Raw genomic sequence first — 72,089 nt, 5'->3', positions numbered from 1 at the left:
GAAGGAAGATGACGATGTTATAACGAGGAACAATGACGATGTTATAACGAGGGAAAATGACGATGTTATAACGAGGAACAATGACGATGTTATAACGAGGGACAATGACGATGTTATAACGAGGAACAATGACGATGTTATAACGAGGGACAATGACGATGTTATAACGAAGGACAATGACGATGTTATCACTTATAACGAGGGACAATGACGATGTTATAACGAGGGACAATGACGATGTTATAACGAGGGACAATGACGATGTTATAATAAGTAACAATGACGATGTTTTTAACGAGGGACAATGACGATGTTATAACGAGGGAAGATGACGATGTTTTTAACGAGGAACAATGACGATGTTATAACGAGGAACTGTGACGATTTTATAAGTTATAACGAGGGACAATGACGATGTTATAATAAGTAACAATGACGATGTTATAACGAGGGACAATGACGATGTTATAACGAGGGAAGATGACGATGTTATAACGAGGTACAATGACGATGTTATAACGAGGAACAATGACGATGTTATAACGAGGTACAATGACGATGTTATAACGAGGGACAATGACGATGTTATAAATGGGAACAATGACGATGTTATCACTTATAACGAGGGACAATGACGATGTTATAACGAGGGACAATGACGATGTTATAACGAGGGACAATGACGATGTTATAACGAGGGACAATGACGATGTTATCACTTATAACGAGGGACAATGACGATGTTATAACGAAGGACAATGACGATGTTATAACGAGGGACAATGACGATGTTATAACGAAGGACAATGACGATGTTATCACTTATAACGAGGGACAATGACGATGTTATAACGAAGGACAATGACGATGTTATCACTTATAACGAGGGACAATGACGATGTTATAACGAGGGACAATGACGATGTTATAACGAGGGACAATGACGATGTTATAACGAGGAACAATGACGATGTTATAACGAGGAACAATGACGATGTTATAACGAGGAACAATGACGATGTTAGAACGAGGAACAATGACGATGTTAGAACGAGGAACAATGACGATGTTATAACGAGGGACACTGACGATGTTATAACGAGGGACAATGACGATGTTATAATGAGGAACAATGACGATGTTATAACGAGGAACAATGACGATGTTAGAACGAGGAACAATGACGATGTTATAACGAGGGACAATGACGATGTTATCACTTATAACGAGGGACAATGACGATGTTATAACGAGGGACAATGACGATGTTATAACGAGGGACAATGACGATGTTATAACGAGGAACAATGACGATGTTATAACGAGGAACAATGACGATGTTATAACGAGGAACAATGACGATGTTAGAACGAGGAACAATGACGATGTTAGAACGAGGAACAATGACGATGTTATAACGAGGGACACTGACGATGTTATAACGAGGAACAATGACGATGTTATAACGAGGAACAATGACGATGTTAGAACGAGGAACAATGACGATGTTATAACGAGGGACAATGACGATGTTATCACTTATAACGAGGGACAATGACGATGTTATAACGAGGGACAATGACGATGTTATAACGAGGGACAATGACGATGTTATAACGAGGAACAATGACGATGTTATAACGAGGAACAATGACGATGTTATAACGAGGAACAATGACGATGTTATAACGAGGAACAATGACGATGTTAGAACGAGGAACAATGACGATGTTATAACGAGGAACAATGACGATGTTATAACGAGGAACAATGACGATGTTATAATGAGGAACAATGACGATGTTATAACGAGGAACAATGACGATGTTATAACGAGGGACAATGACGATGTTATAACGAGGGAAAATGACGATGTTATAACGAGGGACAATGACGATGTTATAATGAGGAACAATGACGATGTTATAACGAGGAACAATGACGATGTTATAACGAGGAACAATGACGATGTTATAACGAGGAACAATGACGATGTTATAACGAGGAACAATGACGATGTTATAACGAGGGACAATGACGATGTTATAACGAGGAACAATGACGATGTTATAATGAGGAACAATGACGATGTTATAACGAGGAACAATGATGATGTTAGAACGAGGAACAATGACGATGTTAGAACGAGGAACAATGACGATGTTATAACGAGGAACAATGACGATGTTATAACGAGGGACAATGACGATGTTAGAACGAGGAACAATGACGATGTTATAACGAGGGATAATTACGATGTTATAATGAGGAACAATGACGATGTTATAACGAGGTACAATGACGATGTTATAACGAGGAACAATGACGATGTTATAACGAGGTACAATGACGATGTTATAACGAGGGACAATGACGATGTTATAAATGGGAACAATGACGATGTTATCACTTATAACGAGGGACAATGACGATGTTATAACGAGGGACAATGACGATGTTATAACGAGGGACGATGACGATGTTATAACGAGGGACAATGACGATGTTATCACTTATAACGAGGGACAATGACGATGTTATAACGAAGGACAATGACGATGTTATAACGAGGGACAATGACGATGTTATAACGAAGGACAATGACGATGTTATCACTTATAACGAGGGACAATGACGATGTTATAACGAAGGACAATGACGATGTTATCACTTATAACGAGGGACAATGACGATGTTATAACGAGGGACAATGACGATGTTATAACGAGGGACAATGACGATGTTATAACGAGGAACAATGACGATGTTATAACGAGGAACAATGACGATGTTATAACGAGGAACAATGACGATGTTAGAACGAGGAACAATGACGATGTTAGAACGAGGAACAATGACGATGTTATAACGAGGGACACTGACGATGTTATAACGAGGGACAATGACGATGTTATAATGAGGAACAATGACGATGTTATAACGAGGAACAATGACGATGTTAGAACGAGGAACAATGACGATGTTATAACGAGGGACAATGACGATGTTATCACTTATAACGAGGGACAATGACGATGTTATAACGAGGGACAATGACGATGTTATAACGAGGGACAATGACGATGTTATAACGAGGAACAATGACGATGTTATAACGAGGAACAATGACGATGTTATAACGAGGAACAATGACGATGTTAGAACGAGGAACAATGACGATGTTAGAACGAGGAACAATGACGATGTTATAACGAGGGACACTGACGATGTTATAACGAGGAACAATGACGATGTTATAACGAGGAACAATGACGATGTTAGAACGAGGAACAATGACGATGTTATAACGAGGGACAATGACGATGTTATCACTTATAACGAGGGACAATGACGATGTTATAACGAGGGACAATGACGATGTTATAACGAGGGACAATGACGATGTTATAACGAGGAACAATGACGATGTTATAACGAGGAACAATGACGATGTTATAACGAGGAACAATGACGATGTTATAACGAGGAACAATGACGATGTTAGAACGAGGAACAATGACGATGTTATAACGAGGAACAATGACGATGTTATAACGAGGAACAATGACGATGTTATAACGAGGAACAATGACGATGTTATAACGAGGAACAATGACGATGTTATAACGAGGGACAATGACGATGTTATAACGAGGGAAAATGACGATGTTATAACGAGGGACAATGACGATGTTATAATGAGGAACAATGACGATGTTATAACGAGGAACAATGACGATGTTATAACGAGGAACAATGACGATGTTATAACGAGGAACAATGACGATGTTATAACGAGGAACAATGACGATGTTATAACGAGGGACAATGACGATGTTATAACGAGGAACAATGACGATGTTATAATGAGGAACAATGACGATGTTATAACGAGGAACAATGATGATGTTAGAACGAGGAACAATGACGATGTTAGAACGAGGAACAATGACGATGTTATAACGAGGAACAATGACGATGTTATAACGAGGGACAATGACGATGTTAGAACGAGGAACAATGACGATGTTATAACGAGGGATAATTACGATGTTATAATGAGGAACAATGACGATGTTATAACGAGGTACAATGACGATGTTATAACGAGGAACAATGACGATGTTATAACGAGGTACAATGACGATGTTATAACGAGGGACAATGACGATGTTATAAATGGGAACAATGACGATGTTATCACTTATAACGAGGGACAATGACGATGTTATAACGAGGGACAATGACGATGTTATAACGAGGGACGATGACGATGTTATAACGAGGGACAATGACGATGTTATCACTTATAACGAGGGACAATGACGATGTTATAACGAAGGACAATGACGATGTTATAACGAGGGACAATGACGATGTTATAACGAAGGACAATGACGATGTTATCACTTATAACGAGGGACAATGACGATGTTATAACGAAGGACAATGACGATGTTATCACTTATAACGAGGGACAATGACGATGTTATAACGAGGGACAATGACGATGTTATAACGAGGGACAATGACGATGTTATAACGAGGAACAATGACGATGTTATAACGAGGAACAATGACGATGTTATAACGAGGAACAATGACGATGTTAGAACGAGGAACAATGACGATGTTAGAACGAGGAACAATGACGATGTTATAACGAGGGACACTGACGATGTTATAACGAGGGACAATGACGATGTTATAATGAGGAACAATGACGATGTTATAACGAGGAACAATGACGATGTTAGAACGAGGAACAATGACGATGTTATAACGAGGGACAATGACGATGTTATCACTTATAACGAGGGACAATGACGATGTTATAACGAGGGACAATGACGATGTTATAACGAGGGACAATGACGATGTTATAACGAGGAACAATGACGATGTTATAACGAGGAACAATGACGATGTTATAACGAGGAACAATGACGATGTTAGAACGAGGAACAATGACGATGTTAGAACGAGGAACAATGACGATGTTATAACGAGGGACACTGACGATGTTATAACGAGGAACAATGACGATGTTATAACGAGGAACAATGACGATGTTAGAACGAGGAACAATGACGATGTTATAACGAGGGACAATGACGATGTTATCACTTATAACGAGGGACAATGACGATGTTATAACGAGGGACAATGACGATGTTATAACGAGGGACAATGACGATGTTATAACGAGGAACAATGACGATGTTATAACGAGGAACAATGACGATGTTATAACGAGGAACAATGACGATGTTATAACGAGGAACAATGACGATGTTAGAACGAGGAACAATGACGATGTTATAACGAGGAACAATGACGATGTTATAACGAGGAACAATGACGATGTTATAATGAGGAACAATGACGATGTTATAACGAGGAACAATGACGATGTTATAACGAGGAACAATGACGATGTTATAACGAGGGACAATGACGATGTTATAACGAGGGACAATGACGATGTTATAACAAGGAACAATGACGATGTTATAACGAGGGACAATGACGATGTTATAACGAGGGACAATGACGATGTTATAACAAGGAACAATGACGATGTTATAACGAGGAACAATGACGATGTTATAACGAGGAACAATGACGATGTTATAACGAGGAACAATGACGATGTTATAACAAGGAACAATGACGATGTTATAACGAGGAACAATGACGATGTTATAACGAGGAACAATGACGATGTTATAACGAGGGAAAATGACGATGTTATAACGAGGGAAAATGACGATGTTATAACGAGGGACAAAGACGATGTTATAATGAGGAACAATGACGATGTTATAACGAGGAACAATGACGATGTTATAACGAGGAACAATGACGATGTTATAACGAGGAACAATGACGATGTTATAACGAGGAACAATGACGATGTTATAACGAGGGACAATGACGATGTTATAACGAGGAACAATGACGATGTTATAATGAGGAACAATGACGATGTTATAACGAGGAACAATGATGATGTTAGAACGAGGAACAATGACGATGTTAGAACGAGGAACAATGACGATGTTATAACGAGGAACAATGACGATGTTATAACGAGGGACAATGACGATGTTAGAACGAGGAACAATGACGATGTTATAACGAGGGATAATTACGATGTTATAATGAGGAACAATGACGATGTTATAACGAGGGACAATGACGATGTTAGAACGAGGAACAATGACGATGTTATAACGAGGAACAATGACGATGTTATAATGAGGAACAATGACGATGTTATAACGAGGAACAATGACGATGTTATAACGAGGGACAATGACGATGTTAGAACGAGGAACAATGACGATGTTAGAACGAGGAACAATGACGATGTTATAACGAGGAACAATGACGATGTTATAACGAGGGACAATGACGATGTTAGAACGAGGAACAATGACGATGTTATAACGAGGGATAATTACGATGTTATAATGAGGAACAATGACGATGTTATAACGAGGGACAATGACGATGTTAGAACGAGGAACAATGACGATGTTATAACGAGGGATAATTACGATGTTATAATGAGGAAAAATGACGATGTTATAACGAGGGACAATGACGATGTTATAACGATGGGCCAATGACGATGTTATAACGAGGGACAATGACGATGTTATAACGAAGGAAGATGACGATGTTATAACGAGGGACAATGACGATGTTATAACTACAAATGCATTATATCAACTATAATGTATCATTTTAACTACAATGTTTTGTACAATTTGCATGTTTGTTTGTATTAATCATCAATTTGTCAGATTATGTCAAATTATCGGGTCATTCATCACTGTGTCATTGACAAACGTGAATTGTTGGTGTAGGTGTGAGCTGTGGGTGTTTCTGCCTGGGCGATTAGATACCGTAGATCGTAAGTTCGAAGCCCGGTCAGGGCACGAGTTATAAAATTGCCTTCCTTGTATTTTGTGTTTCTATGTGAAAATTTGTGAAAAATTTATATAATACAGTTTGATAATATAATCATAAAAAGCAGAAAAAAAACCAATCATCAGTACCGGTTAATATAAAACAACCTAGTAACATGGAATAACTTAAAGAAATGCTGTCAATTGTTCTTCCTTTTATATTTTTGTAAGAAATAGTTTAGCTTACCTTTAGCAGCGGACTGTGTATCACGTCCTACAAACCTATATGTAGGTAAATTGTATACTATCAGCACGCGATACACAAGCGGCTAACACCTCACACAGGTGTACGGTCGATTACCGCACTACTTCCAATTCCCATCCGCGGGCTAATCACAAGTATCAATCGGCTGTAATAAGGTCAGTCGTGACGTCACAGACGTAATTGTTGGCGGAATAATATACGTTTATGACTTCAGATGATTGAGTTAATATGCTTGAGTAAACTGTGGTTGGTCTACCGTCAGTTAACATAACCCCCGGGAAAACGAATAATTGTAAAAAGTGGCTAGCATCTGACATCTGATGACAAAACGTGATAAGTTGGTTGTTTCCATTACTCCCGATACAATCCTGCCCCCAGTACATGTCTGCTCCCTCAGAACCTCGAGGTCTTACTCACGCCCCAGTTGGTAGGAGATGTCGAGAGATCGAGTTTCAGTGTCGGTAGTTTATAAGGCGTTGTTATGCTGATTTGAAATAGACAGTTTCAATACAGTAATAATCTGTGACACATCACAGCTTTTGTGAGCAAATCATTTCGCCAATTATGCCTGGTGCCCTTCCGGTCAGGTGATGTGTAGGCCTAGGAGACACTGACCCGCGGCTGATGTTTTATACTGGTGACGACATACCGTACAGAGAAATGGTATAATATTCAATAATCTCTACCAACTTTAAATGACAACATGCGCCGATACCTAATTACGTATACATTAATAAAACGGGTTTTTATTACGATAACATTCGGTATGAATCCAGGTACGAAGGTAATTAAACAACATCCTGTAATATACACATTACAGTGCAACACATCCTTAATTAATAATAAACTGTCGTGTAAGTCACCGATACCGTAACAAAAAACTCAAACCAACCAACATTTTAATAGAAAAGGAATTTAAATTGGCACTAGAGTATGGCTGCTTGGAGTTAAGTATAATTCTCGATAGTACGGAATCTTCTCGGACTATAAATCACAGCTAGTGCTATTTTCACAAAATATAAATCGCTCCCCAATGATCAATTTCTAGTTTATTAAAAAAACGACAGTTTCTATAGATACTTACAGGTGCACAATTATGAAATTAATAATGCCGACATTTGGAACACGTCGAGTTGTCGACATCTAAATGTGTAAGCTCTGTCACATATCGACCACAGCTTCTAGTAGTACGAGACTCGTGATATCTCGTAACAGATGTAAGTACGAGACTCGTGATATCTCGTAACAGATGTAAGTACGAGACTCGTGATATCTCGTAACGGATGTAAGTACGAGACTCGTGTTATCTCGTAACGGATGTAAGTACGAGACTCGTGATATCTCGTAACAGATGTAAGTACGAGACTCGTGATATCTCGTAATAGATGTAAGTACGAGACTCGTGATATCTCGTAACAGATGTAAGTACGAGACTCGTGATATCTCGTAACAGATGTAAGTACGAGACTCGTGATATCTCGTAACAGATGTAAGTACGAGACTCGTGATATCTCGTAACAGATGTAAGTACGAGACTCGTGATATCTCGTAACGGATGTAAGTACGAGACTCGTGATATCTCGTAACAGGATGTAAGTACGAGACTCGTGATATCTCGTAACGGATGCAAGTACGAGACTCGTGATATCTCGTAACGGGGGTAAGTACGAGACTCGTGTTATCTCTTAACGGATGCAAGTACGAGACTCGTGATATCTCGTAACAGATGTAAGTACGAGACTCGTGATATCTCGTAACGGGGGTAAGTACGAGACTCGTGATATCTCGTAACGAATGTAAGTACGAGACTCGTGATATCTCGTAACGGGGGTAAGTACGAGACTCGTGATATCTCGTAACGGATGTAAGTACGAAACTCGTGATATCTCGTAACGGATGTAAGTACGAGACTCGTGTTATCTCTTAACGGATGCAAGTACGAGACTCGTGATATCTCGTAACGGGGGTAAGTACGAGACTCGTGATATCTCGGAACAGATGTAAGTACGAGACTCGTGTTATCTCGTAACGGATGTAAGTACGAGACTCGTGATATCTCGTAACAGATGTAAGTACGAGACTCGTGATATCTCGTAACGGGGGTAAGTACGAGACTCGTGATATCTCGTAACGGATGTAAGTACGAGACTCGTGATATCTCGTAACGGGGGTAAGTACGAGACTCGTGATATCTCGTAACGGATGTAAGTACGAAACTCGTGATATCTCGTAACGGATGTAAGTACGAGACTCGTGTTATCTCTTAACGGATGCAAGTACGAGACTCGTGATATCTCGTAACAGATGTAAGTACGAGACTCGTGATATCTCGTAACGGGGGTAAGTACGAGACTCGTGATATCTCGTAACGGATGTAAGTACGAGACTCGTGTTTTCTCGTAACGGATGTAAGTACGAGACTCGTGATATCTCGTAACAGATGTAAGTACGAGACTCGTGATATCTCGTAACGGGGGTAAGTACGAGACTCGTGATACCTCGTAACAGATGTAAGTACGAAACTCGTGATATCTCGTAACGGATGTAAGTACGAGACTCGTGTTATCTCGTAACAGATGTAAGTACGAGACTCGTGTTATCTCTTAACGGATTTAAGTACGAGACTCTAGATATCTCGTAACGGATGTAAGTACGAGACTCGTGATATCTCGTAACAGATGTAAGTACGAGACTCGTGTTTTCTCGTAACAGAGGTAAGTACGAGACTCGTGATATCTCGTAACGGATGTAAGTACGAGACTCGTGATATCTCGTAACGGATGTAAGTATGAGACTCGTGATATCTCGTAACAGATGTAAGTACGAGACTCGTGATATCTCGTAACGGATGTAAGTACGAGACTCGTGATATCTCGTAACGGATGTAAGTACGAGACTCGTGATATCTCGTAACGGATGTAAGTACGAGACTCGTGTTATTTCGTACCGATGTTAGTACCCAAGTCTCGTCTTATGTCGAAACTAATGTACAGAGAATCTTAGTCTCGTGTTATCTCGAAACCAACGATCAGAGTATTTTGGTATCTTTTTATCTTGTACGATGTAAGTCTCGAGGTATCTCGCAACCAACGTAAATATCATAGTCTCGTTATATCTCGTTATCCATGTTGAAACCTACATGTATGTTTCACGTTTTCTGGCTTTAAATGTTGGTAAGGAGCCTCGTGCTATCTCGTTCTCAGTGTTGATTTCATGGCGGTACAAACTGATGAATTGATTGCTTTTATGAACTGATGAATTGATTGCTTTATGAACAGATAAATTATTCACTATTAGGACTGAATTATTATAGAAGGAATTTATTTAATATCCTTTAATCTATGCACAGAAGGTAAACGTTTCCTCACAATTAATCAAGGACGTCCCCTGTAGTCGTCCGTCTGTCCAGTGTGACTGGCTAATGATAACAACCAATGCTAAAGAATGTGGATCTATTGAGTACAATATGTATAGTTCATTTACTTAACAAAAAATATATAGACAGACAATTTCAATGTATTATATCATAAAAGGTTGAAAAAGCTAGTGACTATTATCAGTAGCGAGAGGACATAACTCACCTACTAATTAGATTTCCCTGGCTGTGACTGACATACGTCTAGGTGTAGTGCCGATCAGCTGTGGCCGAGGTACACGGAACCCGACTGTGACGCGGCTACAGACAAACGCCAGATACATATCAAGTATAGATCATGGAGGTGTCACGTTTAATGGGTATACCTGGTACTGACGTAATACACAAAATAAATACCTGTACAACTTACCTGGCTACAACAAAGGCGCCGACAGCAGACAATTAGTCCAATGAGTGTCTATTGACGGGTGACAAAGCCTAATCGCCAAGGCAGTAATGACGAATGAGCACATTAATAAAAAAAAAAAAACATATTGAGGACTTGGTATACACAGAAGTTCCTTAGGGTTATCGGGTGTATTGATAAATGGAGTAGAACTATTATAGAACTGTTGAGTCAGGGAGTATACGTCCCCTAGCCTGGTTAGTGCGAGGAAGTGTTACTGACTCCCATGGAGTCACGGTATAAGGTACGTCCCCTAGCCTGGTTAGTGCGAGGGAGTGTAACTGACTCCCATGCCCATGGAGTCACGGTATACAGGGTACCAAACTATTACCCACGTTACTCCGAGAAGTTCGGCTTCCTCCAACAGTTATAATTGAACGATTCGGTCTTGGCCTACAAGACATTACAAATGAGGTAGCTTTTTTATAACTCTTTAAATCTTTGTTTGAATATTAAATGGACAACGATCTGAACATAGCGGCAATTATAGAGACGCTTAGGGGCTGGATTAAAATATGGTGAAAACGACACCCCTCATAATACATTGACCAGGTTTATTTGGTAGAACATTGACCAGGTTTATTTGGTAGAACATTAACCAGGTTTATTTGTTTGAACATTGACCAGGTTTATATGGTAGACCACAGACCAGGTTTATATGGTAGAACATTGACCATGTTTATATGGTAGAACATTGACCAGGTTTATATGGTAGAACATTAACCAGGTTTATATGGTAGAACATTGACCAGGTTTATATGGTAGAACATTAACCAGGTTTATTTGGTAGAACTTTGACCAGGTTTATATGTTAGACCATTGACCAGTTTTTGTATAGTGTTGACCAGGTTTATTTGGTAGAACATTAAACAGGTTTATTTACTATAACATTGACCATGTCTGTTTGGTAGAACATTGACCTGGTTTATTTAGTATAACATTGACCAGGTTTATTTGGCAGAACATTAAACAGGTTTTTTTAGTAGAACTTTGACCAGGTTTATTTGGTAGAACATTAAACAGGTATATTTTGTAGAACTTTGACCAGGTTTATTTGGTAGAACATTAAACATGTTTATATGGTAGAACATTGACCAGGTTTATATGTTAGAACATTGACCAGGTTTATATGGTAGAACATTAACCAGGTTTATTTGTTTGAACACTGACCAGTTTTATTTGGTAGAACATTGACCAGGTTTATTTGGTAGAACATTGCCCTTGTTTATTTGGTAGAACATTGACCAGGTTTATTTTAACATTGACCAGGTTTATATGGTAGAACATTGACCAGGTTTATATGGTAGAACATTGACCAGGTTTATATGGTAGAACACGGACCAGGTTTATTTGGTAGAACTTTGACCAGGTTTATTTGGTAGAACATTGACCAGGTTTATTTGGTAGAACATTGACCAGGTTTATATGGTAGAACACGGACCAGGTTTATTTTAACATTGACCAGGTTTATTTGGTAGAACATTGACCAGGTTTATTTGGTAGAACATTGGCCAGGTTAATTTGGTAGAACATTGACCAGGTTTATATGGTAGAACATGGACCAGGTTTATTTGGTAGAACATTGACCAGGTTTATATGGTAGAACATTGACCAGGTTTATATGGTAGAACATTGACCAGGTTTATATGGTAGAATATGGACCAGGTTTATTTGGTAGAACATTGATCAGGTTTATATGGTAGAACATTGACCAGGTTTATATGGTAGAACATTGACCAGGTTTATATGGTAGAACATTGACCAGGTTTATATGTTAGAACATTGATCAGGTTTATTTGGTAGAACATTGACCAGGTTTATTTGGTAGAACATTGATCAGGTTTATATGGTAGAACATGGACCAGGTTTATATGGTAAAACACGGACCAGGTTTATTTTAACATTGACCAGGTTTATTTGGTAGAACATTGACCAGGTTTTTTTGGTAGAACATTGACCAGGTTTATATGGTAGAACATTGACCAGGTTTATATGTTAGAACATTGACCAGGTTTATTTGTTTGAACATGGACCAGGTTTATTTGTTTGAACATTGACCAGGTTTATTTGGTAGAACATTGACCAGGTTTATTTGTTTGAACATTGACCAGGTTTATTTGTTTGAACATGGACCAGGTTTATATGTTAGAACATTGACCAGGTTTATTTGGTAGAACATTGACCAGGTTTATTTGGTAGAACATTAAACAGGTTTATTTGGTAGAACTTTGACCAGGTTTATTTGGTAGAACATTAAACAGGTTTATTTTGTAGAACTTTGACCAGGTTAATCATCCAATCAGAAGAATATCAGCATTATGATGGACGCACTTAGACCTGCACTGCGCTCTATTATATGGTGGCAGATATGTGCAATTTCGTTATTTCGTTATTTCGCCCCGCTAATCATCGTCTTTTCGCAGCGACAGAACGAAATAACGAAAAAAGTACATTGTTACGAAATGGCACATATCAGCCAACATACTATCCCGATCAATATACATGTGTATGTGTAATAAATGACCGTAATAAATAATTAAAATTTGTAAAACATCCGGAACAAATAATGAAAATATGTAAAATATCCGGAACAAATAATGAAAATATGTAAAACATCCGAAACAAATAAAGAAAATATGTAAATCATCCGGAACAAATAATGAAAATATGTAAAACATCCGAAACAAATAATGAAAATATGTAAAACATCCGAAACTAATAATGAAAATATGTAAAACATCCGAAACAAATAATAAGAATATGTAAAACATCCGGAATAGATAATGAAAATATGTAAAACATCCGGAACAAATAATGAAAATATGTAAAACATCCGAAATAGATAATGAAAATATGTAAAACATCCGGAACAAATAATGAAAATATGTAAAACATCCGAAACAAATAATGAAAATATGTAAAACATCCGGAACAAATAATGAAAATATGTAAAACATCCGGAACAAATAATGAAAATATGTCAACGAGAGATATGATGATTCTATGGCTTATGTTTGGCACCCTGCCAAACGTTTAAAATGGTGCCATTTGGCGCCATTTTTTAAACGTTTGGCAGGGTGTCAAACATAAGCCATAGGAATCATCACTTCTCTCTCACTGTATTTCATTCTATTTTTAGCCCTTACATTCTATTTTTACCCCTTACATTCTATTTTTAGACATTTCATTCTATGTTAAACCTAATACTGACCATTTCTAATACTTACCTAGACTGACCCTTTCTAAATACTTACCTTTTTACTTTGAGAATGTTTTTGCAGGAAGTCCAGGTGAGAAGTTTAGCTGAGAAGTCTTTGGTTGAGATGTCTGGATGATTACCAAAAAACATTGGAACCCAATTCAACTGAGTTCTGATTTTTAACAGAAACCCAAGCCAAATGACCCTGATGTTTTTTTTTTTTTTTTTTAAATATGTGTAAACCGCCAAACTTTCCAGAATGAGGCTGTGAAGAATTCAACATGGCAGCTTCCATGTGTTTACATTACCTCAGGATGTTTATGGGTTTTAACATTATAAAATATAGCAGGTAAGTTGTGTTTTTAATCTTTTTGATCTGATCAAAGAATATTTATTTTAAATGTATGAGTATATTATAGAATGAAGCTGTTTTTATCATGATTTACGGAGATTGATTTGTTGGTGCTCAAGTTATTGACTCAGTGTTACGGAGGTCATTTTTTGCAGATTACAGTAGATTTAGATGGTTTGTATTGTAAAATGGAATCATCTCAGTTCAAAATAATCATTATGAATTGATGTCTTCATAACAGTAGTAAAATAAAGGTTTTGTTTTGTTGCTAGAACTAAAAATACTACCATGGTAAAATGCTTTCACTTTCTATTCCCGGAACTGTGACGTCACAGCCATAACTGTCTTGAGTTGTACGGAGGTCATTTTCCGTAAATTACAATAGATTTAGATAGTTTGTATTGTAAAATGGAATCATGTCAGTTCAAAATAATCATTCTGAGTTGATGTCTTCATAACAGTAGTAAAATAAAGGTTTTGTTTTGTTGCTAGAACTAAAAATACTACCATGGTAAAATGCTTTCACTTTCTATTCCCGGAACTGTGACGTCACAGCCATAACTGTCTTGAGTTGTACGGAGGTCATTTTCCGTAAATTACAATAGATTTAGATAGTTTGTATTGTAAAATGGAATCATGTCAGTTCAAAATAATCATTCTGAGTTGATGTCTTCATAACAGTAGTAAAATAAAGGTTTTGTTTTGTTGCTAGAAAACTACCATGATTAACTGCTTTCACTTTCTATTCTCGGAACTTTCTAGACAGTGTGACGTCACATCCATAACTGTCTGAAGTTGTACGGAGGTCATTTTCCGTAAATTACAATATATTTAGATGGTTTTTATTGTAAAATGGAATCATGTCAGTTCAAAATAATCATTCTAAAACTGTGTCTTTTTAACATGGTGTTTTAACATGCTAACATGTTGTTTTAACATGCTGATTTGCTGTTTTGACATGTTTATATGGTGTTTTTAGCATATTAACATGCTGTTTTAAATTCATGATTTTGTCATGTTTTGTCATGTTTTGTCATTTTTGTCATGATTTTGTCATGATGTTGTCATTATTTGTCATTATTTGTCATGTTTTGTCATGTTTTGTCATGATTTGTCATGATTTTGTCATTTTTGTCATGATTTTGTCATTATTTTGTCATGATGTTGTCATTATTTGTCATGTTTTGTCATGATTTTGTCATGTTTTGTCATGATTTTGTCATTTTTGTCATGTTTTGTCATGTTTTGTCATGATTTTGTCATTTTTGTCATGATGTTGTCATTATTTGTCATGTTTTGTCATGATTTTGTCATGTTTTGTCATTATTTGTCATGATTTTGTCATGATTTTGTCATGTTTTGTCATGATTTTGGTCATGTTTTGTCATGATTTTGTCATTTTTGTCATGTTTTGTCATGTTTGTCATGTTTTGTCATGATTTTGTCATTATTTTGTCATGATTTGGTCATGTTTTGTCATGTTTTGTCATGATTTTGTCATGTTTTGTCATGATTTTGTCATGATTTGTCATTATTTGTCATGATGTTGTCATTATTTGTCATTATTTGTCATGTTTTGTCATGATTTTGTCATGTTTTGTCATGTTTGTCATGATTTTGTCATTTTTGTCATGTTTTGTCATTATTTGTCATGATGTTGTCATTATTTGTCATTATTTGTCATGTTTTGTCATGATTTTGTCATTATTTGTCATGTTTTGTCATGATTTTGTCATTTTTGTCATGATGTTTTCATTATTTGTCATGTTTTGTCATGTTTTGTTATGATTTTGTCATGATTTTGTCATGTTTTGTCATTATTTGTCATTTTTGTCATGATTTGGTCATTATTTGTCATTTTGTCATGTTTTGTCATGATTTTGTCATTTTTGTCATGATTTTGTCATTATCCTTCAGAGAGGCCTGACATTCTTCCATTACAGTTGTCTTGGAGATTGGAATCAATTCAATATAATTCTGATTGAAATGCAAGAATTCACATGACCCTGACGTTTTGAAAGGTGAAGTGAAGTCAAATCTATTTTTGGAATAAAGAAAACAGTTGCCAACGAGTGTATAAAAGGAATCATCGTACGGGAAACATGTATCATTTCTATGATGTTGTCAACTTCAGCATACACCATGTTAAAAATCATTCGGTCGCCAATCAAATTTTACCTGAGGTGGAAACTGAGAAAAAGCAAAAGCTGGATAACATTGATAATGTGCATCAAAACAAAAAATGATTATTGGGAAGTGATAAATGATGTAGACCGTACATGTTTACGTGGAAAATTAGTTTGTGAAATATTTACCAAAGATTTATGTGAAGTGCAAAGAACCGATTCATTTCTTAAACAATTTGAACTGTTAGCAGCACATGAAAAGGTATAAAAGGAGTTGCAATGAATATATGAATAAGGAAAAATGTTGTCAAAAAAACAGAAAGATGTTCTGAAGAAGATATGGTATGATCCAAAACATGTGTTGGGATTCACTGGCCCCAAGAGGTTGTATGAGGGTATAAAAAAGAAAGGCAAACTGAAGATAAGTCTATCACAGGTCACTGCTTGGTTGCAGAATCAAGATCCTTATAGTGTAAGAAGACAAGTTAGACACAAAACACCAAAAGTCAAAACTCCTTTGGTCAGTGTGGATTACATGTGGGATGCTGATTTAGCAGATGTCTCCAATATCAAAGACTATAATGACGGCATCACGTTCTTACTGGTTGTTGTGGATCATTTTTCACGGTATGCTTGGGTACTCCCCCTTAAAAACAAGAAGGCTACCACAGTGTTGGAGGCTTTCAAAAAAATATTTGCAGAACGTCAGCCCATCATCGTCAGATCAGATCATGGAAAAGAATTCTTAAACAACGCATTTCAAAAGCATTGCAAAGCCATTGGGGTCACACACATTGCAAGTCACAGTGCTCATAAAGCTGCATTTGCTGAATCATTTATAGGGAAGTTGAAAAATATTTTGTACAGATACTTGCATTCCAATCAAACGTTTACCTTTGTCGATGTGTTACCTGACATCATTAGAAATTACAACAGTAGAACACACTCTGGTCTGTATGGATTTGCACCCAAGGATGTAGACAATGACACACAAAACATCATCTTTTCGAAAAGAGACCATGAACCTCCCAAGAAAAAGATGCCACACAAATTCAAAAAAGGAGATCAAGTGAGGCTGAGTTACAAAGTCCGTGAATTCCGTCGGGGGTGGCATCAGAAATGGACAGATGAACTATTCATAGTCTCTCACAGATATTACAGAGGAAGTGTTCCGGTTTATAAAGTCAAAGATATGATGGGTGAACAGATAGAAGGGGTTTTCTACGCTCAAGAATTACAAAAGGTCTACAAATCAAAAGAAACGAAGTGGAAAATAGAAGAAGTCTTAAAAGTTAAGAGAGTCAAAGGAAAGAAATTAGCGTTGATTAGATGGTTAGGATGGCCAAAAAAATTTGATTCCTGGATAGATTATGATGACATTGAAGTGCCCACAAAAACTATAAATAAGCTGAAAAAAACACCAAAATAAAGAAAACCATGGCTTACGTGTGTCAATTTTGTTCAAAAATGTACACGTTGAAAAACTCTCTGGATCAACATATCAGAAGAAAACATTTCAAAGATCTACGTGAAATACCGTGCTCATCATCTGGCAAAATTACCTCTCGGGAGGAATTTGATATAGTTAATGTACCTGAACACATGTTACCCCCAGTACCTAGAGGACATTTCTTGCCCTGGAAACATCCCTTTACCTGTATGATAGCAGGTCCCACAGGAAGTGGAAAAACAACGTTTGTGAAGAGGTTTATAGACAACATTCAACAGATGATGACTCCCATACCGGATAAAATCCTGTGGTGTTATGGAGAATATCAAACGATCTATGGTTTCATTGACAAAGTAGAGTTTCATGAAGGTTTACCTGATCTAATGGAACTAGACACGTCTGTGAATAATTTGATAGTGATAGATGATTTGATGTCTGAAGTTAACTCTGACGTGACGTCATTATTCACCAAGAAGAGTCATCATTGCAACATCAGCGTCATGTATACACAAATGTATAGTTCAGAATTTATTTTGTCAGAGTAAAAAACATAGAGACATCAGTTTGAATACTCATTACATTGTTTTGATGAAAAATCCTAGAGATTCGTCACAGGTCAGGTGTTTGTCTCAGCAGATGTTTCCCGGTAAAACTTTACTGATGGAAGCCTACAAGGATGCTACTCTTCATCCTCATGGATATCTGTTGGTAGATTTGAAACAAAACACTCCTTCAGATCTCAGATTACGTACATGTGTATTTCCTGGAGAGTATCAGTTTGTGTATGTCCCCTAAAAACGTATATATATATGCTTCATGGACGGTAGATGTTGTTTGACGAAGATGTCTTCATATCTGGAGAAACATTGTAAAGACTTGGAGTATTTTTGCCAAGCCGAACCTTCTATACGCAAAGCCATCCTGGAAAAGGCCAGTAAAAGTTTCATATACTGTTTATGTGAGTGCATACAAAACATTCTACAGGGTCGTTTGCCTTTGACACCAAAGCAAAAGAAACGATTGTCCCGTCACAAACAAAAGTGTAGACAATTATTGAAATCTCCGTTCAAAACTAAAAAACGTATCATTCAACAAGGAGGATTTTTACCTGCCATCACATCCATCTTACTACCCTTGGCAACACAAGTCCTGTCCGGTCTATTTAAAAGATGAAAAAAAAGATACTGGACGTACAAGGTCCCGTCACCAACTTCAGACCTAAGCCTCCTGTAGACTCTTTCGTGAAATCCCTTCACCAAATTGAGGGGGAAATGGCAAGTACTTTGCAACGTGAAGATCTTCCACTTGACGAAAAAATGACTTTGTATGATCAGGATTTAAGAAAATACCTTTCTAGACATCAACAATACAAACAGGATGGTTTAACACCCAAGGTAGTCACTACCATCGAAAATTTTCCCAAAGAAGACCTCACACGTAAACTTGTTTTGCAGAGTGTACCAAAAACTGCTCAATCTAAGACAGAAATGTTGATGGATAGATTAAAACAGGTAGTTCAGTGGAACGACAAAGGAGAATTTGGATATAAAGGTGCCCCGGTGATTTCAGGTTCTAATCTAGTGGATTTAGTGGGCAACGCTACACGTCAAAGGTCTCTGAAACACGTCAATCCTCAGGGGATGAATACCTTTCTAACAGCTTTAAGGGATCTGAATGTCCCTCAGAGCTGGATAAGTAATAAAGAATATTTGGATAAAATGCAAACTGTTGCCTCTACTCCTTTACCAACGATAAGAGAGACTATACCATCTGGAGAAATGTCTTTGGCTAGACCTCCAGCCACTCTTACATCTATGATGCCATCTCCAGTGACCCCATTGGCTACATCTCAATCTACTCATACACCATCTCATGTTATCCCTTTGGCTACATATCAAGATTTTCATACACCGATACCATCTGGAGCTACCCCTTTGACTACATCTGAGAACACCCTCCTATCTCCAACACAAATGGATTGGAAGGAATACAGTGATGAGAGTGGCTACAACACTTTTTCTACACCCACTTCACGATCAACGTTACCTAGAAAACCGGTTTCAGACATGCTAAAGAAATGGAAAAAATTTAAGCCTACAGATTAGAGCCCGGAAAAAGTATAAAAGTCATCGAAACACTCCAGTCAAATCATAATAAAATGACTGACAATACCAGTGTAACCTCTAAGTGGTTGTTGTTTGGTACCAAACTGCCAAGAGAAGAAATTGTTTTCTTTTGTCAAGTGTGCATCATCTATATCATCATCTGCTGTAGCATCTATCATCTGAGCATAGGTCATCCACTAGAGTCTCTGTGGGTTTCTTTGTTGAGCAGTGGTATTGGCTATCTAATACCTAGTCCTACTCTGAAAAAGAAAGATGTTTTACATAACCCTTCCTAGTAATAGTTCAATGGAGTACTTTCAAGACAATACATTAACAACTTACAAGACACGTTTGCCCCAACCTCTAGATCTCAAAGGTTCTTGGGAGATGGGTCTAGCTGAAATTCAATATCCTCACTCTTGGTTCAACGTACGTGAAGGTGAATTGTGGTTGGAGATGATCGTTGGTGGCAGTGACAATGTTGCTAATGTTGAATTTGATCCCGGAGCTGCATTAAAACTTTACGTTAAACCAGGTTATTATCCCAATGTGCTCAATGTTTTAGAATACCTATGGGGGGCCAAAACAATGGTATCACATGGAGATATGTTCAAGATTTCTACCGATGAAATTGATCAGAGGGTAACTTTGACTATATCTACTGGCTTACGTTTAAATCTCAGTCCTATGCTGACAAAATTATTAGGATTTGAGTATTCACGGTTTTCTGAAGGAAAACACACTGGCAGGAACATGGCTGACGTTCGTCAAGGTTTCTATTCCATTTATGTCTACTGTCCTTTGGTTGAACCACAGATGGTGGGTGATTCCAGGGTTCCACTTGTCAGAATAGTTCCAATTGAGGATATGCCAGGACATGTCATCAGTAAAGAATTCCAACCAATTCATTATGTACCGTTACAACAACGTCAATTTCAAGAAATAGAAATAATGTTGAGAGACGATACAGGCAAACCCATTCCATTTGAGAGAGGAAAAGTTGTCGTCACCTTACATTTTAAGAGGCATTCTTTAGGTTCAATTTATCAGAACTAATAGGTCTATATAAGAAAGTATTATTAGGCTCAAACTGAAGAAAAGCAATCGATATGAAAGCTGCTCACCAATGTAATAGAAACCTATTTGATAGGTATTACTTGAATCAAGCTGGGGGAGGTGGTAGTGGAAATGTCTTCAGAGGAACGAGAATGCAGAGAGGTCATGGTATAGGAGGTCTGTTTAGAGGTTTATTCAAAACCATTAAGCCTTTACTTCATTCTGGAATGAAGAGCATCGCTCCAATTGTGAAGAAAGGAGTGAGACTTGTAGGAAAACAAGCAATTGATTCTGGCATGAAATTGACTAGTGATTTGCTAAAGGGGGAAAACATCAAAAATGCTGCAAGAAAACGTGCCATCGAAGCTAGAGATCAGCTTAAGCGTAAAGCTTTGCAAGACCTAAGGCCACCTGGAAGGAGAAAAAGGAAAAGAAAACAATCATCCAATCAGCATAGAGCATAAGATATCTTTGATGCATGATTCCCCCCCCCCCCCCCAAAAAAAGGCATATATATACGTGTGTGTGTAGTTTATACAGAGTGGTGTTGAAAGATGTCTTTAGTTCATCAGAACTCCTGTGAATGTGTCCAGTCAGAATTAGATTTATTCGATACACCACCCACTCAAACCAGTGTAGAAGATGGATACTGGCATCAAATTGGAACGGTCACATCTGTCAATGATGGTGGCCCTTATGTCTTTGACGTATCAGGAGCTGGAGATGATTACTTGGATCTAGCAAATACTTCCCTCTACGTGAAAGCACAGATCCTCAATAATGATAGCACCAACCTTACCGATGAGAACGTTGCACCTGTTAATCTTTGGTTACATTCACTCTTCGGGGATGTCAGCGTCTGTCTCAATGAAAAACTAGTCTCGTCACCCAACAATATGTATCCATTCAGAGCTTACCTGGAAACGCTACTCAGCTATGGTCCTGCAGCCAAAGAATCTCAGTTGACCAGTGGAATGTGGTATAAGGATACAGCTGCGCAAATGGACACTGCAGGAAACGATAATCATGGCTACATCAAGAGGAAATTGTCGACAGCAACCAGTAGATCTGTGGAAATGATGGGAAGACTCCATTCTGACCTATTTGCCCAGGAAAGATATCTTGTCAATAATGTGAACATGAAAATAACGTTAACCAGAAGTAAAGATGTTTTCTGTTTGATGGGAGAAGACAAAGAATTCAAAGTTGTCATCAAGGACATCTATCTAAACGTGAGAAAAGTTAGACTGAGTCCATCGGTGAGACTGGCCCATGCAAAAGCCCTGGAAATATCACCTGCCAAATACCCAATCAGAAGAATTGCAATGAAAGTATTTTCTGTTCCAAGAGGAAATCACAATTTTGTAAAGGATAATCTGTTTCTAGGACAAATGCCTAAGAGATTGGTCATCGGATGTGTGGACAGTGATGCCTATAGTGGACTCATCACCAAGAATCCTTTTCATTTTAAAGATTTTGATATTAATTTTGTTGTCCTGAACGTGGATGGCAAACAAGTCCCCACCAAGCCTTTGCAGCCAAATTTCACTCAGAAACATTACGTAAGAAGCTACATGGGTCTGTTTAACACTACCGGCAAAACGTTTCGTGACCAGGGTAATAACATCTCAAAGGATGAATATGGCACTGGTTTTACCTTGTTTGGATTTGCTCTGACACCTGACCTTTCAGAAGTGGGCACATTTCATCTTATAAAAAAGGGAAACTTGTCTTTGGAAGTGCATTTCGGAACAGCCCTACCCAATACCATCAACGTTGTGGTGTATGCTGAATTTGACAATATCATAGAAATAGATCGTAACAGACAAATTCTTTTTGATTATAGTGCATGATGAATACTTTAGAAATAGAACTGATCCTACAAGCCGTTTCTCCTCATTTTGCAGGGGTGTATGCTAGAAATACATTACCTTCATGTCCTTTAAGTGTTCCTAGTTTCATGGTTTGTAATACTGACCCAGATAATAAACAAGGGCAACATTGGATTGCTATGTATATAGATGAAAAAAGACGTGGAGAATATTATGATCCTTATGGATTGTCTCCCTTTCATTTAGATTTTATCAATTTCTTAAACCGGCAATGTAAAACATGGATTTATAATCCCGTTGCAGTACAGCATTTGAACTCTCTAGTGTGTGGTCAACATTGTATATATTACTTGGTTCACCGAGAGATGGGAATGACCATGAATGACATCACCGAATATCTTCAATCAGAATGGCATGCCAATACTTACATTGTAGATGATTTCGTTCATCATCTTGAACGTTACTTGTCAGGGTTTGACACTAACTGAAATGGTAGAGGAGCCCGCAGGGCTCCTAAAAAAAATATTCAAGGGGCCCTATGTAATTTTGTGGAGCCCGAACAGCGAGCGCCGAAGGCGCGAGCCGTAAGTTTCTAGGGGGGTCCGGGGGCATGCCCCCCCGGAAATTTTTTTTTTCAAGATGCTCTGTGGTGCATTCTAGGCCATTTTTGGTGTATTTTGGAGCTTTTGTATTTGAGACATTTTTAAAGATACTTTTTGCAGTTAACATGGTTTGCATAGTAAATTATGTTTGGTGGTCCATCATACTTGATCATTGCTTGAGGAAATATGCTGAAAGGAAAAGAATTTAAAAAAAAAACAACTAAAACAATGCTCATTTCAGTTTTTGTATTTGTTATTCCATATTCAACTAGTTTCTTAAGTTTTCAATGAAAAGTCTGTATGACTTTTGCTGGAGAGCAAGAAGGTCTCTCCTGGAGAGATCCTCATCCTCATCATCAGACTGGGAATCTGGCGTAAATGTTGCCCCTTCCTGAAGATCTTCCTCATCTGCCTCCTCCTCCCCCTCATGCTCAGCTTGGTCCTCATGCAAATCAAGGGAAACTGGGATGACCTCATGCCCATCTGTCCGCTGAAAAACTGAACATTCCCTTGGGGTCTCCGATTTCTGAATAAAGAACATTAATCGATAATATATCTCCTGTTTAAACCATGATACCGTCATTCATAAGGCAAATATACATGATATGAAGGCAAAACAATTTCTATGAATTCTTGACATATATATTTTCAATAAACAAATAAAACAATAATATAGTTACCCTCATTTCATCCTTATAAAATGGCCTCCTTGCCCTCTGCCCTCCACTGTACCAGTGGGCTATTGCCGGCATAGGATCAAATGATCCAATGGGTTCTGTCTCCAGGTTGAGTAGAATCTGGTCAGAAAGGTTGGACTCCCCTAACCGGGATCGCCAATCACTCTTGATGAGTTTCATCCTGCAATGCAAATAACTTTATCAATAAACATGGTGTCGTTACTCTGAATTGAAATTAATCGTGATATAAGGATATCATAAATTCATTCCCTAACTCAATCTATTTTGAGATCATTTTATCGCCAACAGTACTCACCGTGAAAATCCTCGCTCTGCATCAACAGAGGAGCCTGGAAGTGTCAATAAATAATTGACCAACATGAAAAACATTGGACAAACATTTCCAAAACTGGCTTCCAAGGATGGCCAAGTGACGTCTTGTATCTTCATCCTCCTGTTACAAAAGAGAAATTATGCATCTCATTAGACAAGGTATCACCAGTGACATTGAATTGCTTAGCCTTACCACATGATATTATTTAAAAATGATTAATTAAGACCTATGTCTATATGTTACCTTGCTGCGAGTGTAGTTTTCAGCCTTGTCCACTCCTCCTCAATCATGTCTGTGTTCATTAAGGCTGGTTTTGCAATCTCCACTAGCTCCTGAACATGCAGATCTCCAAAATCTAATTAAACATCAATTCATCAGTTACCATTCAGGCATTGTGTCACATTAAAGTAGCCATGTGTCAACAGAAAACTTCAAAGTTTTTTTTCATTCAAAAGGAAGCAGATAAATAGATTTCTTAACAGAATAAATATAAGCTAAGTTTTGTGTTAGATTAACTTTGACAGTTAACTTAACTTCAGGTTCTGTTAGATTTTATTGTCAAATCACAAAGTTTATAATTATCATGCAGAGGAAATGTATAAAAATATTTTCACAAAATGTAAGCATATACAAAAGGTAACACCATTACTTAAATCCTTTTAAAGTTTATCTTCATTTTCTTGGAAATTACCTAATTCTTCTTTAAAATCTGGCCACATTTTAATGGAAAGGAGGGTTGCAGCAGGCAGGAAAAGATTAGCATCCCCAGAAAACCTATCTGTTAGTGCAGTTAGCAAGGAAACCAACAACTTTGTTTTCCTTTCTGTCATTTGCTTCTCCAGCAATGAATCAGGAGACATTGATCTCAGACATGGACCAACACTAATGAATGGATAGAGCACAAATCATGCAAAAGCATTTCTTGACATCAAAAGCATCACTTGTCCAGGGATTATCTTAGACTTCAAAGGCCACTTCCCAAAAGCCGAGATTTATTAGTACATGTAAATTGTAAAGATCTGATATAATATTGGTTAAATGATTATTAATGATTATTTGCTTTTTTGTGCAGATAACATATGTTGCTAAACATCAGCTATCTACTTTAGAATGTATTCATTCCATTTTATAATAGTCATGCTAAAATGATCCCTGTTTTCGACAAAGTATGTAGGATAGCAGCTAGAAACGTTGACTATATTATTAACTAGCTAATAAGCAGAAAGCATTAAAAGCAAATCAAGAAAGTCAGATACACACTTAGAAACTACCTTCACCAAGAATTAGTTTTAGTACTTGATAAGTAGTGCTATGCTATATATTGTCAGTTTGCATGATATATACCTTGATTTGTACTTTTCAATTATGTTTTTTGCACATTCTAATTCACTGGCAATATCGGCAACAGTACTGTGTTTCTCCTGAATTGTCTCTGACACTTTTGACAGGCACCTTATGACATCTGTCATAAGATGCAGCCAATAGATGGTTTCAGGAGATTTTAGGACCTTCAGAAAATTCTTTGCCTTACAGCTTGATTCTTTCTGGGGTTGCTGCTGCATCTGTAAAATTGAATATTGTATATAATCAATCTAAACAATTGAAAAACTACTTAACTGCAGATTTCACGAGATTGTACATACAATTGTAAATAACTTCATTTCAATTTATAGCATTTAATGCTTTGCTTATTGGTTTTTATAATAGAAAAGTACCTGTTCCAGATGAAGGACGATGCCATCCATGCCTTCCAACATTTGCTTCAATGCACGTTTTGTGTGAGGAAGCCACCGTGTACCACCCATTCTAGTTGGAACCCTTGATGCTTTACCAAGAGACTCAAATGATGCTCTGAGGTTTGCTCGGTTGAGTGGGCTGTATCTATAAATAACATGAATACTATACAATGCCATTAGATTTTGCATTGAAAAAGATATAAAATAAAAGTGTCAGGCAAATTATTTAAGGAACAATCTCAGTCAGGACAGCTTAGTCAAGTCTGAATTTTCTCTGGCCATGACACCAGACTGACAGATAGATACATCAGACCGAGTCTCACTCTGGTGTCAGGGCCAGAAAAACTCTACTTAGTCAGGTATCACTGAAACAAGACTACAACAAAGAGATTATTGATGGTTTGCAGCCAGATTGAACTAAAGGAGTATTGGGTAAATAATACATGTAATAAGAAAAAACAGACAAAAAATGTGTTGCAGCTACTCACTTGTAAAATAAATAAAGGTTGAGTAACAGCAGCTCACATCTTTGATGGATGGGAATTTTTTTTGTTGCATCCTTGTACGCAAGTTCCAACCTGTTAGTAGAAAAATGCAAAATTTTAGCGATTATTTCTCAATTATATTCTAACTAAAGCTACCATAGCATTTCGACATACAATTTATTAAGCTTTTCAGTATTTTTGGAGAAAAATGGTTAAAAATTAGTCATCCTGCTATGTCTCTGTCTTAATAAATTAGTTAAAAAAATTCCTTTCTTAACATTTGTTATCTGAATACACAAATTCAAAACTAATTCATAATTGTACCTATGTGCAGAACAATGAATTCCCTTCAAGAAAGGGCGATCCACAGCCTCAGAAACAATCTTAACAACCCCTCCTTTCTTCCCCACCATCACAGATGCACCGTCTGTCCCCATGGCAATGATTTTCTCTCTCCAATCGGGAAATCTGGTGTCTAGAAGGGAGGTAATTGCCTGGGATATGGTCACAGCATCAGCTCGTCTCACATGCTTGATCCCAACAAAGAAAGTGGACACCTATATGAAATTGAAATTATTTATGAGTTATTCAATTGACTAACATGTACAGGAATACCGGTATTCATGTTTTGAATTCATATTATTAAATAAAGATTGTACAAAAGACACGCAGGTTTATAATATAAATTATTGACTGTAAAATTTGTCAGCCAATTTGATGGCAAGATGCACAAATTAGGGGAAAAGGGACATGTGTACCATGTCGCTGGAGCAACACACTCCTTATAGTTAACTTACTTAGATGAACATGGAAAATATATAATGACGTACCTCACATCCAACAGACGTTCTGCAATACACTATCTCGGTTTCCATAGAGGCACAGTCTGTGGCCCCGTCGGAAATTACAGAAATAAAGTTGGCCTTTTGCACAACATCCCTCTGCACCACACGCCTGGTATCGGCAATATTTGAGATAATTTGTTGGCAATATTTGTCAGTCAGATATGTACTCCCTATATCAATTTTCTTTGCGGCATCAAGCCTACACAGAGATACATAGTCGGTGTAGGGCTTCCCTAATTTTGCTACATAGTGTGCATTTCTGAAGAGATGGCATAGTTTCAAAGTTGCACATTTGTTCAGAGCAACGACAGTTTTCTCTCCAATTGACTCTCCTGGAGATACAGAGGCAGCCCTGGATCGCTCCAAGCTCCTAGTATGTGTCTCAGACTTTTCATGCTTCTTCACAATGTCGATTTTGTAATTGTTTGTGCCTAATTTAAAGGTGGAGGGATTTTCGCTCCTGTCAAACTTTTCACATAACGTACAGTACATTTTGTTCTCTTCAGATGAATGCCTTAGCCAAGTGAAAGATTTATACCAACCTTCCTGAAACGATCTGTGTCGTGTTTTTTCATATTCACGTCGTTCGACATTTGACAGCTTCTGTTTCTTTGAGGGTGACTTTCCCAACCATTGAAGCATAGTCGCCATCTTACCCTATGTTACTCAAACGCTTGAAACGTACTGATTTGCACGGGCCCTTATTACAAACGTACAAATGATACAGACTGTTATTCAAACGCTTGAAGCGTACTGACTTACACGGGCCCTTATTACAAACGTACAAATGATTCAGACTTTAAACAGTTATCAGCAATGATAATACGCACCTGACTTCAACCGGAAATACTTCCTACAGGATTGTTTAGGTCATCGTTCTACCGACGACGGTCGTGGTCAAGAAATAAACTCAGCATGAACATTTCGCACACGATTTCAGGTTTTTTTGGTGGATTTTGTGATCCGCGGGATAACAAATGGTTATGAGTTTAAGAGGACCATCGGTCCTCCAAAAAATAGAATCGAGAAGACCGACATTGTTTTTTAGGGGCCTCGGTCCTCCGGTCTACCGTTAGTGTCGATCCCTGCTTGTTATAATAGTAATGAGTATACATTGTTATTAATTGCAGGTTTTGTGTAATGACTGTATGTATTGCAATCCATATCTTATAAAAATATTGATTGTTTAATTAAGAAATCATTGTTTGCATATACGTTTGTGAATATAATAAAAGAAAAAAAAACAAAGTATGAATTACGTTATTTTTTTCAATTATAATTCTATTGAATTGATTCCAATCTCCAAGAAAGCTGTAACTGAAGAATGTCTGTCCTCTCAGAAAATTAATGATAGAATCATGACAAAACATGACAAAAATGACAAAATAATGACAAAATCATGACAACATCATGACAAAACATGACAAAATCATGACAAAACATGACAAATAATGACAAATAATGACAACATCATGACAAATAATGACAAAACATGACAAAAATGACAAAATCATGACAAACATGACAAAACATGACAAAATCATGACGAAACATGACAAATAATGACAAATAATGACAACATCATGACAAATAATGACAAAACATGACAAAAATGACAAAATCATGACAAACATGACAAAATCATGACAAAATCATGACAAAAATGACAAAATCATGACAAAACATGACAAATAATGACAAAATCATGACAAATCATGACAAATAATGACAAAATAATGACAAGCATGACAAAACATGACAAACATGACAAAACATGACAAAAATGACAAAATCATGACAAAACATGACAAAATCATGACAAAAAATGACAAAATCATGACAAAATCATGACAAAACATGACAAAACATGACAAAATCATGACAAAACATGACAAATAATGACAAAATCATGACAAAAATGACAAAATCATGACAAAACATGACAAAACATGACAAAACATGACAAAATCATGACAAAACATGACAAAATCATGACAAAACATGACAAATAATGACAACATCATGACAAAATAATGACAAAATCATGACAAAAATGACAAAATCATGACAAATCATGACAAAACATGACAAAACATGACAAATAATGACAAATAATGACAACATCATGACAAAATCATGACAAAAATGACAAAACATGACAAAACATGACAAAATCATGAATTTAAAACAGCATGTTAATATGCTAAAAACACCATGTTAAAAAGACACAGTTTTAGAATGATTATTTTGAACTGACATGATTCCATTTTACAATAAAAACCATCTAAATATATTGTAATTTACGGAAAATGACCTCCGTACAACTTCAGACAGTTATGGATGTGACGTCACACTGTCTAGAAAGTTCCGAGAATAGAAAGTGAAAGCAGTTAATCATGGTAGTTTTCTAGCAACAAAACAAAACCTTTATTTTACTACTGTTATGAAGACATCAACTCAGAATGATTATTTTGAACTGACATGATTCCATTTTACAATACAAACTATCTAAATCTATTGTAATTTACGGAAAATGACCTCCGTACAACTCAAGACAGTTATGGCTGTGACGTCACAGTTCCGGGAATAGAAAGTGAAAGCATTTTACCATGGTAGTATTTTTAGTTCTAGCAACAAAACAAAACCTTTATTTTACTACTGTTATGAAGACATCAATTCATAATGATTATTTTGAACTGAGATGATTCCATTTTACAATACAAACCATCTAAATCTACTGTAATCTGCAAAAAATGACCTCCGTAACACTGAGTCAATAACTTGAGCACCAACAAATCAATCTCCGTAAATCATGATAAAAACAGCTTCATTCTATAATATACTCATACATTTAAAATAAATATTCTTTGATCAGATCAAAAAGATTAAAAACACAACTTACCTGCTATATTTTATAATGTTAAAACCCATAAACATCCTGAGGTAATGTAAACACATGGAAGCTGCCATGTTGAATTCTTCACAGCCTCATTCTGGAAAGTTTGGCGGTTTACACATATTTAAAAAAAAAAAAAAAAAAACATCAGGGTCATTTGGCTTGGGTTTCTGTTAAAAAATCAGAACTCAGTTGAATTGGGTTCCAATGTTTTTTGGTAATCATCCAGACATCTCAACCAAAGACTTCTCAGCTAAACTTCTCACCTGGACTTCCTGCAAAAACATTCTCAAAGTAAAAAGGTAAGTATTTAGAAAGGGTCAGTCTAGGTAAGTATTAGAAATGGTCAGTATAAGGCTTAACATAGAATGAAATGGCTAAAAATAGAATGTAAGGGCTAAAAATAGAATGTAAGGGCTAAAAATAGCATGAAATACAGTGAGATTCAAAAACATTCTCAAAGTAAAAAGGTAAGTATTTAGAAAGGGTCAGTCTAGGTAAGTATTAGAAATGGTCAGTCTAGGTAAGTATTAGAAATGGTCAGTATTAGGCTTAACATAGAATGAAATGGCTAAAAATAGAATGTAAGGGCTAAAAATAGAATGAAATACAGTGAGAGAGAAGTGATGATTCCTATGGCTTATGTTTGACACCCTGCCAAACGTTTAAAAAATGGCGCCAAATGGCACCATTTTAAACGTTTGGCAGGGTGCCAAACATAAGCCATAGAATCATCATATCTCTCGTCAACATCCGGAACAAATAATGAAAATATGTAAAACGACCGGAATGAATAATGAAAATATGTCAAACAACTGAAATTTGTTCATGAAAATATGGAAAGCAACAAGACTAGATAATGAGATTATGAAAATGTGTTTGACTTTAATGAATATTAAACGTGCCATCTTTGTATTCATCAATTATTTTCAAAACATCTATACAAGTAAATTGTGCCCATGTAATCCAGACATTGTAAATCAATATATGACTATCTATGGTCTATAATAATTTGAAATACAATGTTGAATTCAGTATTTTCTAAATGTTCTATCAACACTTGTCGACTCATTTTAGATACAACTTAATATATCTTTATTAACAGACAGTATGTACGTATACAATATATTAAGACGCATTTTATACCTTACACATATTTTACGAAGATATTACCGCCTTCAGTACCAAATGCTAAAATCTATCAGAAACTTAGACATTGAATTCATTATTCAATCATTTCATATTCAGCATTTAATATTCATTTCGTTCAACTTTCAAAGTTACTGTAGAGTTACTTCTGTCCAAAGGATTTCTGACGACAACCAAACACAGATTTCAGGGTGAGATAAATTCCTTGAAAGTAGTTATAATTAGGAGGAGCATATGTACAGGGTTTTAAAGCGATATTTATACACCATCCATTATGTACACTTCTGGGCCGAGACAATCTTCATGTGATCAACCTAATTACTTCTTCAAACCCTCTGTGGTGATATTCCTAAAACATTAGCCAGTTAGGAAAGACTGAACAGTGCTATAGAGTTTTTTTTAAACATTTGTCAAGTTAATTTCACGAGAAAAGATGGATGAAAATGCGAAATGGTTGTTAACTGTGATTAGCCTAATTACCTTATGAACAAATTATCCCTTGACAATTAAAAAATCACGTGCCGTCTTAATGAGGGGAGACTTTCTCAGACTGTTCCTCATGTCTCATGTACTAACATTTAGATATACAGATACAATTGTATAAATAGAAGTTTGACATACAGATATAGATATGTAGATCAGTTTGACGTTCAGGGACTAGTACGGTATTGATATATACCTGTTACCATAGTTACCATACTTACATATATATAGATATATATCCGGATAAGCTTGACGTTTACTGACTAGTGCGGTATGGATATATACCTGTTACCATAGTTACCATGCTTATATATATATACAGATATATATGTATAGAAATTTGACGTTCAGTGACGAGTACGGTACAGATATATGCTTATCACCATTCGTACATACACAAATGTACTCTGTCGCGAGACAAATTGGACAATCACGAAAGCTTGTTATATGTGAAACTCGGGTGAATGAATTTTGATTTCAAAGAACAAATGGACACCCTAAAAGATGTCCTGTTAAAATCAATATGTACGGCCGCGAAAGTGGCTGTTGTTACTGAAGTTTGTGGCTACGTAAATAAACTAATTTCGATGTCTAGTCACTGGTTGTCAGCTATATACACTGGATACAGGCTGTTTGTACTGTATTGTACGTACTACCACATTCCAGCATGTACAATTTATTGACCACACCACATAGTTCCCGTCAATGTTTGTTATAGTAGTATATGGTTAGGGCCAATGTGACGAATACGAGTTACTTCCCTTTGAACACGTATCCTACATAAAATGGTTGTCTTAATATCATAACAAGGGCGATAACTCTCATCCTTAACTTCTTCAACAGGCACGTGTTTACTAATACCATCTACGTAACATCAGTCTCGGTGTATACATTAGTCAACAACACCAATGATTTGCAAACGATGAAAAAAAAAAACCAAAAAGCAAAAACAAAAACAAAATACAGCTCATCATTATACACTACGTTATAACGTCAGTCTGATTAAAATACAGCTCATCATTATACACTACGTTATAACGTCAGTCAGATTAAAATTAGATCATCATTATACACTACGTTATAACGTCAGTCTGATTACAATACAGATCATCATTATACACTACGTTATAACGTCAGTCTGATTAAAATACAGATCATCATTATACACTACGTTATAACGTCAGTCAGATTAAAATTAGATCATCATTATACACTACGTTATAACGTCAGTCTGATTAAAATACAGCTCATCATTATACACTACGTTATAACGTCAGTCAGATTAAAATAAGATCATCATTATACACTACGTTATAACGTCAGTCTGATTAAAATACAGCTCATCATTATACACTACGTTATAACGTCAGTCAGATTAAAATTAGATCATCATTATACACTACGTTATAACGTCAGTCTGATTAAAATACAGATCATCATTATACACTACGTTATAACGTCAGTCTGATTAAAATACAGATCATCATTATACACTACGTTATAACGTCAGTCAGATTAAAATTAGATCATCATTATACACTACGTTATAACGTCAGTCTGATTAAAATACAGCTCATCATTATACACTACGTTATAACGTCAGTCAGATTAATATAAGACTCTTTCATATGTGTGTATGTAGGATAGGGATATTCCACCCGAGGGGTCACAAAATGTGGTGAAACCCGAGGCTTGCCGAGGGTTTTACCACATTTTGTGATCCCGAGGGTGGAATATCCCTATCCTACATACACACATAATGAAAGAGTCTTTTTCTCTCATATCATTACCGAATTTCTGGCGAAAGTGTCCCTCAGCCATCCATTTTCTTCAATTTTTTAATTTCTTTATTTGACGTTTTTACTAAATATACGTGTGATATTCTGAAAGATCATACCCTATTTTTGGCAAACAATGTTTGCACACAAATTTCATTCATTTGTGGTTAAGTGATGAACGAATGAACAATTCGCCGATAAAAATTACCGTAACTTGACCGACTTTTACGTGGCCGTGATCAAATTGTCACCATCCGAGAAAAAGAAGTTCTATCAACAATACTGAAAGCCAACGCTGAAATGAGTTTTCCAACTTCACATATAATTTGATTTGCACCTCGACATATTTAATCATTTCACAGAACACACTGTACTTTTAAATGTCAAGTCAAATTTTTTTTTTATGAAATACTACGTCACTGCATGACGTCACGACTGTCATTGGAATTCCATTCATAGTTCAATGAGAGTGATGTCGATCTCGATCGCCATGACGCGGCGATGTTTCGTGGCTGGTAATTTTAAATTCACTGTGATTTTGGCAACTTCGTGTGTGAACCAGCGAACAGTGACTCTATACGAGTATTCGATCTTTTCTGTGACATAGGATTATATGTGTTTAACCGGTTGTCTTGATGGAATGACGAAGGTAGGTCAGTCGATAGGCTAACGATGATCATATTGAAAGGCTAGGATGGCAGTTAGTTTTCATGGTTACTCTACACAAATATAGACTCTGAGTTACAATTGAAATAAATATTTTTATATGAACATCGAGGGGTGTCATTTTTACCGAATGTTCGTTCATTTAAGAGCCAATTCCCAACTTCCAAATACACAGGTTACTGAGTAGGCCTAACAGTTACTGACAGTACAGTAGAGTAAACAAAGTCCAGGGCCCCCTGCTTGACGCAAACGGAACCATTTCATAGGTTGTGACGTTTGACATTTTCTTTTTTATATTTTTTTTATGTATGGCTTTTATTTTACTTCCTGTCATTGCCAGGTGATTGTGTGTGTTTACATGTTTTTAATGACAAATGACAAATCTGTCGGGTAGGCAAGTCTGTATTGTACTGTAACTGTTACAACAGGCCTGTAGGCGTAGTCTGTTTGTTACAGTAACGGAGTTATCTGTTCGCTCAGATGAAATGTCTAATCGTTTAACCGTGTAGCCCTATTGATTTACTGCTGATATGATATATATTTATCTAAGAATGTATGTATTTTTAAAGTTAAGTCCAACGTTTCAAAACAGACACCGACGATAAGGACTGTCGGATGTGAACACAAGCAGACGACGTTGTGAGAGTTGTCCCCCTTGAACGCAGATTAATCCGCGCGCGTGAAATGCTATGTAAGATAGATTTATCTTACATAGCTATCTTACATGGGCAAACTCTATCCAACATGGCGAGATATGAGAGAAAATTAGATCATCATTATACACTACGTTATAACGTCAGTCTGATTAAAATACAGATCATCATTATACACTGCGTTATAACGTCAGTCTGATTAAAATACAGCTCATCATTAAACACTACGTTATAACGTCAGTCTGATTAAAATACAGATCATCATTATACACTACGTTATAACGTCAGTCTGATTAAAATACAGATCATCATTATACACTACGTTATAACGTCAGTCTAATTAAAATACAGATCATCATTATACACTACGTTATAACGTCTGTCTGATTAAAATACAGATCATCATTATATACTACGTTATAACGTCAGCCTGATTAAAATACAGATCATCATTATACACTACGTTATGATGTCAGTCTGATTAAAATACAGATCATCATTATACACTACGTTATAACGTCAACCTGATTAAAATACAGATCATCATTATACACTACGTTATAACGTCAGTCTGATTAAAATTAGATCATCATTATACACTACGTTATAACGTCAGTCTGATTAAAATACAGATCATCATTATACACTACGTTATAACGTCAGTCAGATTAAAATACAGATCAACATTATACACTACGTTATAACGTCAGTCTGATTAAAATACAGATCATCATTATACACTACGTTATAACGTCAGTCTGATTAAAATACAGATCATCATTATACACTACGTTATAACGTCAGTCTGATTAAAATACAGATCATCATTATACACTACGTTATAACGTCAGTCTGATTAAAATACAGATCATCATTATACACTACGTTATAACGTCAGTCTGATTAAAATACAGATCATCAATATACACTACGTTATAACGTCAGTCTGATTAAAATACAGATCATCATTATACACTACGTTATAACGTCTGTCTGATTAAAATACAGATCATCATTATACATTACGTTATAACGTCAGTCTGATTAGAATACAGATCATCATTATACACTACGTTATAACGTCAGTCTGATTAAAATACATATCATCATTATACACTACGTTATAACGTCAGTCTGATTGAAATACAGATCATCAATATACACTACGTTATAACGTCAGTCAGATTAAAATACAGATCATCATTATACACTACGTTATAACGTCAGTCTGATTAAAATACAGCTCATCATTAAACACTACGTTATAACGTCAGTCTGATTAAAATACAGATCATCATTATACACTACGTTATAACGTCAGTCTGATTAAAATACAGATCATCATTATACACTACGTTATAACGTCAGTCTAATTAAAATACAGATCATCATTATACACTACGTTATAACGTCAGTCAGATTAAAATACAGATCATCAATATACACTACGTTATAACGTCTGTCTGATTAAAATACAGATCATCATTATACACTACGTTATAACGTCAGTCTGATTAAAATACAGATCATCATTATACACTACGTTATGATGTCAGTCTGATTAAAATACAGATCATCATTATACACTACGTTATAAAGTCAACCTGATTAAAATACAGATCATCATTATACACTACGTTATAACGTCAGTCTGATTAAAATACAGATCATCACTAAACACTACGTTATAACGTCAGTCTGATTAAAATACATATCATCATTATACACTACGTTATAACGTCAGTCTGATTAAAATACAGATCATCATCAAACTCATGATATTTACTCTGCTTTAGACCATGGTAAAGAAATACGAATGGTCTTTTGTGATATTAGCAAAGCTTTTGACCGCGTTTGGCATAAGGGACTACTAAGTAAGCTTTCAGGTTTTGGAATTCGGGGTTCACTTCTAAAATGGTTCGAAAATTATCTCTACAATCGTAAATAAAGAGTTGTTATCAACGGAAAATTTTCTAATTGGTCTGAAATTAAGGCCGGGGTTCCCCAAGGCTCGATACTGGGCCCCCTTTTGTTTCTTTTATTTATAAATGACATTGTGAAAGACATACGAGCTAATATAAAATTATTCGCAGATGACACCTCTTTGTATGTCATTATCGACTCACCTAGGATAAGTGCAGTCGATTTGAATTTCGATCTTCGTAAAATTCATGAATGGTCAGTGAATTGGTTGGTTAACTTCAATCCTACTAAAACAGAAACCTTATTAATATCCAAAAAGACTAATTCCCCAATTCATCCCCCTCTACATATGAACAATATTTTGCTTTCTGAGGTAAGTTCACATAGGCATCTCGGTTTGACTCTGTCCAACAATGGCGGTTGGACTGATCATATCAACTTGATCATATCCAAGGTTTCACCAAAATTGAATATTTTACGCAGATTCAAATTCACTTTAGATCGTACTTCTCTTCAAACTCTGTATTTTACTCTTATCCGACCTATTTTTGAATATGGGAACATTGTTTGGGATAACCTTACAAAAACTCAGTCTGACATGCTAGAAAATCTCCAATTAGAGGCAGCGCGTATAGTTACTGGCGGAACTAAACTCACAAGTAGAGTAAAACTTTATCTTGAAACAGGCTGGCTTCCCTTAGAGCAAAGACGTAAACACCACAAATTAATTCATTTCCATAAAATGGTTCATGGTCTCCTTCCTCAGTATCTACAAGAAATTCTTCCTCGACGTAATAATAGCATCCATGATCACAATACTCGTGTTGGAAATAACTTTCGCCCTCCTCCTTGTCGCACAAGTCTTTACATGAAATCCTTCCTGCCATCTGTAATCCCTTTGTGGAATTCCTTGCCAGATGCAATCAAAAGTGATCCGTCCATAACTAAATTGAAAAGTCATTTGAATAAACCACGCCACAAAGTTCCACATTACTTCCTTAGCGGTAATAGACTGGGTCAGATTCACCATGCAAGATTAAGGATGGAGTGCAGCCCACTAAAATTTTATCTATTTCATAAAAATCTTATAGATAGTCCTCTATGCACGTGTAATCATGAAGATGAGACCAACGAACATTTCTTATTACGTTGTCCACTTTTCGCGCAGTTTCGCTTACGTTGTTTTAGTGCTCTAAACTATCCCTTATCAACTGAAATACTACTCTTCGGTGATAACGAACTCACGTATGATGAAAATCTTTTGATTTTTTCCAGTTTTCAAGAATTTATAATTATTTCTAAAAGATTTGAATGATTGTTTTTATTTTTTTTTATTCTTTATTGTTTGCACAGCTGTTACAGCAGGTTGTATATCTCATGTCATGGCATAAAATTCCTCTCTGATCTTTTTCTTCTGGTCTTTTCATCTCTCCTCTTTCCGAATTTCCCCATTTTCCATCTATACAAGTATTACATTGCTCACTTACGTATTCTCCCACTTGCTGCCGTTTACTCAATGTGTCACAAAAGGAAACGGATTAATATAAGTCTTATACTTGTTTCCGAACCCTATTCACATTATGATTGTATGATTGTGTATTGTATATGTATAAATTGAATGAATAAAATAAAGTTTATATTAAATACAGATCATCATTATACACTACGTTATAGTCTGATTAAAATACAGATCATCATTATACACTACGTTATAACGTCTGTCTGATTAAAATACAGATCATCATTATACACTACGTTATAACGTCTGTCTGATTAAAATACAGATCATCAATATACACTACGTTATAACGTCAGTCTGATTAAAATATAGATCATCATTAAACACTACGTTATAACGTCAGTCTGATTAAAATACAGATCATCATTATACACTACGTTATAACGTCTGTCTGATTAAAATACAGATCATCATTATACACTACGTTATAACGTCAGTCAGATTAAAATACAGATAACAACTAAACACTACGTTATAACGTCAACCTGATTAAAATACAAATCAGCATTATACACTACGTTATAACTTCAGTCTGATTAAAATACATAGCATCATTATACACTACGTTATAACGTCAACCTGATTAAAATACAGATCATCATTATACACTACGTTATAACGTCAGTGTGATTAAAATACAGATCATCATTATACACTACGTTATAACGTCAGTCTAATTAAAATACAGATCATCATTATACACTACGTTATAACGTCAGTCTGATTAAAATACAGATCATCATTATACACTACGTTATAACGTCAGTCAGATTAAAATACAGATAACAACTAAACACTACGTTATAACATCAGTCTGATTAAAATACAGATCATCAATATACACTACGTTATAACGTCAGTCAGATTAAAATACAGCTCATCATTATACACTACGTTATAACGTCAGTCTGATTAAAATACAGATCATCATTATACACTACGTTATAACGTCAACCTGATTAAAATACAGCTCATCATTATACACTACGTTATAACGTCAACCTGATTAAAATTACAAATCAGCATTATACACTACGTTATAACTTCGGTCTGATTAAAATACATAGCATCATTATACACTACGTTATAACGTCAACCTGATTAAAATACAGATCATCATTATACACTACGTTATAACGTCAGTCTGATTAAAATACAGATCATCGTTATACACTACGTTATAACGTCAGTCTGATTAACATACAGATCATCATTATACACTACGTTATAACGTCTGTCTGATTAAAATACAGATCATCATTATACACTACGTTATAACGTCAACCTGATTAAAATACATAGCATCATTAAACACTACGTTATAACGTCAGTCTGATTAAAATACAGATCATCGTTATACACTACGTTATAACGTCAGTCTGATTAACATACAGATCATCATTATACACTACGTTATAACGTCAGTCTGATTAAAATACAGATCATCATCATACACTAGTTATAACGTCAGTCTGATTAAAATACAGATCATCATTAAACACTACGTTATAACGTCAGTCTGATTAAAATACAGATCATCATTAAACACTACGTTATAACGTCAGTCTGATTAAAATACAGATCATCATTATACACTACGTTATAACGTCGGTCTGATGTATAATACATGTTACTACGGTATTGGTCGATAGGATGTATAATACCACGATATGGGGTTATAGGATGCAGGTTTCTTCGTTTGACATTTGATGTGAAGATTAAGATCGGTCTAGGATTTCCATCTGTATAGATGCAATCACACATCTTCTCGGTATGGACCTTTACGCAAAATGTAAGAAATAAACAATTAAGAAAATTGTAACTTGTTTCAACGGTTAAAGCCCGTAAAAATTTTCGCCCGGACAAGAAAGTATTGGAGAAATTGCACCTATTTGACCTTTGACCTTAAATCAAGTTGCAATGGTCGAACAACAGAGCACTGCGCTTCGTCAATATTTGATAATGGTATAGTTATCCAACGGTGTAAAAGTTATCGTCAGGACAAGAGACTATTGAGGAAATCTCCACTTGTTTGATCATTAGTCTTGAGATCACAAGAATCCAACGACAGAGCACTGCGCTTCGTCAGTTGGTTAAACTATCTTCAACAGTCCAGAAATTATGTCCTGGTCAAGAAATTATTAGCACTATCTGGACTGAAAAAAACTCACAAAACGTGTTCTTATTTTTGATTATTTATTTTTTTCAGCAAGAGCAGTTTTTGATTAAATGCACTTTATCTGTGTAATAAAAAATATGGCGGTTCTGTGAGAGGACATGTTCAACAACAACAAAAACATTTGACGTTACTGAAACAAAATGTACTCAGATCTTTACTGAATATATTTATACAAAAATATCCACACAAAATGAGACTCTATGACTTAATAATAATATATTTATACTATAATATGATGGCTATACACAGTACATTGTCCAAACGGTCACTCAGTATTGTTTTTAAAACACCTGTATAATCCTTACACGATCCAGGACGGATAGGAGACTTACACGTCCGTAAAACAACCTTACTTAGGAATAAAATATGTGGAGTCGATCACCTGTAGATCAGAGGGAAACTCAACATGGGGAGAACGAGGATATGTGTCCTATTCTAGACAAGCGTCCGTAGTGAGAGATAAATACGAAATGTAACCGAGTTTGATCAGAGATCTCAATACAAGATTAAAGATCGCCTACATCGACTGTCGAGCTTACGTCGGGGAGAAACCAAAGGGAAGTAACTCTGGTAGATAAAAATGAGGATTACAGTTAGGTATCTGTGAGGAAGTGATCTAAAGAGGTTGACATTTCTACAGCAGATCTCTACAATGAACGGAGTTTATGTATTAATGGTACATATTACATTATACATTGTAAGTATACTACTAGCATTTCCTCTGACTGCGTAGTTACACCATGCTGACCATACAAGGGGAGATAACTAGAGTAGTCATGTACATTACAAGGGCAAATTACTAGTTGTATCAGATTTTACAACACTTCTAAACATTTCTAAAAAGATGTATTGAATTCATGAGATCTGTATAAGTTTTTAAACTATGAAATATATATTTGTTGAAGAATTGTATTTCACATAGACCATTCTGCTTTCTATGGTATATCATGCAAAATATCTTAATTATCGTCAATGATGGAAAAGAAAATTCACAAAAGATCTCAGATATTTTATAAAAGATGTTCAAAATGCATATATGTAATGTTTGAAATATGTTTGAAATATCTAATTTATAATTGAATACACAGCATTTATAGATATCTACTAAAATGACAAGCCATCAGACACATTTGGTCAGATATCTTGCATGTCTGCTTATATTTTTATGAGTTGATGATACGGATGGTTGACTCGTCCATCAGTTTGCTAGTTCGATGACTTGTACATGTAAGTAGATAACGTAAAGATTTTGAGGTTGTATTATGTAAATATTTAATTTACAGACAACCCTATATGGTTGATTTACCACGATATACTGTACCAGCTTTTTAGCTGCCAAGCCATGTAGGTCATACCAGCCCATGTACTTGGTACAGAATTCCAGCCCACAGTCAACACATGTACATGTATAACCTTACTTAAAATGTATACATGGCTGTGAGCCGTCCCTGTATACATCAGATCCCAAAGAGATGTCGTCATGTGAAACTCAATCATTGTGAACATTCAGTTTATCTTTAACTTTTCCACACATACCAAGACAAGAAAACAGAAAAATAAGCTTGAACGTAAGTTGATCCGTTCAAACTAGGGAAATAACCATTTTGCATAGTACATTCGATGACATCCGAATTACCTCCCTTGCATCAAATTCTAGCCATTGTCAAATGTATTTTATCATCTTAAAATCTTGAATAACAGAAAAAAAACGTAACCAGGAAAATAGATTTGATTGTGATATAAACACATCTGTAAACATATAATTTCCGTTAAAATGTATAACGTAGAGTTATTATGGTACATGAATATCGTAAAATACAAATTAAAAAATCTCCCAGATCACACATCACCCACAAGTGAATTCCGAAAACGCTCGTTCATTGTCATTACACTGTAAATCACACAGCGTCACAAAACAAGCAGTGTGACCTTATTTGTTGTCAGGGGTAACCAAATCACAGTGTGACCTTAGCAGTTGCCAAGGGTAACCAAATCACACAGCGTGACCTTATTTGTTGTCAGGGGTAACCAAATCACACAGCGTGACCTTATTTGTTGTCAGTGGTAACCAAATCACACAGCGTGACCTTATTTGTTGTCAGGGGTAACCAAATCACAAATAAAGCAAGTCCTTTTTTTTCCGGGCAACTAAATCCCACACCAATACTTGTTTGTATATGTTTGACCTGTTAAGGTAAGTAGCCAAGCTGCTGCTCGAAGTTTGTGTCCGATGTTTTAGCCCTGTCGTTAGAGCCTCTCTGTACGTTCATGTTATGAAACATCCCGGCTAATTCTCCGCCTTTACGGTCCGAGCTGTGTCCGTACGACCCTTTATCACTATTACTATCGTCACTCGCATGCTTGGCATACTTTTGGAATTCACTGTCAAACGACCAGGATTTATCTGAATTATTTTTGTGTTGGGACGAACGATCTCGGTACATTTCACCGTAATCATCACCGTACCTGGGGTCTCTATCGTGACGCGGAACTATATCCGGTGGTGCGTAACCGCCGGGCCCTGGTTTCTGAAAATCGTCATCGCGCCTGTAATCCCACTTATCTTGGTCGGACTTTGTGTTCCGTTTTTCGTCATAAAACTCTTTCCTTGACATTGCATTATCGTAAGGATCCTCGTCGTCATCATTGTAACGTGACGGCTCAGCTTCCACTTTTTTAGGGAGAGCCGCCATTAGACCAGTAGGTAAAACCTTTACTCCCATCACGTGATTAGGAGGGACCTTTGCAACGGGTTTCACTTTGGCAGCTTGTTTTTCTTCAAGCTGTCGACTTTCGAGATTCGAGGCAGAATATACAGGTTCGGTTCTAGGTAATGGTTTGGATGGCGTAGGAGATGGAGGACTATCAAATGGTTGCCTTGGTAACCCTTGATGTCTGGAAGATGGAGGTGATCGTGGTGACCGTGGACCAGGCGACAATGCCCGAGAGGGTTTTGGAGCAGTTGACGGAGGCTCCCTGTACCTGCCAGGGGACATTACTCGCCCAACACGACCGTCGTCGCGTGTCTGAGGCCGAGAGAATCGTTCTCCGTGTCCGTGATCGGAGTGTCTATCACTACGGGTTATCTCCCCTCCGTAATCAGAGTGTCTGTCACCACGAACTATTTCCCCAGATCGCTGTCTCTCATGAATAAAACCATTGTCCGCTCTATGAGGTTCTGGATAACCACGAGAACCGCTGTCGCCTGAAGACTGGCGCTCGTGCAAGAAATGTCTATCCTCGCCCGACAATCTATTTCGGGTCGGAGGTCCCATATCACGAGGCGGCGGGCCCATGTCACGAGGCGGCGGGCCCATATCACGAGGCGGCGGGCCCATGTCACGAGGCGGCGGGCCCATATCACGTGGGGGTCCGCCAAAGAACTGTCTACCATCTCCCAAGTACCTATCTTCTATTGGCGGTTCGTCGCTAATGCGACGGCCAGGTTCCTCCCATCCGTCTGAACGTCTGCTGTCGCGGTAGTATATGTCCGAATGAGGTCTCGGCTGGTCTGGCCCCGGGCCCATAGGAGGCTCATTACGGTACGCACCGTATTCACCGTAGCTGTTACGTAAAATGTCAGGGTGAGGACCCCCGGGGTTGGGGCCAGAGTATTCGCCGTAGCGATTTTGAAACGAGGGTTCACGTTCAAATCCCGTAGGGTTCTGACCTCGTAACATTGAAACGACTCTAAGCGCCTGGCCATCGTGTTCTGCAATAAAGCAGTGACATTCGAGCGCGCGCACGCCCGTGGTTCGCCTCATGACGCCCGCGAGCATAACTGGGTGTTCCATTTTTAACAAATTGTGGTTCTTCTTATCAAGGTGGGAGAACAGGTTCTCTGCGCCATTGTTTAGATTTCGATTTTGTTCGATCGGTACAAAGCCAGCTGCCATTTTCTTGTCCGTACCTTTCCTGTACATAAAGCGAACTGCTTCAAAAAGATTGATTGATTGGAAATCATAGAACATTTGGTTGGCCTGACCCGGAGGAGCGCCGGGAAACAGCACTGTAAGACCATCCCGATTAATCCTCAACACAGCTTCCTGGCTGAGCTTCTTGTTCTTGGAGGATGCTTTCCGGAATTCTATATACTTCTCACGGAGTGGTTTTTGGATTGATCCCAGACCGGAAGTGGTTGCTTTTAGAGAGAGTAGAACAGCCTAGGTACTCCACGGTAAACTCGCCGTCCATGATGTAGAAAGGGTACCGCCACAGACGCTCGCGGGGCAGAGCCGTCAACTGGACCGTGGCTTCTGAAACATCAATTAATACGACTTATTACAAAATATTACAGGAACATTACATGCTCTTACAACAACCACAGCGAGTTGGTACAGCCCATATATACACTGTGTAGGTATAATACATCAATGTACTGTGAGTTGGTACAGCCCATATACACTGTGTAGGTATAATACATCAATGTACTGTGAGTTGGTACAGCCCGTATACACTGTGTAGGTATAACACATCAATGTACTGTGAGTTGGTACAGCCCGTATACACTGTGTAGGTATAACACATCAATGTACTGTGAGTTGGTACAGCCCTTATACACTGTGTAGGTATAACACATCAATGTACTGTGAGTTGGTACAGCCCATATATACACTGTGTAGGTATAACACATCAATGTACTGTGAGTTGATACAGCCCATATACACTGTGTAGGTATAATACATCAATGTACTGTGAGTTGGTACAGCCCATATACACTGTGTAGGTATAATACATCAATGTACTGTGAGTTGGTACAGCCCGTATACACTGTGTAGGTATAACACATCAATGTACTGTGAGTTGGTACAGCCCATATATACACTGTGTAGGTATAACACATCAATGTACTGTGAGTTGGTACAGCCCATATACACTGTGTAGGTATAATACATCAATGTACTGTGAGTTGGTACAGCCCATATACACTGTGTAGGTATAATACATCAATGTACTGTGAGTTGGTACAGCCCGTATACACTGTGTAGGTATAACACATCAATGTACTGTGAGTTGGTACAGCCCGTATACACTGTGTAGGTATAACACATCAATGTACTGTGAGTTGGTACAGCCCGTATACACTGTGTAGGTATAACACATCAATGTACTGTGAGTTGGTACAGCCCATATACACTGTGTAGGTATAATACATCAATGTACTGTGAGTTGGTACAGCCCATATATACACTGTGTAGGTATAATACATCAATGTACTGTGAGTTGGTACAGCCCATATACACTGTGTAGGTATAATACATCAATGTACTGTGAGTTGGTACAGCCCATATATACACTGTGTAGGTATAACACATCAATGTACTGTGAGTTGGTACAGCCCATATACACTGTGTAGGTATAATACATCAATGTACTGTGAGTTGGTACAGCCCATATACACTGTGTAGGTATAATACATCAATGTACTGTGAGTTGGTACAGCCCATATATACTGTGTAGGTATAACTACATCAATGTACTGTGAGTTGGTACAGCCCATATACACTGTGTAGGTATAATACATCAATGTACTGTGAGTTGGTACAGCCCATATACACTGTGTAGGTATAATACATCAATGTACTGTGAGTTGGTACAGCCCATATACACTGTGTAGGTATAATACGTCAATGTACTGTGAGTTGGTACAGCCCATATACACTGTGTAGGTATAATACATCAATGTACTGTGAGTTGGTACAGCCCATATATACTGTGTAGGTATAACACATCAATGTACTGTGAGTTGGTACAGCCCATATACACTGTGTAGGTATAATACATCAATGTACTGTGAGTTGGTAAAGTAACAACCGATAAGTTTACTTAACAACCGATAAGTTTACTTAACAACCGAAATGTTTACTTAACAACCGATAAGATTACTTAACAACCGATAAGTTTACTTAACGACCGATATGTTTACTTAACAACCAAGAAGTTTACTTAACGACCGATATGTTTACTTAACAACCAATAAGTTTACTTAACAACCAATAACTTTACTTAACGACCGATATGTTAACTTAACAACCAATCTTTACTTAACAACCGATAAGTTTACTTAACGACCGATATGTTTACTTAACAACCCATATGTTTACTTAACAACCGATAAGATTACTTAACACCCAATAAGTTTACTTAACAACCCATATGTTTACTTAACAACCGATAAGATTACTTAACAACCAATAAGTTTACTTAACGACCGATATGTTTACTTAACAACCCATATGTTTACTTAACAACCGATAAGATTACTTAACAACCAATAAGTTTACTTAACAACCGATAAGTTTACTTAACAACCAATAAGTTTACTTAACAACCCATATGTTTACTTAACAACCAATAAGTTTACTTAACAACCGATAAGTTTACTTAACAACCGATAAGTTTACTTAACAACCGATAAGTTTACTTAACAACCAATATGTTTACTTAACAACCAATATGTTTACTTAACAACCAAGAAGTTTACATAACACCCAATAAGTTTACTTAACAACCCATATGTTTACTTAAAAACCAATAAGTTTACTTAACAACCAATAAGTTTACTTAACAACCGATATGTTTACTTAACAACCGATATGTTTACTTAACAACCGATATGTTTACTTAACAATCGATAAGTTTACTTATATTAACAACCGAAATGTTTACTTAACCACCGATAAGTTTACTTAACAACCAATAAGTTTACTTAACGACCGATATGTTTACTTAACAACCCATATGTTTACTTAACGACCGATATGTTTACTTAACAACCGATAAGTTTACTTAACAACCGATAAGTTTACATAACCAATAAGTTTACATAACAACCGATAAGTTTACTTAACAACCGATAAGTTTACTTAACGACCGATAAGTTTACTTAACAACCAATAAGTTTACATAACAACCGATATGTTTACTTAACAACCGATAAGTTTACTTAACAACAGATAAGTTTACTTAACGACCGATAAGTTTACTTAACAACCAATAAGTTTACTTAACAACCGATAAGTTTACTTAACGACCGATATGTTTACTTAACAACCGGTAAGTTTACTTAACGACCAATAAGTTTACTTAACAACCAATAAGTTTACTTAACAACCGATAGGTTTACTTAACAACCAATAAGTTTACTTAACAACCGATATGTTTACTTAACAACCGATAAGTTTACTTAACAACCGATAAGTTTACTTAACAACCAATAAGTTTACTTAACAACCGATATGTTTACTTAACAACCGATAAGTTTACTTAACAACCAATAAGTTTACTTAACAACCGATAAGTTTACTTAACAACAAATAAGTTTACTTAACAACCGATAAGTTTACTTAACAACCGATAAGTTTACTTAACAACCGATACGTTTACTTAACAACCGATAAGTTTACTTAACAACCCGATATGTTTACTTAACAACCAATAAGTTTACTTAACAACCAATAAGTTTACTTAACAACCGATATGTTTACTTAACAACCAATATGTTTACTTAACAACCAATATGTTTACTTAAGGACCGATTAGTTTACTTAACAACCCATATGTTTACTTAACAACCAATAAGTTTACATAACAACCAATATGTTTACTTAACAACCAATAAGTTTACATAACAACCGATAAGTTTATTTAACAACCGCAATTTTAAAACGGTTGATAAGCAGCAAATAAAATGACACTATCGCCCGAATTAAACCAGATACGTTGAATCCCTGCACAATACAATATATATAATTATTGGTATCCCAGCTCAACAAGAACAAACCAGAAAATCATTTCAAAGGTTTCATAGAAAAGTATATAATCACTGGAATTAGAGATGATATATGTCTAGAGACTTCCTGCTTGACCACTGTTTCCATGGAAACTCTCAAACACTCAAAACGTCAGGAGGGATTTGATGAACGACGTAGTTTAACCATTCGTTATATCCGCCTGTCAGTGATATATAATACAATAATTAGCCACTCGATCTAGTGTCCTACATCTCAGCTATGTCGTAACGACTATCTGATCCCGAATGTGACATTGACAACGTGACCTTGGTTTATACAGGTAAGCAGTACAAACAGAAGTAACTCGGCCGATATTTATAACGACACCAAGTCACGACTTTTTAATACAATGGATATGCTGCTATATCTTAAAATACTTAAACCTTCAACATCACTTCAAATAGAGACGTATATATCATATACAAATCTCTGGTTCAAAAACAAAAGATTGACGTTAATTTTTAAACTAATTGATGTTCATCAACAGATCAACGTAAACGTGACAGCACCAGAAGTTGATTTAAACAGGACAAGCTACCGAATGATAAGTCAGGAACAAATAGTACTATAGGTAATACGTGTAACATAGTCAGTCCAGTACCAGATACAGGTATTATATATATATAGGTACCAGATACAGGTATTATATATATAGGTACCAGATACAGGTATTATATATATATAGGTACCAGATACAGGTATTATATATATAGGTACCAGATACAGGTATTATATATATAGGTACCAGATACAGGTATTATATATATAGGTACCAGATGCAGGTATTATATATATAGGTACCAGATACAGGTATTATATATATATAGGTACCAGATACAGGTATTATATATATATAGGTACCAGATACAGGTATTATATATATAGGTACCAGATACAGGTATTATATATATAGGTACCAGATACAGGTATTATATATATAGGTACCAGATGCAGGTATTATATATATAGGTACCAGATACAGGTATTATATATATATAGGTACCAGATACAGGTATTATATATATATAGGTACCAGATACAGGTATTATATATATATAGGTACCAGATACAGGTATTATATATATAGGTACCAGATACAGGTATTATATATATATAGGTACCAGATACAGGTATTATATATATAGGTACCAGATACAGGTATTATATATATATAGGTACCAGATACAGGTATTATATATATAGGTACCAGATACAGGTATTATATATAGGTACCAGATACAGGTATTATATATATATAGGTACCAGATGCAGGTATTATATATATAGGTACCAGATACAGGTATTGTATATATAGGTACCAGATACAGGTATTATATATATAGGTACCAGATACAGGTATTATATATATAGGTACCAGATACAGGTATTATATATATAGGTACCAGATACAGGTATTATATATATAGGTACCAGATACAGGTATTATATATATAGGTACCAGATACAGGTATTATATATATATAGGTACCAGATACAGGTATTGTATATATAGGTACCAGATACAGGTATTATATATATATAGGTACCAGATACAGGTATTATATATATATAGGTACCAGATACAGGTATTGTATATATAGGTACCAGATACAGGTATTATATATATATAGGTACCAGATACAGGTATTGTATATATAGGTACCAGATACAGGTATTATATATATATAGGTACCAGATACAGGTATTATATATATAGGTACCAGATACAGGTATTATATATATATAGGTACCAGATACAGGTATTGTATATATAGGTACCAGATACAGGTATTATATATATAGGTACCAGATACAGGTATTATATATATAGGTACCAGATACAGGTATTATATATATATAGGTACCAGATACAGGTATTGTATATATATAGGTACCAGATACAGGTATTATATATATAGGTACCAGATACAGGTATTATATATATAGGTACCAGATACAGGTATTATATATATATAGGTACCAGATACAGGTATTATATATATATAGGTACCAGATACAGGTATTATATATATAGGTACCAGATACAGGTATTGTATATATATAGGTACCAGATACAGGTATTATATATATAGGTACCAGATACAGGTATTATATATATATAGGTACCAGATACAGGTATTATATATATATAGGTACCAGATACAGGTATTATATATATATAGGTACCAGATACAGGTATTGTATATATAGGTACCAGATACAGGTATAATATATAGGTACCAGATACAGGTATTATATATATATAGGTACCAGATACAGGTATTATATATATAGGTACCAGATACAGGTATTATATATATAGGTACCAGATACAGGTATTATATATATAGGTACCAGATACAGGTATTGTATATATAGGTACCAGATATAGGTATTACGTACATAGGTATAAGATATACATGTATTATATAAGTAGGTACCAGATACAGGTATAATATATAGGTACCAGATACAGGTATAATATATATATAGGTACCAGATACAGGTATTATATATATAGGTACCAGATACAGGTATTATATATATAGGTACCAGATACAGGTATAATATATAGGTACCAGATACAGGTATTATATATATAGGTACCAGATACAGGTATTATATATATAGGTACCAGATACAGGTATTATATATATAGGTACCAGATACAGGTATTATATATATATAGGTACCAGATACAGGTATTATATATATAGGTACCAGATACAGGTATTATATATATATAGGTACCAGATACAGGTATTATATATATGTACCAGATACATGTATTATATATATAGGTACCAGATACAGGTATTATATATATATAGGTACCAGATACAGGTATTATATATATAGGTACCAGATACAGGTATTATATATATATAGGTACCAGATACAGGTATTATATATATAGGTACCAGATACAGGTATTATATATATAGGTACCAGATACAGGTATTATATACATAGGTACCAGATACAGGTATTGTATATATAGGTACCAGATACATGTATTACATATATATATATAGGTACCAGATACAGGTATTGTATATATAGGTACCAGATACAGGTATTGTATATATAGGTACATTGTACCAGATACAGGTATTATATATATATATATAGGTACCAGATACAGGTATTATATATATAGGTACCAGATACAGGTATTATATATATAGGTACCAGATACAGGTATTATATATATAGGTACCAGATACAGGTATTATATATATAGGTACCAGATACAGGTATTATATATATAGGTACCAGATATAGGTATTATATATATAGGTACCAGATACAGGTATTATATATATAGGTACCAGATACAGGTATTATATATATAGGTACCAGATACAGGTATTGTATATATAGGTACCAGATATAGGTATTACGTACATAGGTATAAGATATACATGTATTATATAAGTAGGTACCAGATACAGGTATTATATATATAGGTACCAGATACATGTATTATATACATAGGTACCAGATACAGGTATTATATATATAGGTACCAGATACAGGTATTATATATATAGGTACCAGATACAGGTATTGTATACATAGGTACCAGATACAGGTATTGTATATATATAGGTACCAGATACAGGTATTATATACATAGGTACCAGATACAGGTATTATATACATAGGTACCAGATACAGGTATTGTATATATATAGGTACCAGATACAGGTATTATATATATATAGGTACCAGATACAGGTATTATATATATAGGTACCAGATACAGGTATTATATATATAGGTACCAGATACAGGTATTATATATATAGGTACCAGATACAGGTATTATATACATAGGTACCAGATACAGGTATTATATATATAGGTACCAGATACAGGTATCATACATATAGGTACCAGATACATGTATTATATACATAGGTACCAGATACAGGTATTATATATATATAGGTACCAGATACAGGTATTATATATATAGGTACCATATACAGGTATTATACATAGGTATCAGATACAGGTATTATATATAGGTACCAGATACAGGTATTATATATATAGGTACCAGATACAGGTATTATATATATAGGTACCAGATACAGGTATTATATATATAGGTACCAGATACAGGTATTGAATATATAGGTACCAGATACAGGTATTATATATATAGGTACCAGATACAGGTATTATATATATAGGTACCAGATACAGATAGTATATATATAGGTATCAGATACAGGTATTATATATATAGGTACCAGATACAGGTATTGTATATATAGGTACCAGATACAGGTATTGTATATATAGGTACCAGATACAGGTATTATATATATGTACCAGATACAGGTATTATATATATAGGTACCAGATACAGGTATTATATATATAGGTACCAGATACAGATAGTATATATATAGGTATCAGATACAGGTATTATATATATAGGTACCAGATACAGGTATTATATATAGGTACCAGATACAGGTATTATATATATAGGTACCAGATACAGGTATTATATATATAGGTACCAGATACAGGTATTATATATATAGGTACCAGATACAGGTATTATATATAGGTACCAGATACAGGTATTGTATATATAGGTATCAGATACAGGTATTATATATATAGGTACCAGATACAGGTATTATATATATAGGTACCAGATACAGATAGTATATATATAGGTATCAGATACAGGTATTATATATATAGGTACCAGATACAGGTATTATATATATAGGTACCAGATACAGGTATTATATATAGGTACCAGATACAGGTATTGTATATATAGGTATCAGATACAGGTATTATATATATAGGTACCAGATACAGGTATTATATATATAGGTACCAGATACAGATAGTATATATATAGGTATCAGATACAGGTATTATATATATAGGTACCAGATACAGGTATTGTATATATAGGTACCAGATACAGGTATTGTATATATAGGTACCAGATACAGGTATTATATATATGTACCAGATACAGGTATTATATATATAGGTACCAGATACAGGTATTATATATATAGGTACCAGATACAGATAGTATATATATAGGTATCAGATACAGGTATTATATATATAGGTACTAGATACAGGTATTATATATAGGTACCAGATACAGGTATTATATATATAGGTACCAGATACAGGTATTATATATATAGGTACCAGATACAGGTATTATATATATAGGTACCAGATACAGGTATTATATATATAGGTACCAGATACAGGTATTATATATAGGTACCAGATACAGGTATTGTATATATAGGTATCAGATACAGGTATTATATATATAGGTACCAGATACAGGTATTATATATATAGGTACCAGATACAGATAGTATATATATAGGTATCAGATACAGGTATTATATATATAGGTACCAGATACAGGTATTATATATATAGGTACCAGATACAGGTATTATATATAGGTACCAGATACAGGTATTGTATATATAGGTATCAGATACAGGTATTATATATATAGGTACCAGATACAGGTATTATATATAGGTACCAGATACAGATAGTATATATATAGGTATCAGATACAGGTATTATATATATAGGTACCAGATACAGGTATTATATATATAGGTACCAGATACAGGTATTATATATATAGGTACCAGATACAGGTATTATATATATAGGTACCAGATACAGGTATTATATATATAGGTACCAGATACAGGTATTATATATAGGTACCAGATACAGGTATTATATATATAGGTACCAGATACAGGTATTGTATATATAGGTATCAGATACAGGTATTATATATATAGGTACCAGATACAGGTATTATATATATAGGTACCAGATACAGGTATTATATATATATAGGTATTAAACACCTGGGAGTGTGTATCTCAGTTCATACCTGGGAGGGTGTGTCTTAGTTAATACCTGGGAGGGTGTAAACTAATACCTGGGAGGGTGTGTCTTAGTTAATACTTGGGAGGGTGTAAACTTATACCTGGGAGGGTGTGTCTTAGTTAATACTTGGGAGGGTGTAAACTAATACCTGGGAGGGTGTGTCTTAGTTAATACTTGGGAGGGTGTAAACTAATACCTGGGAGGGTGTGTCTTAGTTAATACCTGGGAGGGTGTAAACTAATACCTGGGAGGGTGTAAACTAATACCTGGGAGGGTGTAAACTTATACCTGGGAGGGTGTAAACTAATACCTGGGAGGGTGTAAACTAATACCTGGGAGGGTGTAAACTTATACCTGGGAGGGTGTAAACTAATACCTGGGAGGGTGTAAACTAATACCTGGGAGGGTGTAAACTTATACCTGGGAGGGTGTAAACTAATACCTGGGAGGGTGTGTCTTAGTTAATACTTGGGAGGGTGTAAACTAATACCTGGGAGGGTGTAAACTTATACCTGGGAGGGTGTAAACTAATACCTGGGAGGGTGTAAACTTATACCTGGGAGGGTGTAAACTAATACCTGGGAGGGTGTAAACTTATACCTGGGAGGGTGTAAACTTATACCTGGGAGGGTGTAAACTAATACCTGGGAGGGTGTAAACTAATACCTGGGAGGGTGTAAACTAATACCTGGGAGGGTGTAAACTATAACCTGGGAGGTGTGTCTTAGTTAATACTTGGGAGGGTGTAAACTTATACCTGGGAGGGTGTGTCTTAGTTAATACCTGGGAGGGTGTAAACTTATACCTGGGAGGGTGTAAACTAATACCTGGGAGGGTGTAAACTAATACCTGGGAGGGTGTAAACTAATACCTGGGAGGGTGTAAACTAATACCTGGGAGGGTGTAAACTTATACCTGGGAGGGTGTAAACTAATACCTGGGAGGGTGTAAACTTATACCTGGGAGGGTGTGTGTTAGTCAATACCTGGGAGGGTGTAAACTAATACCTGGGAGGGTGTAAACTCATACCTGGGAGGGTGTAAACTTATACCTGGGAGGGTGTAAACTTATACCTGGGAGGGTGTAAACTAATACCTGGGAGGGTGTAAACTAATACCTGGGAGGATGTAAACTAATACCTGGGAGGGTGTAAACTTATACCTGGGAGGGTGTAAACTTATACCTGTGAGGGTGTGTATCAGTTAATACCTGGGAGGGTGTAAACTAATACCTGGGAGGGTGTAAACTTATACCTGGGAGGGTGTAAACTAATACCTGGGAGGGTGTAAACTAATACCTGGGAGGGTGTAAACTTATACCTGGGAGGGTGTAAACTAATACCTGGGAGGGTGTAAACTAATACCTGGGAGGGTGTGTCTCAGTTTATAACAATGATAAAATGCTTCTCATTTATACGTAATACTAACGTTTTGCAAAAACTTAACCAGAAATATATCGGTTAATTCTAGTACGCACCCTACAAATGGATCAATGGCTTTTCACGGATGGATGGGCCTAATTGCACACCTGAGCAGACATGACTTAATAAAATGTACCAATCATGATATACATAACAAAAGGTAAAAGACACGCCCGTTATCACGTGTAAAATCGACAATAGGTGTGACCATCCCTTAAAAGCATAGGGAGTCCCCGGATGTGGTACTATCGGGTAAAACAAACAGTTTGCGAACGTTATTAATATCACCCCCCTACCGCCTCATTATAGAATTATTTCATTTCTCGATATCGATAATATACATTTTTTGTACCTCCACTCAACTCATACCACCAGAGACATATATATCTACAGTGTATATACACAGCTGTACAAAGTTTCCAACATGAAGTGCTACTGTACAGTTCCAGTCGTAGTCGGGGTAAAAACCGCCAAATTAACCACATGTACAAAACGTCTCACCTGTGTATATATATCTGTCAATAACAGGTACATGATATTTACCTGGAACACACGTGGTACCCAGTCACACATGTACACAGAAAATCGATACCAGACACAAAACGGTTGTGAAATAGACAACGCCCATATCTTACCGCTGCCTATAATGTACGTACCCAATACCGGAAGTTACTTATGTTGTAATATCACAAAACATGCTACCGTCTATCGATAACAGAACAAACACCGGCATGTGTCGGAACAGGAGTCCCCTATTACCAACTCCTAGAGCCATTACCGTACTCCAGACCCACTGACAATAATCTGACCGTGTACAGGTGACGAATTAGCGGAATTAAATGGCCATGGTATACCCCGGAGATATCCGGCAACTATAGCTTCTATAGGTGTTAACATAGCATTGTACGGTGCATGTCAAATCGTATCTATAATTAAAATGTCTATAGGTATCATGTAAAACTGTGGCTATTTATAGAAATATGTCGTTATTGTCTTAGTATATTCTATCTATCTACATAAACATTACATAAATATAGTACATGTATAGGCGACAGGTGTGTTGTCGTTCCATACTGACCTCAGAGTCGTAGATATAGGCGATGTTTCTGTCTTAACGTTGACGAAGTCCACACACCGTCTGTTCTCAAACACACACACACATGCATTCACCCGTGTCAATACCCCGTCAACTTCCGGTACGACAAACAAAACCAAGTATTCTAAAAATGTGCCATGTATGTATATTCTGTCTAAGTAGGTCATTATATTATAACACAAGGCATTAAAAAGTATATACACTGCTTAGATAAACACCAACATATGTCTAACTCACCTGCTCTAATATAATAAATACATATTACATCCCCAGATGTTGGTGGTAATGTTTCCTTCCAGACAGGTAAACGACAGGTAGTATAGGAGAGGTATGGCTACCTCACCTGTCCAGGTAGCTCAAATGTACACACACCGTAGACAACTATCTTCGTTCACATGATATTTTCAACAAGTCAATGACGGAATACAGGGTCTTTATACGGGGTCACTCAGGTATCCGTTTTATCTGCCACCTGTAGTGTAGCCCGGCATATCCACGTTGTGAGGGGCTAGGTATACTACTATGTTTATTACTATTTAGTATATATCTGAAGCCCCTTACATCCGGCTTACCTGTACACCGCCTGGGAATATAACCGTGGACCAACTCGTCGATCACTGTCAATTAGTTTATATCAAGATCGATGAAGCGTAACGAGTAATACAGGTTTCAGTGGCTGACTGATTTTTCACGTGCACACCTCCCCATGCTAAACAACACAACATTTCTTGTCGCGTACAGTATTACTTCATTCCCCTCCCCACGAGTACATTAAGGCGATGATGTTTACAATATGGCCGTGTGGACTAGGTCGTGTCAGAACATTTCCCATATAATACTTTGTAAAATCACGATATTAAACTCGTGGTTAAATACAATGATCATTAGACTGCAATCATTGCACCATTTATTACTCGTGGGACAACTCCTTCATAAATAACCGGTAAGTGTAAACATCAATCATATAGCCGGCTAACCTATAACTCTCTTAATTGTTTAACGTGATAGTCGAAGGTAGCTAGTCATAAACTCGTGATATTGTTTGTATTTGAAAAAAATAAAATATAATGTTGTGACGGGATCAGTTCTAAATTGTCTAATCACATGCACGAGGAGTTCCGGTCAGAACTGGAGACACGAGTCGTGACTGTAGATATATCACACACACTGGAGTCTGAAATGTCGTACAGGTGTAAACCTTGTTAAACATGAAATTACCGATACCGTCATGCAGAGGCCAGTATTTCAAATATATGAAGACATGTATATGTAGGTATACAAATGTTTATATGTCAGTATGTAGAGGTTTATATGTCGGTATGTAGAGGTTTAGATGTCGGTATATAGAGGTTTATATGTCGGTATGTAGATGTTTATATGTCGGTATGTAGAGGTTTATATGTCGATATGTAGAGGTTTATATGTCGGTATGTAGAGGTTTATATGTCGGCATGTAGAGGTTTATATGTCGGTATGTAGATGTTTATATGTCAGTATGTAGAGGTTTATATGTCAGTATGAAGAATTTATATGTCGGTATGTAGAGGTTTATATGTCGGTATGAAGATGTTTATATGTCGGTATGTAGGGGTTTATATATCGGTATGAAGAATTTATATGTCGGTATGTAGAGGTTTATATGTCGGTATGTAGAGGTTTATATGTCGGTATGTAGAGGTTTATATGTCGGTATGTAGATGTTTATATGTCGGTGTGTAGAGGTTTATATGTCGGTATGAAGAATTTATATGTCGGTATGTAGAGGTTTATATGTCGGTATGTAGAGGTTTATATGTCGGTATCTCTATAATAACATTCTCCTCCGAAAGTTATCATTGTTACCGGGTCTTTCATCTGATAGTACAGACTGACAATGTTCATTTTGGCTGTCATTACGATTACCCTGTGTGTACCTGCTGTAGATTAACTTTACAACATTACCCGGATCAATAAAGTACACATTGTCACGTGGCGTCGATTACGAAATATTCAAACTTGTACTTTCGATATCAAATCTCGGAAAAGCAATTAACATTTTAAAGGAGAGGTATTTCCGAACAACAATGATGAAGCACATTTGTAACGGGTGTTGCTGATAACGTTATGACGTCACCATTTACAGAAAAGCACGTGGTCATGATTGGTTATTGTAAAACTGAGGCGTGCCTCACGTCTTACAAATGTGTTTTACTTTTCGTATGCCTATTGAAAGAATTTACATATGTTGGTAAACTGAGACCAACGACGTCACTGTGTGTAGTCCCCTACGTCTTACTTTACCATACTATTACTGTTTAACACCCAAGTCAATATATGAGCCCACTACCTTACTGTCTCTATATGACTGACTGTTGACCCCTCTACCTAACTGTCTCTATATAACTGACTGTTGACCCCACTACCTTACTGTCTCTATATGACTGACTGTTGACCCCTCTACCTAACTGTCTCTATATAACTGACTGTTGACCCCTTACTGTCTCTATATGACTGACTGTTGACCCCACTACCTTACTGTCTCTATATGACTGACTGTTGACCCCTTACTGTCTCTATATGACTGACTGTTGACCCCACTACCTTACTGTCTCTATATGACTGACTGTTGACCCCACTACCTTACTGTCTCTATATGACTGACTGTTGACCCCACTACCTTACTGTCTCTATATGACTGACTGTTGACCCACTACCTTACTGTCTCTATATGACTGACTGTTGACCCCACTACCTTACTGTCTCTATATAACTGACTGTTGACCCCTTACTGTCTCTATATGACTGACTGTTGACCCCACTACCTTACTGTCTCTATATGACTGACTGTTGACCCACTACCTTACTGTCTCTATATGACTGACTGTTGACCCCACTACCTTACTGTCTCTATATGACTGACTGTTGACCCCACTACCTTACTGTCTCTATATGACTGACTGTTGACCCCACTACCTTACTGTCTCTATATGACTGACTGTTGACCCCACTACCTTACTGTCTCTATATGACTGACTGTTGACCCCACTACCTTACTGTCTCTATATGACTGACTGTTGACCCCACTACCTTACTGTCTCTATATGACTGACTGTTGACCCCACTACCTTACTGTCTCTATATGACTGACTGTTGACCCCTTACTGTCTCTATATGACTGACTGTTGACCCCACTACCTTACTGTCTCTATATAACTGACTGTTGACCCCACTACCTTACTGTCTCTATATAACTGACTGTTGACCCCACTACCTTACTGTCTCTATATGACTGACTGTTGACCCCACTACCTTACTGTCTCTATATGACTGACTGTTGACCCCTTACTGTCTCTATATGACTGACTGTTGACCCCACTACCTTACTGTCTCTATATGACTGACTGTTGACCCCACTACCTTACTGTCTCTATATGACTGACTGTTGACCCCACTACCTTACTGTCTCTATATGACTGACTGTTGACCCCACTACCTTACTGTCTCTATATGACTGACTGTTGACCCCACTACCTTAATGTCTCTATATGACTGACTGTTGACCCCACTACCTTACTGTCTCTATATAACTGACTGTTGACCCCACTACCTTACTGTCTCTATATTACTGACTGTTGACCCCACTACATTACTGTCTCTATATGACTGACTGTTGACCCCATACCTTACTGGCTCTATATGACTGACTGTTGACCCCACTACCTTACTGTCTCTTATAGACTGACTGTTTACCCACTACCTTACTGTCTCTATGATAAATGACTGTTGACCCCACTACCTTACTGTCTCTATATACTGACTGTTGACCCCACTACTTACTGTCTCTATATAACTGACTGTTGACCCCCCTTACTGTCTCTATATGACTGACTGTTGACCCCACTACCTTACTGTCTCTATATGACTGACTGTTGACCCCTTACTGTCTCTATATGACTGACTGTTTACCTTTACTGTCTCTATATGACTGACTGTTTACCTTACTGTCTCTATATGACTGACTGTTGACCCCACTACCTTACTGTCTCTATATGACTGACTGTTGACCCCACTACCTTACTGTCTCTATATGACTGACTGTTGACCCCACTATCTTACTGTCTCTATATAACTGACTGTTGACCCCACTACCTTACTGTCTCTATATGACTGACTGTTGACCCCACTACCTTACTGTCTCTATATGACTGACTGTTGACCCCACTACCTTACTGTCTCTATATGAACTGACTGTTGACCCCACTACCTTACTGTCTCTATATGACTGACTGTTGACCCCACTACCTTACTGTCTCTATATGACTGACTGTTGACCCCACTACCTTACTGTCTCTATATGACTGACTGTTGACCCCACTACCTTACTGTCTCTATATAACTGACTGTTGACCCCACTACCTTACTGTCTCTATATAACTGACTGTTGACCCCACTACCTTACTGTCTCTATATGACTGACTGTTGACCCCACTACCTTACTGTCTCTATATGACTGACTGTTGACCCCACTACCTTACTGTCTCTATATAACTGACTGTTGACCCCACTACCTTACTGTCTCTATATGACTGACTGTTGACCCCACTACCTTACTGTCTCTATATGACTGACTGTTGACCCCACTACCTTACTGTCTCTATATGACTGACTGTTGACCCACTACCTTACTGTCTCTATATGACTGACTGTTGACCCCACTACCTTACTGTCTCTATATGACTGACTGTTGACCCCACTACCTTACTGTCTCTATATACTGACTGTTGACCCACTACCTTACTGTCTCTATATAACTGACTGTTGACCCCACTACCTTACTGTCTCTATATAACTGACTGTTGACCCCACTACCTTACTGTCTCTATATACTGACTGTTGACCCCACTACCTTACTGTCTCTATATACTGACTGTTGACCCCACTACCTTACTGTCTCTATATGACTGACTGTTGACCCCACTACCTTACTGTCTCTATATGACTGACTGTTGACCCCACTACCTTACTGTCTCTATATGACTGACTGTTGACCCCACTACCTTACTGTCTCTATATGACTGACTGTTGACCCCACTACCTTACTGTCTCTATATAACTGACTGTGAACACCCACTACCTACTGTCTCTATATGGACTGACTGTTGACCCCACTACCTTACTGTCTCTATATAACTGACTGTTGACCCCACTACCTTACTGTCTCATATACTGATACCCCTACTACTGTCTCTACTGTGACACCCTTACTGTCTCTATATGACTGACTGTTGACCCCACTACCTTACTGTCTCTATATGACTGACGTTGACCCCTTTACTGTCTCTATAATGACTGTGACCCACTCCTGTGACTACCTTACTGTCTCTATATGATGACTGTTACCTTACTGTCTTATAGACTGACTTACCTTACTGTCTCTATATGACTGTCTGTTGACCCACTACCTTACTGTCTCTATATGACTGACTGTTGACCCCACTACCTTACTGTCTCTATATGACTGACTGTTGACCCACATTACCTTACGTCTCTATATGACTGACTGTTGACCCCACTACCTTACTGTCTCTATATGACTGACTGTTGACCCCATCTACCTTACTGTCTCTATATAAACTGACTGTTGACCCCCTTACCTTACTGTCTCTATATAAACGGACTGTTGACCCCACTACCTTACTGTCTCTATATAACTGACTATTGACCCCACTACCTTACTGTCCTATATAACTGACTGTTGACCCCACTACCTTACTGTCTCTATATGACGACTGTTGGACCCCTTACTGTCTCTATATGATTTGACTGTTGACCCCACTACCTTACTGTCTCTATATGACGACTGTTGACCCCACTACCTTACTGTCTCTATTATAAACTGACTGTTGACCCCACTACCTACTGTCTCTATATGACCTGGACTGTTGACCCCACTACCTTTACTGTCTCTATATGACTGACTGTTGACCCCACTACCCTCACTGTCTCTCTATATGACTGACTGTTGACCCCACTACCTTACTGTCTCTATATAACTGACTGTTGACCCCACTACCTTACTGTCTCTATATGACTGACTGTTGACCCCACTACCTTACTGTCTCTATATGACTGACTGTTGACAGTGACCTTACTGTCTCTATAAGACTGACCGTTGACCCTTACTGTCTCAATATGACTGACTGTTGACCCTTACTGTCTCTATATGACTGACTGTTGACCCCACTTCCTTACTGTCTCTATATGACTGACTGGTGACCCCACTACCTTACTGTCTCTATATGACTGACTGTTGACCCTACTACCTTACTGTCTCTATATAACTGACTGTTGACCCCACTACCTTACTGTCTCTAAATGACTGACTCTTGACCCCACTACCTTACTGTCTCTATATAACTGACTGTTGACCCCTTACTGTCTCTATATGACTGACTGTTGACCCCACTACCTTACTGTCTCTATATGACTGACTGTTGACCCCACTACCTTACTGTCTCTATATGACTGACTGTTGACCCCACTACCCTTACTGTCTCTATATGACTGACTGTTGACCCCACTACCTTACTGTCTGTATATAACTGACTGTTGACCCACTACCTTACTGTCTCTATATAACTGACTGTTGACCCCTTACTGTCTCTATATAACTGACTGTTGACCCCACTACCTTACTGTCTCTATATGACTGACTGTTGGTCCCACTACCTTACTGTCTCTATATGACTGACTGTTGACCCCACTACCTTACTGTCTCTATATGACTGACTGTTGACCCCTTTCGTCCTATAGACTGACTGTTGCCCAATAACTTAAATGCTCTATATAATGACTGTTGACCCAACTTCCTTACTGTTCTCATATGACGATTACCTTACCTTTATATAACTGACTGTTGCCCCCCTTACGTCTTTAAAGATGTTTGACCCCTTTCGTCTATGGTGACTGTTTCCCACTACCTTACTGTCTTATAAAACTGAACTGGGGGACCCCTAATAACCAAATGGGACGTTTAAAAAATTAGGGTGTCTCTAAATAAAAATGACTGTTAAAACTATGGGGCCGTCCTTATAAGACGTGGCCCTCATACAAGTATGTCCTCTATATAAACGACTGTGGACTCTTACTGTCATAAGATTAATGTTGCCCATTCCTGTAGTCCTAAGACTGCTTGGAAAGGTCACTTCAATAAATATGTGGGGCCCTTCGTTTTATATAACGGGACGTTACCCATACTTACGTCTTATATAAGACGTGGACGGTCCATCCAGTCATAGACTGACTGTTTGACCCCACTACCTTACTGTCTCTATATAACTGACTGTTGACCCCACTACCTTACTGTCTCTATATGACTGACTGTTGACCCCCACTACCTTACTGTCTCTATATGACTGACTGTTGACCCCTTACTGTCTCTATATAACTGACTGTTGACCCCACTACCTTACTGTCTCTATATAACTGACTGTTGACCCCACTACCTTACTGTCTCTATATAACTGACTGTTGACTCCTTACTGTCTCTATATGACTGACTGTTGACCCACTACCTTACTGTCTCTATATGACTGACTGTTGACCCCACTACCTTACTGTCTCTATATAACTGACTGTTGACCCCTTACTGTCTCTATATAACTGACTGTTGACCCCACTACCTTACTGTCTCTATATAACTGACTGTTGACCCCACTACCTTACTGTCTCTATATGACTGACTGTTGACCCCACTACCTTACTGTCTCTATATGACTGACTGTTGACCCCACTACCTTACTGTCTCTATATGACTGACTGTTGACCCCACTACCTTACTGTCTCTATATGACTGACTGTTGACTCCACTACCTTACTGTCTCTATATGACTGACTGTTGACCCCACTACCTTACTGTCTCTATATAACTGACTGTTGACTCCTTACTGTCTCTTTATGACTGACTGTTGACCCCTTACTGTCTCTATATGACTGACTGTTGACCCCACTACCTTACTGTCTCTATATAACTGACTGTTGACCCCACTACCTTACTGTCTCTATATGACTGACTGTTGACTCCTTACTGTCTCTATATAACTGACTGTTGACTCTTACTGTCTCTATATAACTGACTGTTGACCCCACTACCTTACTGTCTCTATATAACTGACTGTTGACCCCACTACCTTACTGTCTCTATATAACTGACTGTTGACCCCACTACCTTACTGTCTCTATATGACTGACTGTTGACCCCTTACTGTCTCTATATAACTGACTGTTGACCCACTACCTTACTGTCTCTATATAACTGACTGTTCACCCCTTACTGTCTCTATATAACTGACTGTTGACCCCACTACCTTACTGTCTCTATATGACTGACTGTTGACCCCACTACCTTACTGTCTCTATATAACTGACTGTTGACCCCACTACCTTACTGTCTCTATATGACTGACTGTTGACTCCTTACTGTCTCTATATAACTGACTGTTGACTCTTACTGTCTCTATATAACTGACTGTTGACCCCACTACCTTACTGTCTCTATATAACTGACTGTTGACCCCACTACCTTACTGTCTCTATATAACTGACTGTTGACCCCACTACCTTACTGTCTCTATATGACTGACTGTTGACCCCTTACTGTCTCTATATAACTGACTGTTGACCCCACTACCTTACTGTCTCTATATAACTGACTGTTCACCCCTTACTGTCTCTATATAACTGACTGTTGACCCCACTACCTTACTGTCTCTATATGACTGACTGTTGACCCCACTACCTTACTGTCTCTATATAACTGACTGTTGACCCCACTACCTTACTGTCTCTATATAACTGACTGTTGACCCCACTACCTTACTGTCTCTACGTGACGTTGACCCCTACGTCCCTATAACTGTCTCGTGACAATAAGCCTATGACTACGTTGCACCCACTACCTTACTGTCTCTATATGAGACTGTTGCCCCACTACCTAGGTCTCGAATAACGACAGATGACCCTATGTCTGTATAGATGACTGTGTCCCCACTTTACTGGTCTCATATAACGATGTGTAGGCTTCGTCCCTATGGTAATAATTCTCGTTTGTCTCATAACTTGGCCTTATTGCCCGTCGAAAAAAATGTTTTTTTTCGCCACCATCAAATCCAACAATGTGCTCTTCCTGGTCCAATTAGGTCTACGGTCCCTACAAATCTAACTCACTGGTCTCGACCCATCATGTATGGACTAATATGGAGCGATTATCATCATATAGTTATAGTCATAGATAACCCGGCCTACGTCCCACAGATAACCTAGGCCTACGTCCCACAGATAACCTAGGTCTACGTCCCACAGATAACCCAGGCCTACGTCCCACAGATAACCTAGGCCTACCTCGCACAAATAATCTAGGTCTACGTCCCACAGATAACCTAGGCCTACGTCCCACAGATAACCTAGGCCTACCTCGCACAAATAATCTAGGTCTACGTCCCACAGATAACCTAGACCTACGTCCCACAGACAACCTAGGCCTACCTCGCACAAATAATCTAGGTCTACTTCCCACAGATAACCTAGGTCTACGTCCCACAGATAACCTAGACCTACGTCCCACAGATAAGCTAGGCCTACGTCCCACAGATAACCTAGGTCAACGTCCCACAGATAACCTAGGCCTACGTCCCACAGATAACCTAGGCCTACGTCCCACAGATAACCCAGGCCTACGTCCCACAGATAACCTAGGCCTACGTCCCACAGATAACCTAGGTCTACGTCCCACAGATAACCTAGACCTACGTCCCACAGATAACCTTGGTCTACGTCCCACAGATAACCCAGGCCTACGTCCCACAGATAACCTAGGCCTACGTCCCACAGATAACCTAGGCCTACCTCGCACAAATAATCTAGGTCTACGTCCCACAGATAACCTAGACCTACGTCCCACAGACAACCTAGGCCTACCTCGCACAAATAATCTAGGTCTACTTCCCACAGATAACCTAGGTCTACGTCCCACAGATAACCTAGACCTACGTCCCACAGATAAGCTAGGCCTACGTCCCACAGATAACCTAGGTCAACGTCCCACAGATAACCTAGGCCTACGTACCACAGATAACCTAGGTCTACGTCCCACAGATAACCTAGGCCTACGTCCCACAGATAACCTAGGCCTACGTCCCACAGATAACCTAGACCTACGTCCCACAGATAACCTAGGCCTACGTCCCACAGATAACCTAGGCCTACGTCCCACAGATAACCTAGACCTACGTCCCACAGATAACCTAGGCCTACGTACCACAGATAACCTAGGCCTACGTCCCACAGATAACCTAGGCCTACGTCCCACAGATAACCTAGGTCTACGTCCTACAGATAACCTAGGCCTACGTCCTACAGATAACCTAGGTCTACGTCCCACAGATAACCTAGGTCTACGTCCCACAGATAACCTAGACCTACGTCCCACAGATAACCTAGACCTACGTCCCACAGATAACCTAGGTCTACGTCGCACAGATAACCTAGGTCTACGCAGATAACCTAGGCCTACGTCCCACAGATAACCTAGGCCTACGTCCCACAGATAGCCTAGACCTACGTCCCACAGATAACCTAGGTCTACGTCACACAGATAACCTAGGTCTACGTCCCACAGATAACCTAGGCCTACGTCCCACAGATAACCTAGGTCTACGTCCCACTGATAACCTAGGCCTACGTCCCACAGATAAGCTAGGCCTACGTCCCACAGATAACCTAGGCCTACGTCCCACAGATAACCCAGGTCTACGTCCCACAGATAACCTAGACCTACGTCCCACAGATAACCTAGACCTACGTCCCACAGATAACCTAGGTTTACGTCCCACAGATAACCTAGGCCTACGTCCCACAGATAACCTAGGTTTACGTCCCACAGATAACCTAGGCCTACGTCCCACAGATAACCTAGGACTACGTCCCACAGATAACCTAGGCCTACGTCCCACAGATAAACTATAATCGTTGACACATCTTTCATGTCTTCACACGCTTCACGTGAACAGGTGTAAAATCAAAGGTGTATGTTTAACCCCCTAAGCTGTTTAAGTTTTACAACATACCTGGTGTTCCAGAGATACAGAACCTGGTAATATATATATCTATGTAGACATTACACACTCCAGTCGTCTTTATCTGGCGAAATACCAAGTACAGAACAGCTATAAAATGATTTATATTTCTGTTAAAAGGCTATCAGATATAACGTTTAAGTGACCTTTTTTCGTGAAATACAAATATAGAGTAATATACAAACAACTTGATATACGTCCATTTTTAAAACAAATCATCAAATATGAATATCTCTCCAAATATACCTCCGATTCAGATAACAAGCATCAATATTAAGATTTTGACACTCCAGTTTACAACAATACATTATCATTAATCACAAATTAGCCCATGTCGTCACGTGAATCCTTTAACATTCATGTCATACATATGTATATATGTACTTGTCCGATTGGGAATACTGAGTATTTTAAGTTACGTAATTTTAAATGGCAATATTTCTGTAAGTTAATGTCCCTAGACAACAACATTCCTTGCGACATGGTCGAGTACAAGAGATGATACCGATCATATCACCTTTGTAGGAATGTGTCCCCAATTAAAAAAAAAATGCAATCCATTAGTAACGTACCACGCCCAGCCGTACCTGTACCTCGCACCCTGATGGATGTGGGGCCGCGCGTGACGTATCGGATATGGACGTGATAAACACATTAAAACGCTAATATGCAAATTAGTTTCGTATTCGTGATTATTATGGGAGTAAAATTTCCTTCTGTGTTAGGGCTATACCAGGCATTTCTCCCTAGTACATATATGTATATACCAGACCTACAATTGTATATTATATCAGGCCTGGATATTAGAATGTAAACAAACTCACCAATAAAGTGATATACTTGTGTGATTTACATTAATCTTGATATTAGAATGTAAACAAATTCACCATTAACGTGATGTAATTGTCTGATTTACATCAAACTTGATATTAGAATGTAAACAAACTCACCAATAAAGTGATATACTTCTGTGATTTACATTAATCTTGATATTAGAATGTAAACAAACTCACCATTAACGTGATGTACTTCTGTGATTTACATTAATCTTGATATTAGAATGTAAACATACTCATCAATAATGTGATATACTTGTGTGATTTACATTAAACTTGATATTAGAATGTAAACAAACTCACCAATAACGTGATGTAATTGTCTGATTTACATTAATCTTGATATTAGAATGTAAACAAACTCACCATTAACGTGATGTACTTCTGTGATTTACATTAATCTTGATATTAGAATGTAAACATACTCATCAATAATGTGATATACTTGTGTGATTTACATTAAACTTGATATTAGAATGTAAACAAACTCACCAATAACGTGATGTAATTGTCTGATTTACATTAATCTTGATATTAGAATGTAAACAAACTCACCAATAATGTGATATACTTGTGTGATTTACATTAATCTTGATATTAGAATGTAAACAAACTCACCAATAACGTGATGTAATTGTCTGATTTACATTAATCTTGATATTAGAATGTAAACAAACTCACCATTAACGTTCTGTACGTTTTCACTCGGCATGATTCTTGGACATAATGGCGATCTGGGGTTAGCACAACCTTAGGATGACACAGGACAGGTGATTATCATACCTGGAGACACCTGTCCATCTGTGCAGCTGACAGGTATGTAAAAGGTGTGCAGTACACCTGGATCATATGTCGTAGCTACACAGGTAAGACAATGACAGGTCACCTCACGTAAACCCAGATGGTCATTATGTTCTATAGTAGCCGGGCCCTTTGTTATAAAACAACTTAAATGTACCGGTAATAACAGTTAAACCTATTTATAGCATATCTGTTTGAAATATTTATAAAAACATCATGGCACGAAAATAATCAAATATAAGTGATGCAGAAATTGCATCGAATTATAAGCATTTCATAGGCGTAACGTAAAAAGCGTTCTCCCGAGTCTGTTTCAAATCGTAGCACCATGCCATTCAATGCTGAACCTATAGCTAGTCACTCGGTTGTTTTCATGAGTAAATCGGTACTTATGCTCAGGTAATGTTTAGTTGAGATATTATGGTACTGATTTTCAGGTGAATGTTTACTTGAGATATTATGGTACTGATGTTCAGGTGAATGTTTACTTGATATATTATGGTACTGATGTTCAGGTGAATGTTTACTTGATATATTATGGTACTGATGTTCAGGTGAATGTTTACTTGAGATAATTTGGTACTGATGTTCAGGTGAATGTTTACATGATATAATATGGTACTGATGTTCAGGTGAATGTTTACTTGATATAATTTGGTACTGATGTTCAGCTGAATGTTTACTTGAGATAATATGGTACTGATGTTCAGGTAATGTTTACTTGATATATTATGGTACTGATGTTCAGGTGAATGTTTAGTTGAGATAATATGGTACTTATGTTCAGGTGAATGTTTACTTGATATAATTTGGTACTGATGTTCAGGTGAATGTTTACTTGAGATATTATGGTACTGATGTTCAGGTAATGTTTACTTGATATAATATGGTACTGATGTTCAGGTAATGTTTACTTGATATATAATGGTACTGATGTTCAGGTAAATGTTTACTTGAGATAATATGGTACTGATGTTCAGGTGAATGTTTACTTGATATATCATGGTACTGATGTTCAGGTAATGTTTACTTGATATAAAATGGTACTGATGTTCAGGTGAATGTTTACTTGAGATATTATGGTACTGATGTTCAGGTGAATGTTTACTTGAGATATTATGGTACTGATGTTCAGGTGAATGTTTACTTGAGATAATTTGGTACTGATGTTCAGGTGAATGTTTACTTGATATAGTATGGTACTGATGTTCAGGTGAACGTTTACTTGAGATATTATGGTACTGATGTTCAGGTGAATGTTTACTTGATATAATATGGTACTGATGTTCAGGTGAATGTTTACTTGAGATAATTTGGTACTGATGTTCAGGTGAATGTTTACTTGAGATAATTTGGTACTCGTGCTCTGAGTAATGTTTATTTGAGATATTACGGTACCCGTGTTAAGGTGAATATTTGTGTTAGAAATAAATTTTAATGTTTTCGGGATCTGATAAAGAAATGTTTCTGGTTTGTAACCAATGGTATGGCTGATGTCGTTCTGTCGTATTGGTCGCCCCGCCAAGCAAACAGCGACAGCGCGACAATGCGCCAGGCCAGGGGCGACAAAAGTACGCCGCCAACGTTAACGCGACAAAAGTACATCGCAAATGCGACAGGGCGACAGATTTTTTTCGCATGGTGGGGGTACCATCAGTGACCGTAGTAACCAGGCAGCATACAGTTTGGTAACGGTCACGTAAGTAACGTTTCCAGTAAAAAAAATAGTTAGTCCAGCATCCCGTTCTCAAATGATGTTTTAGGAGACGCATGGCCGGTGGACATATATTCGTTGTATACCGTACTATTATTGTATGGGGCAAAGAAGTAATTCAAACAGTGTGAACAATAAGGCTTGTTAAATTTTCGAGGCAATCCGCCCCTTTATCAAAACACAAAAAATTACAAATACAATCACATAATATATATATAAGAAGTACTGGAAATACAATAAAATACAAAAAGAATAATGTTTTAGTAACTGGAGAAACAACAATGAACCTTTCGGTACTATTATTGTATATATATATATTGTATATACTGTACTATTGTAGGAGAT

At 37.0% G+C, this 72,089-nt stretch overlaps 5 protein-coding genes and 1 long non-coding RNA gene across 9 annotated transcripts in view; 1 reads left to right on the top strand and 5 right to left on the bottom strand.

The window, feature by feature from the left end:
• Positions 1 to 10,873, bottom strand: part of LOC117333646 (protein ABHD15-like) — a 19,734-nt gene extending 8,861 nt beyond the window's left edge. The window contains exon 1 of one of the 3 annotated variants that reach the window (XM_033893048.1): positions 10,764 to 10,873. The gene's annotated coding sequence lies outside the window, so the exon portion shown is untranslated. Of the gene's footprint in view, positions 1 to 7,164; positions 7,689 to 10,763 lie in introns of those variants that run through there. The other 2 variants (XM_033893051.1, XM_033893049.1) reach the window with 2 other exon arrangements.
• Positions 10,874 to 21,845: 10,972 nt separating this feature from the next.
• LOC117332362 (uncharacterized protein F54H12.2-like) lies at positions 21,846 to 23,144 on the top strand. The gene has a single exon (XM_033891248.1). It carries the CDS (start codon positions 21,846 to 21,848, stop codon positions 23,142 to 23,144), a length of 1,299 nt encoding a protein of 432 aa, XP_033747139.1.
• An 812-nt stretch (positions 23,145 to 23,956) lies between these two features.
• Positions 23,957 to 27,662, bottom strand: LOC117333754. The gene is made up of 8 exons (XM_033893177.1): positions 27,282 to 27,662; positions 26,961 to 27,050; positions 26,452 to 26,617; positions 26,081 to 26,298; positions 24,980 to 25,091; positions 24,719 to 24,856; positions 24,406 to 24,583; positions 23,957 to 24,251 (listed from the first exon to the last, which is right to left on the bottom strand). The coding sequence occupies exons 5-8, from the start codon at positions 25,036 to 25,038 to the stop codon at positions 23,994 to 23,996; spliced, it is 633 nt and encodes a 210-aa protein (XP_033749068.1). The 5' UTR covers positions 25,039 to 25,091; positions 26,081 to 26,298; positions 26,452 to 26,617; positions 26,961 to 27,050; positions 27,282 to 27,662; the 3' UTR covers positions 23,957 to 23,993.
• LOC117332361 (zinc finger protein 862-like) lies at positions 25,396 to 28,453 on the bottom strand. Its single transcript, XM_033891247.1, has 6 exons — positions 27,788 to 28,453; positions 27,282 to 27,514; positions 26,961 to 27,050; positions 26,452 to 26,617; positions 26,081 to 26,298; positions 25,396 to 25,618 (listed from the first exon to the last, which is right to left on the bottom strand). The coding sequence occupies exons 1-6, from the start codon at positions 28,451 to 28,453 to the stop codon at positions 25,396 to 25,398; spliced, it is 1,596 nt and encodes a 531-aa protein (XP_033747138.1).
• Positions 28,454 to 41,048: 12,595 nt separating this feature from the next.
• Positions 41,049 to 70,031, bottom strand: LOC117333644 (YLP motif-containing protein 1-like). Its single transcript, XM_033893047.1, is given in 3 exon segments — positions 41,049 to 45,187; positions 45,189 to 45,304; positions 69,911 to 70,031. Coding segments are annotated over 3 exon segments (2,097 nt in total). The 5' UTR covers positions 69,942 to 70,031; the 3' UTR covers positions 41,049 to 43,237.
• Positions 54,785 to 56,372, bottom strand: LOC117333645. Of its 2 annotated transcripts, none has more exons than XR_004533969.1 (3): positions 56,020 to 56,372; positions 55,550 to 55,703; positions 54,785 to 55,454 (listed from the first exon to the last, which is right to left on the bottom strand). It is a non-coding gene; the product is annotated as an uncharacterized LOC117333645 (long non-coding RNA). The 2 variants fall into 2 exon arrangements; XR_004533968.1 differs by having other exon boundaries at positions 54,847 to 54,866; positions 54,989 to 55,703.
• Positions 70,032 to 72,089: the final 2,058 nt, after the last annotated feature.

Source organism: Pecten maximus, chromosome 8 (assembly GCF_902652985.1).
Source record: "Pecten maximus chromosome 8, xPecMax1.1, whole genome shotgun sequence".
Taxonomy (NCBI): domain Eukaryota; kingdom Metazoa; phylum Mollusca; class Bivalvia; order Pectinida; family Pectinidae; genus Pecten; species Pecten maximus.
This window is presented reverse-complemented; position numbering and strand designations above follow the sequence as displayed.

Coding starts and splice junctions, on each gene's coding strand:
- LOC117332362 (XM_033891248.1), top strand. CDS start 21,846: ATGTCTTTAGTTCATCAGAACTCCTGTGAATGTGTCCAGTCAGAATTA.
- LOC117333754 (XM_033893177.1), bottom strand. CDS start 25,038: ATGAACACAGACATGATTGAGGAGGAGTGGACAAGGCTGAAAACTACA. Junction 24,857..24,979: donor AAAACTACACTCGCAGCAAG/GTAACATATAGA, acceptor CTTTTGTAACAG/GAGGATGAAGATACAAGACG. Junction 24,252..24,405: donor TTTATAAGGATGAAATGAGG/GTAACTATATTA, acceptor TTCTTTATTCAG/AAATCGGAGACCCCAAGGGA.
- LOC117332361 (XM_033891247.1), bottom strand. CDS start 28,453: ATGGCGACTATGCTTCAATGGTTGGGAAAGTCACCCTCAAAGAAACAG. Junction 27,051..27,281: donor ATTCATTGTTCTGCACATAG/GTACAATTATGA, acceptor TTCTACTAACAG/GTTGGAACTTGCGTACAAGG. Junction 26,299..26,451: donor TCGTCCTTCATCTGGAACAG/GTACTTTTCTAT, acceptor TCAATTTTACAG/ATGCAGCAGCAACCCCAGAA.